General features: G+C 40.1%; 4 protein-coding genes, 1 long non-coding RNA gene and 2 pseudogenes across 9 annotated transcripts in view; 2 read left to right on the top strand and 5 right to left on the bottom strand.

Moving 5' to 3' along the window:
• The window catches only part of LOC110003729 (CD48 antigen), a 3,932-nt gene extending 396 nt beyond the window's left edge, over window positions 1-3,536 (bottom strand). The window contains exons 1-4 of one of the 3 annotated variants that reach the window (XM_029282531.2): window positions 3,362-3,536; window positions 2,427-2,661; window positions 602-937; window positions 135-422 (exon numbers count right to left, since the gene is read on the bottom strand). In XM_029282531.2, coding sequence (XP_029138364.1) covers window positions 135-422; window positions 602-937; window positions 2,427-2,517 — 715 coding nt within the window. In that variant the 5' untranslated portion in view covers window positions 2,518-2,661; window positions 3,362-3,536. The remainder of the gene's footprint in view (window positions 1-134; window positions 423-601; window positions 938-2,426; window positions 2,662-3,361) is intronic. The other 2 variants (XM_065955020.1, XM_020659281.3) reach the window with 2 other exon arrangements.
• An 8,475-nt stretch (window positions 3,537-12,011) lies between these two features.
• LOC136179255 (uncharacterized) lies at window positions 12,012-12,789 on the bottom strand (annotated as a pseudogene).
• A 2,023-nt stretch (window positions 12,790-14,812) lies between these two features.
• Window positions 14,813-16,399, bottom strand: LOC109986913 (cilia- and flagella-associated protein 45 pseudogene; annotated as a pseudogene).
• Window positions 16,400-24,452: 8,053 nt separating this feature from the next.
• On the top strand, window positions 24,453-28,841 carry LOC109986864 (zinc finger protein 709). 3 transcript variants are annotated; one of them, XM_020637716.3, is made up of 3 exons: window positions 24,453-24,526; window positions 25,850-25,928; window positions 26,696-28,841. In XM_020637716.3, exons 2-3 carry the CDS (start codon window positions 25,911-25,913, stop codon window positions 27,803-27,805), a joined length of 1,128 nt encoding a protein of 375 aa, XP_020493372.2. In that variant the 5' UTR covers window positions 24,453-24,526; window positions 25,850-25,910; the 3' UTR covers window positions 27,806-28,841. The 3 variants fall into 3 exon arrangements, with proteins under 3 accessions (XP_020493372.2, XP_020493373.2, XP_029133861.2); XM_020637717.3 differs by lacking the exon at window positions 24,453-24,526 and adding an exon at window positions 24,536-24,702; XM_029278028.2 differs by lacking the exon at window positions 24,453-24,526 and having other exon boundaries at window positions 24,537-25,928.
• Window positions 28,842-33,211: 4,370 nt separating this feature from the next.
• On the bottom strand, window positions 33,212-48,092 carry LOC109986912 (protein NLRC3). Its single transcript, XM_065954926.1, is given in 14 exon segments — window positions 33,212-34,659; window positions 34,661-35,166; window positions 35,673-35,719; window positions 36,044-36,205; window positions 36,583-36,756; window positions 37,492-39,289; window positions 39,526-39,754; window positions 39,896-39,974; window positions 40,706-40,804; window positions 43,169-43,267; window positions 44,635-44,748; window positions 45,675-45,776; window positions 45,876-45,986; window positions 47,924-48,092. Coding segments are annotated over 14 exon segments (3,702 nt in total). The 5' UTR covers window positions 47,941-48,092; the 3' UTR covers window positions 33,212-34,494.
• A 12,950-nt stretch (window positions 48,093-61,042) lies between these two features.
• LOC136179234 (uncharacterized) lies at window positions 61,043-65,669 on the top strand. Its single transcript, XR_010666428.1, has 2 exons — window positions 61,043-63,207; window positions 64,350-65,669. It is a non-coding gene; the product is annotated as an uncharacterized lncRNA (long non-coding RNA).
• Window positions 65,670-65,896: 227 nt separating this feature from the next.
• hand2 (heart and neural crest derivatives expressed 2) overlaps window positions 65,897-72,089 on the bottom strand; it is a 13,963-nt gene continuing 7,770 nt past the window's right edge. Inside the window, exon 2 of the mRNA XM_020637762.3 lies at window positions 65,897-69,115. Coding sequence (XP_020493418.1) covers window positions 68,972-69,115 — 144 coding nt within the window. The 3' untranslated portion in view covers window positions 65,897-68,971. The remainder of the gene's footprint in view (window positions 69,116-72,089) is intronic.

Raw genomic sequence — 72,089 nt, 5'->3', positions numbered from 1 at the left:
CATACATCTGAAAGTTTTCCAACAAACAGAATTTTTATAGTTGCTTCAGAATAAATCAGAGAGAATGTGAAAAAAGAGGAGAGAGACAGAGAGGAAGAGGAGCACTGTGTTCCCCAGCTTCAGCATCATCATACCTCCGTTGTTTAGACACGTGTCTGCTGTGTGCAGTCTGCTGCTCTTCTGATCCACAGGGTTTTCAGCCACACAGCTGTACTCGCCTTCATCACCCTTCGATATCAGCAGAGAGAGATGCAACGTAGAGGACGGATCTGGACGGCTCGTCTCCTTCAGCTTGTCTCTGCCTCTGAACATCGACAGTCTGAGCTCCCTGCTGCTCTTCACACTGCACTCCACTGTGAGCCAGCTACAGTGGCTGTTCATTGCAGTCATGTTGGTCCTGATGGACGGAGTGCAGACAGAAGCTGGAAGACAACAAGAGAAAGCAGATTTTAACAAGTGCAGCTGAGATATTCCTGCTATTGAGTCATTTTACATAAACAAATTTAAGGATGGAAAATCAATCCTTTATTCACAATGAAGCCTCCCTGAGGGACTCTCACCCGTTCAGATAGGCTCATCGTATGCAGTCATGTGGACTCACCGTACACGATCAGGTTGAACTGCTGGGATAAGATGTTAACGCCGATGGACTGGCACATGTAGACTCCGGAGTCACTGCTTCTGAGCTCAGTGATGCTAAGTGATCCAGACTGAGGGTCCAGCTTCAGTCTGTTCCCAAAAGACTTGGTGTAGTTCGTCGTCAAAACTCTGTTTCTCATTCTGGCGACCCGGCTGACGGGTTTCTCCGGTCCGAAAATCCACACCACCTCAACCTTGCTGTCACACCCGTCCTCTCTGGTGTTCAGGGTGACTCTCTGTCCCTCTTTGGCTTGAACCATCTCTCTTTCTTCACCTGAGCTCACACAGCACAGCAGCACTAAGGGAAAGAGCAGGCGTGAGACCTCATCCTAAATTAACTCTTATGTTATCTCTTTTCAGATGTGCCCCCTCTCCCTTAATTTAAAGCACAGCTGAACGGTTTCAAAACAAATCTAAATGTTGGAATTGTCAGTGTGTTATTTTGATTTTTTTATGCAATGGACATTGCTGACATTTCTGTCCTGTCTTTTCACATTGTTTATTATCAATTGTCCATGTTTGTGAAGCATTTTGGTCGGTTCAAATCGTTTTGATGTGCTATAGAAGTAAACTTGACCAGCCAGAGATCTGCAAAGAAGAAATAAAACTGATTCAGTTCTATCGGATTACTCCTTTTTATTTTTTTTGTTTAAGGTTTTTCACTCTAACTCTAAATGGCAGCAATACCGGAAATGTTGTGTCCATATTTTCATTTTCATTGCTGGTGAGAACAGCCTGCTGCCCCCCTTCTCCTGGCAGCAGAAGCCAGGCTCTCGAGGAGACGGAGCTCCCCCAATTTTCAGCAAGGTGATCTAGCACTACTACCACCCGACGTCCCTGACGCCCAGCCACTACCATCGGGCTGTGTCGTCCCAATAACCACCACCGTCCTCTTTCATGCACTGGCTTCTCCGACCTCCACCTCAGCGGCAAGGAAGTGTAGACAACAGGAATGCGAGGAAGTAGAAATCCTTCCTGCATATTATCCCATATGCTCTTTTGTAAAGCGTATCGAGATAACACTTCTAATGAATTGGCGCTCTACAAATAATGAGGGCTCCCCTGTGCAGCTGGGTCCCAGAAGGCGTTCCCCTTTTTCCCCCTCTTAAAGGCAGCCTTTGACATATCTCAGTCCAATGCATGATCATTTGGAATTTATTAAACACAGAGTGAAAACAGTCATTACAGATCACCGGAAGTGAGAGGGAACGCTACTCCTCTTCTACAGAAAACAAAAAGTCCTCAAACCTATACACTTTTTTATTTTTTAATGTTTATTTTTGGGCCTTTATGCCTTTATTTGGAGACAGGACAGAATGACATGCGGGGAAGGAGCCACAGGTCAGCTATAGCCTCTGTACATAGGGTGCACACACTAACCACTAGGCTACTGCCCGTTGCTCATGGATCTACACTTTTTGAATCCATGCAGGCAGCGCTCCTTCTTAAATTTTGGATTCTCAAAACTGCTGAAACCATGAACCTCGCCCCACGCCCCTCGAACAAGACAACTAGATTTGTCAGCTGCTAACTATTTCATATTTCTGTTGTGTAATGATTATCGACTAAAAGTTGTTTATCAATTTGATCAAATATAGCACAACAACAGTTCATTTTCTAAATGCATATATATGTATTCAGTATATATTATGCATTTTTTGTAATTCTTCAGTATAGGATTTTTGATAAGCAAAGTTTCATTACATTCTTTAATGCAATGAAAATAAAGTTTCAGATCCAGTCCTATCTCAGTGAAGAAAAAACAGAAATAAAGAAAAGTATTTTACCTGCTGTGACACACACAACCAGATGTTTTCTATAAGCCTCCATGGCGAGTGTTTGAGTGTTGTGAAAGGAAATGAAAGCCAGCAGTGTCATCAGTGGATGTTATTTCCTGTGTTCTGGTGTATTTCTTATGCACCAGTTTGTCATGCAGGTAGGTGTCTTTAACTTTTAAATCACATGTCCTGCATGAACCTCACTTTCTCGCTAGATTCAAAGAGCCGTCATTCACATGTTAGTCTGAAGAAGAAATAAAGAATGAAAGAGACAAGTTTACTCCGAGGAACATGGAGGTTTTACTTTAGTAAAGGTTTCACTTTTAACTTATTACTTCTTTATTTTAGTTCAGGCTGCTCCAATTCAACTTAATACTGATAATAAAGCCACTTATTCTTGCTGTTTACAACTTTTTTCTCATAAAATTATGTATTTGTTTTCGTACAGTGCAGCCTCTTTTTTGTCAAATTTCCACTTTTTCCTATAAAATAAGGACTGTAGTTTATAAAACGGTAAATGGACTGATATATTAATGTAGAGCTTCTTTAGTCTTCTGACCACTCAAAGCTCTTAAAGTATAAAAAAACAGAAGTACAGTTAGTTTTAAGTCAAAACTGCCCCTAACAAAACAGAGGAAGCGGAGATGTTTTAGAGGAAGTGAAGCGCGAGAGCGCCGTTAGAAACAGACAAATAAGGCGTTATTTCCTGATTATTTTATCAGGATGACATGCAGGGTGGATGCATTTCATCAGTCTGTATCTCAATTTCATTGGATTTTCAGAAACATGTATTAAAAACTGAAAAGTAGTTAATTCATTTTAGTTTCAAACTAAAAAACTTTTAAAACTCGACTTTATTTATCTGAACATTTTCCCCGAATTTAAAATTTCTTCTTTCTAAAGGGCTTTCTGTCTCACAAAAGACAACTCCACTCTCTCCCTACCGTCATAGCCGCAATCTTGGAATGAGTTTTGACCGCCCAGCTCACAAGAACCGCCTTCTTTCACCTTAAAAACACATCCCGACTCGATTACTGCAATAGTAGCCTTTGAGGCACATCATCCAAAGTCCGCAATAAACTGCAATACATTCTAAACTCTGCTGCATCCCTTCTCACTCACACCCGTACCACATCCAATTCAAAATCCTGCTACTCTCACACAAAGCCCTTAACCACCAGGCCCCTCCTACCTCACTTAAGTCTTCCACCGTCCAATACCAGATGCAACCAAATTTACCTACGGATACAAAAAAAGTAGCCTGAAGCTGCCAACATCTGGTCTTCACCACAAAGAACCAAGCACCAAACCTGGTGGGGACAGAGCCTTCTCCATAGCTGCCCCCTCCCTCTGGAACTCACTCCCCACACATATTCAACACTACAACAAGCTTTTAATGTGTGTCTTTTATTTTGTGTGTAATGTCGCAATGTTTGTTTTGTCTTGATCTTTCTATTTTAATGGATGTACAGTGTCTTGGAGTTCCTGAAAACGCTTTATAAATAACATTTATTTTTATTAATATTTGTATTATTGTAATGTAAACGTGCAATATTGGTAATTTTGGCAAAAGGCACATCAAAGTCAAGGAGAAATTTTTGAGTTTTATATCAGGTTTAGTATCATGTAAAAAAGCATGTGGGAGCTGTTTGGGAAAAAAATTGTTTAAACATATGAACAAGGAAACAACCTGTGAACATGCAAGCAACATGTGACTTTGCTAAAGGTCAGCGTTTGAAAACCTCGGGCTCGCTGCAGGTAGCAGAAAAGAGATGTTTCCTGTTTGACACAGGCATGAGGCACACCGAAATAACCACATCCTACACACACACACACACACACACACACACACACACACACACACACACACACACACACACACACACATACACAAACACACGGTTGTGTTATTTTTGAAACTATACTGCATATATGCACCTTATGTCCCGAAGAAGTATGAAGCCCATTTCATTGATTGTAACAAACTGAAGGTGAAGTGTTTGTGTTGTTTTGTGATTTATTTGTGAAATGTCACAAAAGTATTTCCAGAAACTTTTTTACAACATGGTGACCGTTTCACCTCTGTTTGATTGCCCCTGTCTATTTAGTCTCTGTGTTTCTTCCCTTCTGTGTAATTCATTTAATCGTTTATTTTAAACGACAGGGACAGTGTACAAAAAAACATTAGTCTCAGAAGAGAAGAGATGCTTTGTACCAGATTTAGCTAGCTAGCAAATTTCCATCTGATCTGTCAGATCATTGTTGTTGTTTGTCGTATGTCGTTCCATAAGTTTTCCTCTTGCTCCTGTGTGATTCCTCGAGGCTAACTGTTTTTTACCCTTTGTGGATTTTTCAGTTGGACATTTTTTGACTTGATATTAAGTAAGTTTTTGTTTGCCTCTTTCCTTTTTGCTAAAATAATACTTTTGTTAGTTTCTGCAATTGGGTCCTACATTTTTTCAACCGACCGTGACAGTTAGATATCTGAAAAAGCATCGGAGGTTAAGTCTACGCTTATTTGTTAACATAATTATTTTAAAAATGTTCTTTGTTTTAGACAGATGTATATTTTACTATAGAGATATTACGCTCATTTAACGTAAAGTCACATTAACCATTTATTCTTAAACTGTTTATTAAATATAAGTTGGCATAGTGGTAGACAACACCAAACAGTGAGCTCTTGAACACAGCTTTTCACCTGTCCCCTCCCCCACTAACTAATCAGGTGAGCTTATTAAGGCAGCTGTATGCCAGGTTCAGGCCTCCTGCTCCTGTCTGGCATGTGCATTTGTGTTTGGTGTTGCTGCTGCTAGGTACAGCCTTGATTCAATGTGTTTCTTGCTGGTTTTGAGCGTACTGAATTGAATCACTTACTGAAAAGAGTCGTTAATTTCTCCCGTCTCGTGTCTCTCTCTCTAGACCGTAAGAGTCGCTCAAGCCCGTCCTCCCTCTCCATTTCATGTCAGTGACACGTACTGACTGAACCAACAGGACGGAGTCGGTCGGGAACCCTGTCTCGCTCAAGCCCGCCCCTACATCGCCCTCTCATGTCTCCAAAATCGAGGAAGTAGCAAATATTTTATTTACCATTTAGGTGTCGCGAAAATGTATGTGCTTTTTATAGCTGCTGTCGGTTTGCAAACGGCTTTTATATCCAACTTAATTTCACTCAGCTAACTGTTTTAGTAGCATGTGTGTGACTCGCAGTCTCGCACGTTCACTGAACTGTAGTACTGCAGGAGTCCTGATTTTCTCTTTCACGTGGCATCAGTCAGTGTGTGATTCGTTCACTGAACGTACTGCACGTGAGCTCCGAGTCTCTCTCTCTCTCACTCTCAGTCAGTCAGTGATTCGTTTACCGAACAGAACGGTCGGGGAAAATATATATGATTGTTTTAGCAGCTTTCAGTTTGCAAACTGTAGCTTTACCCAACTAAATTCTCAGCTCATTGGCTTATTATTCACCACCGGCTGTTCTCAGTACGATCGTGAGCAGAACTAAACGTTCAGCCGTGTTTCAGCTTATTAAATTCTGATTCGCAGGCAGAGCTGTAGAGAAGTACTGAACTATTCGGTGAACGAATCACTTCACTGAACTGATTCTACTGATTCAGTACACTGAAAGAACTGCTTTTCACATCACTAATAACATCCTTGTTTGGTTGTTGCTGCAGCTTTAATATCTGGCCTGTGGTTCCTTGCTCTCCAGTTTCATCTTGACTGAAACCCTGTGGTGGTGAGTAGAGTGGCTCAGTATTTTTAGCTTTGAGTTGAAGCATTGATTGATTTTTATCAATAGTTGTCTTCCTTTTTAGGTGGCTTAAACTGCTACTGTTTTGTTCTAGTTTGGTAAAACAAGGCAAAACAGTACTGAAGGCGAAAATGCCTTCAGTACTGTTTTGCCTTTAATACTGTTTTGTCCCAGTTTGGTAGTGTTTTGCCTTTAGTATTATTTTGTTCCCCTTAGTACTAAAGTACAGAAAAGTCTCCTTACTACTTTTTGGTCCCTTTAACTCATTGATTGTCCCTGTTATTTTTGTTTGGTTTATTTTCTTGTTTTCTGGATTACTTTGAGACTTTGTGTTTATTAGTTTGCCGACAACTAACTGGAATTTGCTTGTTTTTACATTGTTTTGTCATTTAATTATTTGTGCTTTTCTTTCAGCCACTTAGGGCACGGTTCACACTGGCCATCCATACCGTGCCCAAGCACACTTCAAGGCTAAAGTCCAGTTCGTTTGACCAGTGTGACCGCTCCGTATCGTGCTCAGGCACGGTACACTTCCTTTGCTTTGGCACACTTTGGAGAGGTGTACTTCGGCACAGTACGCTTCATGCACGAGCACAAGCACGCGGGTGCACAACGCTGACAGCCTTCATTAAGGAAAAATCCAGAGTTTCATGGCTGTATCTGACTAAAATATAAGCCACAAAGTAGCTGTCATGCTCTGTGTGTTGTTCTCCGATGTGCGGCTGCGGACTCGACTGCGCGTCTTTTTCTCTCTCTCTCTCTCTCTCTCTCGTCCGCCTGTTTGTAAACTGAGCGCGCTTCGAAATAACATAAAGCGTGCATGTGTTGTATGACGACGTTATACAAGAGGTAATCGTGCTTAGGCACGGATAGTCCTGTGTAGTGTGACCGCGGGCCGCGCCGGCTAGCGGGGGAATGACGCTGCGGGGGGGCAATCGTGCTTGGGTACAGCGCGGTACGGATGGCCAGTGTGACCGCGCCCTTAGTTGGTAGGCTAGGTACCCAGGGTGAGGTCCCCACACTTTGCATGTGAGTTAAGAGCACTGGGTCACAAATAGACAGCACTAAAGTTTGGATTGCTGTGCTGCACGAAGGTGAGTATGTGGTAGCACCCCCACACCTTCCTCAGTGTAGTCTGCCTCTTCACTCGTGGCTTCAGCTCAGTTTTGGTTTATTTATGGATTGGTAGTGTTCTAAAGCCTCAACTTTACATTTAACCTCTTTTAGAACATTTTATATTCTGTGATAAAATAAAAAATATATCTTAATTCCCCTTAGTAGTATTTGTGTTATTATATTTAACAATTTTTCCTTCCCTACAGCTTCAGTCTCCCTTATTTTCCATATTCCCTTTGATCTATAATAATAAATTATTTTGAAAACATGTCTCTGCCTCACCAGTTTTTGAATCTGTGTGTCTTAATTATTTACATTTGGGGTTATAAGATTTCCTGGGGTGCAGGCCCCCAGGTGGTGTTTTCGGTTGTTATTTGACTTAATTAGTTATAATAATAATAATAATAATAATAATAAATTAGATTTATATAGCGGTTTTCTAAATACTCAAAGACGCTTTGACAGGAAACAACAAAAAAAAAAACTAACAGAACAATACAAAATAGAAATAGTGTTGAGGGAAGAGGATGAGAGTCAGTGGTTGTAGGCGATGAAAAGATGAGTTTTTAGGGATTTCTTGTAGGAAGTGAGTGTGGGGGAGTCTCTGATGTTTTTAGGGAGAGAGTTCCAGAGGGTGGGAGCTGCAATGGAGAAGGCCCTGTCCCCCCAGGACCAAAGGTTGGTCCTGGAGGGGGGGGACAGGAGGTTTGCATCCGCAGACCAGAGAGTGTGGGAGTGTGTCGGTGGAGGAGTTCAGACAGGTAGGGGGGAGCCAGGTTGTGGAAGGCTTTGTAGGTGATGATGAGGAGTTTGAAGTTGATACGCTGGGGGCTGGGGAGCCAGTGGAGGTCATGAAGGACAGGGGTGATGTGATCTCGGGTGCGGGAGTGTGTGAGGAGACGAGCAGCGGAGTTTTGAATGTAAGTTTCTTGAGTGATTTGGATGGTGAACCATAGAGGAGACTGTTGCAATAGTCTAATCTGGAGGTGATGAATGCGTGGGTGAGGGTCTTGGCAGCTGAGAATGAGAGTGATGGGCGGAGGTGGGCGATGTTTCAGAGGTGGAAAAAAGCTGTTTTGGTGATTTGTTTAATGTGTTTGTCGTAGGAGAGGGTTTGGTCGAAGATGACACCAAGGTTACAGATGTGGGGTGAAGGGAGCACTGTGGAGCCATCGATGGTTAGGGAGAAGTTGTTGTTGGATTTGATGAGGGATTTGGGGCCAATGATAATGACTTATGATTTGTCGCAGTTGAGTTTGAGAAAGTTGATTTGAAGCCAGGATTTTATTTCTGTGATGCAGTCAGTGAGGATTGAGTGAGTGGCAGGAGTGATGACTTCAGTGGCGATGTGGAGCTGGATGTCGTCGGCAAAGCAGTGGAACTGGAGTCCATGGCGGCGGATGATGTGACCAAGGGGGAGCATGTACATGATGAAGAGGAGGGGACCTAGTACTGAACCTTGGGGAACACCTTGGGAGAGAGGAGCAGTGGGGGATTTGCAGTAGTTGATGCTGATGAACTGGTATCTGTCCGAGAGGTATGATTTGAGCCAGGAGAGTGCAGTGCCGGTGATGTTGAATGTGGTTTCAAGGCGGGAGAGAAGGATGGAATGGTTGATGGTGTCAAAATCTGCGCTTAGGTCCAGTAGGATGAGGATGTTGAGATTTCCGGCATCAGAGGAGAGGAGAAGGTCGTTGGTGATCTTGAGGAGAGCTGTTTCGGTGCTGTGGTGGGAACGGAAACCAGATTGGAATGATTCATAGAGGTCATTGGCAGAGAGGTGGATTTTGAGTTGTGAAGCAACAGCATGTTCCAGAAGTTTTGAGCGAAAGGGGAGGTTGGAGATGGGTCTGAAGTTGTTTGGGATGTCAGGATTGAGTCCAGGTTTTTTCAAAATGGAGGTGACAGCAGCAAGTTTGAGAGATGGTGGAACGGTACCTGTGGAGAAGGAGGAGTTAATTGTTAAGATAATGAGTGGGGATAGGGTAGGAAGGCAGGCCTTGACAAGACTGGTGGGGATGGGGTCCAGAAGGCAGGTGGAGGTTTTCATTCCTGTTGTAAGGTCAGAAAGCTCTGCAGAGGAGATGGGGGAGAACTGAGACAGGGGCTGACAGGTTAAGGGGGGGACAGGTGGAAGAAGGGGGGATAGATCTTTCCAGTTGGCGGGCATGGGTTTTCATGTGACGGAGGTCAGGAGTGAACCAGGGAGCAGAGTGGGTGAAGGAGATTGTTTTGGTTTTAATTGGTGCGAGCTGGTCGAGGCAGTTATTACATCACCAAACTCTTGCCACAATAGCATGTTTTTTTTCAAAAAAAAATTCTCTTCTAACTCTCACAGGCACCGTGAGAACCGATGCTCTCCTGGTTTTCTCTTTGTTCACGTTTATTGTCATGATTTCGTCTGCTGACTATCAGACACATGCGAGACCCTGTCAGTCCCCTCCTCGAAACAACGCAACAGGATCAACTACTGATCCAAATCTACATCATTGCAATGTCTACATCAATGACCAAATCAATACAGAAGACCAAGTCAATGACCACAACCAAGTCAGCGACAACAACTGAGAACACAGTCAGTTTGAAAATGTTTTCCAACCATTTATTTTCCTTCTATAAATTAACAGTTGCCAATGTACACTTGCAAATATATTTCCTTTCTAAAGGCAGGGTTGGTCATTTTCTCCAGAAAAACAGAAGATTTTTGTTTATGATTTAGGTCCCGACATTCATGTGCTCTGAAAAAGGAATGAAGAAATCCGTCATATGTAGCAGTTGTAAACCTGTAAAAATTTTGACTAATGTCTGCCACGAGGTACCTATTTGTTGAACCAATCAATCAATTTTTATTTGTATAGCGTTGTTCTGGCATGCCTTCAACCAATGACCTCAAGGAGCCTAAGAGAGCTCAAGAGCTCCCAGGAAAGTAGGTTAGTGACTGAGATTTACAGATAGATACATGCAGTAATATGATGTACTGTATATGCACAGAGAGAGAGAAAGAGAGAGAGAGGAGCTCAAGGTGCCAGTTCCCCCGGTAGTCTAAGCCTGTAGCAGCATAACTAAGAGCTGGTCTACACCAGCACCAGCCCTAACTATAAGATTTATCAAAAAGGAAAGTTTTAAGTCTATTCTTAAAAATACAGACTGTGTCTGCCTCCTGGACCCCGGCTGGAAGACGATTCCAGAGGAGAGGAGCCCGATAACTGAAGGCTTTACCTCCCATAGTACACTCAGAGACTGTAGGTACCACTAGTAAGCCTGCATTCTAGGACCGTAATGTTCTCGAGGGGCAGTACGGCACTAGTAGCTCCTTAAGATAAGCTGGTGCCTGGCCATTTAGAGCTTTGTAAGTGAGAAGAAGGATCTTGAATTCTATTCTAGACTGTATAGGGAGCCAGTGCAGAGAAGCCAACACAGGAGTAATGTGGTCCCTTTTCCTAGTTCTGGTCAGTACACGAGCTGCAGCGTTCTGGACTAGTTGAAGAGTTTTTAGAGACTTACCAGAGCACCCTGACAAAAGAGAATTACAATAATCCAATCTGGAGGTAACAAATGCATGAACTAGTTTTTCTGCATCATTTTGCGACAGGATATTCCTGATTTTGGATATATTACGAAGGTGAAAATAGGCTGTTCTTGAAATTTGGCTGATGTGAGAGCTAAAGGACATATCTTGATCAAATAGAACTCCTAGATTCCTAACAGTGGTGCTAGATGACAGGCTGATGTCATTAAGGACAGTCAAATCACTAGAAAAAGTCTGTCTGAGGTTTTTAGGGCCTAGCACAATAACTTCAGTCTTGTCTGAGTTAAGTAGCAAAAGTGTCTGGTCATCCAGGTCCTAACGTCCTTAAGGCACATTTTTAGCTTACATAACTGACTGGTGCCATCGGGCTTCATTGATACATAAAGCTGAGTATCATCTGCATAACAATGAAACTGTATGGAGTGTTTCCTCATTATATTTCCCAGAGGAAGCATATATAATTTTAAGAGAATTGGTCCAAGCACTGAACCTTGTGGCACTCCATAGCTAACTTTGGTGTGCATAGAGAACTTATCATTAACATTTACAAACTGAGATCGGTCTGATAAGTAGGATTCAAACCAACTTAAAGCAGTCCCTGTAATTCCAAGTAAATGTTCTAGTCTGTATAATAGGATCTGATGGTCAATGGTGTCAAAAGCAGCACTAAGATCTAACAAGACGAGCACAGAGAGAAGTCCCCTGTCTGAAGCTAGAAGTAGATCGTTTGTAACTTTAACTAGTGCAGTCTCAGTGCTATGGTGGACTCTAAATCCTGACTGAAACTCCTCAAATAAACTGTTGTCATGGAGAAAGTCACACAGCTGATTAGCTACCACTTTCTCCAAGATCTTTGAGATAAAAGGAAGGTTTGATATAGGCCTATAGTTAGCTAGAGTTCCTGAATCTAGAGTAGGTTTTTTGAGTAGAGGTTTGATTACGGCTACTTTAAATGACTGTGGTACATAGCCTGCTAGTAAAGACATATTGATCATATCTAATATAGAGTTGCTAACTAAGGGAAAGACTTCCTTAAACAGCTTGGTTGGGATTGGGTCTAAAAGACAGGTTGACGGTTTCGACGCAGAAATAATTGAATTTAGCTCTGAAAGGTCGATTAGAGAAAAACAGTCTAGACTAATATCTGGTCCTGGAACTGTCTCTGCCGTATCAGACGTATCTGCACCAGGTAAGGGCAGGAGGTTACTAATTCTCTACCGTTTGATAACCTTCTGTTTTAGGGGAGCAATCGAATCAAGAGTAACTCTCAGCGAATCCACTGCACTATCAACAAACTGATGTAGCTGAGAGGGACTAAAGCTATCATAAGAGTTTCCAACTGGGTTGAAACACGGTACTGAATCAAAAGCAGCTGAAATAGCTTCCTTAAATCTAGCTACAGCACTATCAGATAAACTTCTAGAGAGCACATTTTTATTAAGCAGAGATAATTCTGGTAGGACAAATGTAATAAGGAAATGGTCTGATAGAAGAGGATTTTCTAGGAAAACTGTAAGGTTTTGGATTTCAATGCCATAAGCTTAAACAAGATCCAGGGTGTGGTTAAAACGATGAGTAGGTTCGTTTACACCCTGGGTGAAACCAATAGAGTCTAATAATGACATGAAGGCTGTGCTAAGGCTATCATTATCGACATCCATGTGGATATTGAAGTCACCTACAACAATTATTCTATCACTGCTAAGGACTAAATCTGATAAAAATTCTGCAAATTCAGATAGAAATTCAGAATATGGGCCAGGAGGGCGGTAAACTACAACAACTAGAACTGGCTGAAAGGTTCTTGAGACTGGATGTGAAAGACTAAGAACAAGGCTTTCAAAAGAAGAAAAATTCAGCTTTGGTCGAGGGTTAACTAGAAGACTAGAATTAAAAGTAGCTGCTACTCCATCACCTCGTCCGGTGTCTCGAGGTATATGAGTACTAAAATGACTGGGAGGAGTGGATTCATTTAAACCAGGGGTGGGCAATTATTTTTTTCCATGGGGCCACATGAGAAACATAAAATATTGTGGAGGGCCGGGCCAAAAGGCTGAACTCAATTCTGCATAATATTAATTGTATTTCTTTATAAAAAGCAGCAAATAGCATTGTTTTGACAAGCTGGTAAGAGTAGGCTGTATGTTATAATTAAGCAATGAAAAAGTTTAGGGGTTGCCTTACAAAAAATGTTATTTATTCAATCAAATTTCCCAAAGCAAAAGTTAACAAAATGTGAACTTTTGTGAAACTTTTTTTAAACATTTGTGACTTATATTAGTAAACATTTTCCGACGGAACCCCCATACCGAGTCTGCCCTGCAGTCAGTCCATTTTCAGACCAGCCAACTGACAACATCCTCTTCCATCATAATCATTACCTTAGCATATATTAATCTGTCTCATCATTCATATGATCTATTATTCAATATCTAGAACGTATATGGTTGTGGCTTGGTCCTTGCTAGTGAAGTGATACTTTGTTGTTGGACTTCTGTGCTAGTCATGGATTGGATTGGAAGGTTGTGGACATGGATTCCGAGTGGTCAATGTCCAAAGCCTCCATTGTGGAAGCGGCTGCCAGGAGTTGCGGTCAGAAGACCGTCGGTGCCTAAGAACCCGCTGGTGGATACCAGTGGTTAAGGAAGCCATAAGGCTGACAGAGGCCTTTCGGGCATGGTTAGCCCAGGGGTCTCTGGAAGCATCTGACAGGTATCGAGTGGCTCGGGGGGCTGTGGCTTCAGGGGTTGCAGAAGCAAAAACCCTGTAGTTGGAGGAGTTCAGGGAGGCTTTGGCGAAGGACTTTCAGTTGGCCTCAAGGAGGTTCTGGCAAAGAGAAAGCTCAGGAAGGGAAGGAGGGTGAATGGAAGAGAGTGAGGGTAGGATAGACTGTGAGATTGACAGACTTAGCGTCAATTACGTCAGCAGTAATGCAGACGTTGTACCGGACTGTTATGGTGAAGAGGGAGCTTAGCCTGAAGGCAAAGCTCTCGATTTACCGTTCGATTTTCATCCCAACCCTCACCTATGGTCATGAGCCATTGGTAGTGACTGAAAGAATGAGATCACGGATACAAGCGGCTGAAATTAGTTTCCTCAGGAGGGTGGCTGGGCTCAGCCTTAGAGATAAGGGGGGTGCTCAGAGTAGAGCCACTGCTCCTTCGCATCAAAAGGAGTCGGTTGAGGTGGTTTGAGTATCTGATTAGGAGTTGGCTGGAGGGATTATATATCCCGACGTGCCTGGGAATGCCTCGGAATCCCCCAGGAGGAACTAGAAAGTGTTGCTGGGGAGAGGGAAGTCTGGGTTAACTTACAGTGTCTGCTGCCACAGCGACCCAACCTCAGATAATCGGAAGAAAATGGATGGATGAATGAGACATGAGATGACGTTGCAAGAGATGGGGGAACAACGGCGCTCGTGCATTTAAGTGAGGGGCATGGGTGGAGAAGGAGCATTGAGTAAATGCTACTTGCAAAATCATTGGTTTTTGAAAATTACCAACCTCTGAACCTTGACTTTAATTTAAAATTTTATATTTATTGTAATGTTGGGACAAATGTAATGGAGTTACTTTACGTGTCTGCTGGAAAAGGACAGCATGTGAATCTGTGAACCAGCTGGTAATCATGTGATATTTATTAGATTAACCTTAAGTTGAATAAATAATACAGTATAACATTTTACGGTTACATTTTTTGAATTTTTTCTGTCTTTATTTTGAATTTAAAGTTTCCAATTTCCACTTGAGTCAATTTTATTTTTTCATTATAATTTTTTATTGTAATAATTGATGGTTTAATTATTGTAGGAACAAACCAGAGCACCTGGAGTAAACCTGTACACATTTGGGGGAACTAATGGGAAAGAATTAGAAGACATTTAAGGGAGAGGGATCGTTTAAGGAGGAAGGAGAGAATGGCTGATAAGTAAGGGGCAGGAAGGAGGCAGATACTTTGGGAGTTTGTCCTATTTATGCTTTGGACGAGCTTTTCTGCCTACTTCCGCTTCCAGTTGTACACTCTTTTTTCCAAATCAGTGCAGTATTTTTCAGGGACTCCTGAAGCTTTCAGCTCCTTCAGCTTCTTCTCTGTGATCATATCACGGAGCACTTCTATGTGCCTTCCTTCCTCAGTAAACTTTTCAGTTTCCTGTAAGGTTTCTCTGCGTTTGTCTTTGGATAAGAGCTCATGCTCCTTTATCTGCTCTTGCAATGCTTCTTTCAGTTGCTGTGCTTTTTGACGCCGTTTCTCCTCCTCTCTTAGTTTGACCATGGTGTAATTTTGAATATCCATCATCCGATCAAACTCTGCCTTCTTACGCTCTGACTTGACCAACATCTGTTGCTCCTTATAGCGATCTTGCTCTAAGCAATACGCACGCAGCATAGCATTTTCTTGGGCTTTCTTCATAGCCAGATCTTTCTCTTTTCTCCTCCATTTTCTGTCTTCCATTTCTTGGATCCTCTGAGAACGGATCTCATCCTGCTTTGCCTTGATGTCTTTTAATTTATTTTGTTGGGCCGACATCTTGCCAATCTCCAACTCCCTCTCTTTCTTGATGCGTCTCTGTGCTGCGTCACATTCAGCCTCCTGAATCAGTTTTTTTTGTATGTACTCTTTCCGTCTCCTGTCAGAGAGCATTTCCTCCGCTAACATCTTACTCTTGGCCTGCTTGGTCTCAGCATTGATACGTGTAATCTCTTTCTGTAGAAGCTGCTGGTCCTCTCTCTTCTTCTGCTTGGCCATGAGCTCCTCCAACTTCAATTTCTCATGTCTCTCTCGAGTCAATTGTTTCTCCTGCTCTATCTTTGCATGCTGTAATTGCTTTTCCTGCTCATGTTGCAGTATTTGGTTGCAAATTTGCTGCTTTCCCATTTTCATCTTCTGTTTGTGGAGGTCATGTATCTTCTCTATGTTCTCTACAGCTTTGCGGCGCTCGCTCTCCATGATAGAGTCTAGACGTTTCTCCTCCTCTGCCATCTCTGCCTGGATCCTTTTTTTCTCATGGATCTGCGCCTCTCGTATGGCTTGACACTGAGTCTCTAAAATCATCTTGTTGACTTTCTTAATGTCCTCGTCTTGCTCCATCCTTAAAGCGATTGACCTTCCACGTACTTTTTGTGCACGGTCACGGGAATCAATCTCCTCTTGAGTCAGTGGCATGTTCTGATTGCGTAAACGGTCGATCTCCATTATTTGATGCTTCATGTTTTTTGCAGCTTTGATTTTCTCCTCTTCGTCCTTCTGATAAGCCTCGTTCTTTGCATACGTCTCTTTCTTTGTGACAACCAGGGAGGCTGTGAGGAGACGCTGCATCTCAGAAGATGATAGGATAAGCGAATTTTGCAGAGGGTCTTTTGAAGGGATCCTAATATTGCGAACTTGGTCTTTCCCTATAATTTCAATAGTCTCTTGGATCTTTCTGGGCTGACTCACAATCCTGTATGCTGAGTTTCCATGTTTGTCCAGTGGTTTGGGGCTCCCGAATGGGGATTCATCCACTTGTGAGGTGGGGGCCCATGTGCGGTACCGTCGGGCATTCGAGCTGCCTGTCGTGGAGGTGTGGCTGTATCCTCGTCTCATTATCCTGGAGTTTTTGGTGTCCAGTATGTCAGAAATTGAAATAGGCAGGAAAAATGTAAAACACCTAATTTTCTACTTGGTTGCTTATCTCCTTTGACACCTATACATGTTCTCTTCTCTTGGCTTTTATCTAAAGGATTTTCTTTCTTTTAAGCTGTGACATCATCATGTTCTCTTCTCTTGGCTTTGATCTAAAGGATTTTCTTTTTTTAAGCTGTGACATCATCATGTTCTCTTCTCTTGGCTTTGATCTAAAGGAGTTTCTTTCTTTTAAGCTGTGACATCATCCCATTCCACCTATATAATGAAATGTTTGACTGACACAAAAGGGCACACCAGTTGACATTTAACTTATGTCACATCTCCTGGATAGTTAAGTTCCTATTTTTTCTAATTATCCTCAAGTTTCATGTCTTGTCTTTCCTGTTTTACTCTGATACTTCCCCTGTTTTGCGTTGCAGATCCTTTGCTTCCTGCCCTCCTTCCTGTGTCTCCCACGTCTTTGATTACCTGATGTGTCTCACCTGTGCCTAGTTGCCTCCACTCCCCTTAAGTACTTAATCTCTGAGTTCCCCTCTTTCTGTGCAAGTTTGTCTTGTTCCTTTGTTACAGTATTTCTTAGTGTATTTTTCTGATTAACTTAAAGGCAGGGTTGGTAATTTTGGAAAAACTAGCATGATTTTAAAAGTAACATTCCCTCAATGTTACGTCTGCACCCACCCCCTCCCCTTTGTGCGCCCCTCACTTGCACAAGTGCCATTGGTCCATAAGCGGACCTCAGCTCATGCTTTGAGTGTGGGCCATAGACTGTAAATATTACATGCATGGGGGAGAGAATGAACAGGGAGGCGTGATTGGTTCATCAGATTGATACCTCATGGCAGACATTGGTCATAGTTTTTACAGGCTTACTACTTCTACAGTTGACAGATTTTTTTCGTTCCTTTTTCCAGAGCACAAGTTATTAATTCCTATCGGGACCTAAAGACAATTTCAATCCAAATCTTTTTATTTTTTATTTTTTTTAAGTTCGACAAAATCTTTATCCAAGAGAAGTTGTGTGTTAAAGCGCCATGGTGTGCTTGTGAATTTCTGAAAGTATATAGTTGTGGAGACTGATGCATGATCTGACACAATAGTTTTATGTAAAAGTATCGGCACACCTCTTGCTTTACTGGAGAAAGAGGAGAGAAATATCTGACCAACCCAACTTCGTTTTAATCTAAGACTATCTGTATTTTTTAGATGGGTTTCCTGCAGATAAATTACATGAGCGTTAAGATGATGTAGATCAGGGGTGCCCAACCTTTTTTGAACCAAGATCTACTTTTAAAGTTGCCAGTCTGCCGAGATCTACCAGTCCACATAGTGAGCCATAGCCTTTACCGACAGCCTACAAACACATTTAATACTCAAACAACAAACAGAAAATAATATCAGATATAATAAATGAGAGTTCTGTAAAAAATAATGCAATATCGACATACTTTTTTAAAAACTCTTATTTTAGGGTAGGCTACATTTTAATATTACGTATGTATTTATATCACATATGTTTTTCTTTAATTTTCTTTACAACAAACAACTTTAATCTGTGTGGAGATGTTCACAGACTACAGCAGGCTGCTGTGAGATGATGTTGCTTTTGTTAAATTAGCTGCAGACACAATGAGAGTGAACGGAGTAAAGTCCAACCGACCGTTTGACCGGGTCACGTGTGTTCCCGCCTCGGTCCGTAAAGATCATGGATCAACTGTGTGCTGTAGCACTAAAAGTAAAAAGTAAAAAGGTTCGTGTGGTGGCTGGCGCTCCAGTGTGTGTATGTGTGTGCGTTTGCGCTGTATGTTGGTGTGCCCCGCGATGCTCACAGTCATGACAGCAGAGAGGAGCAGAGAAAAGTAGCTGCAGTTACATCAAATGCGCTTAATACTCGTAGCATAGTTTCTATATATGACTTTTTTGTAAAACATTTACCCCCCCCCCCCCCCCCCCCCGGTTTTACCTGCACGTCCTTGCGCATGCTTGCACTCTCTCTCTTGCGCGCGCTCTCTCTCTCTCTCTCTCTCTCGCTCCCCCGCTCGCTCTCTCATGCACGCAGCAATTTCATGAATAAATGAAAAATTAAATACAAACAGGTCGGAAGTATACTTGGGCTCCCAACACAGGTATCGTGTGTGGGAAACAGTGCAATGAGATGAAATTGAAATCACTTTTCTATTTTACAATTGTGTTTTATATTGACTAAACATCTCGCGATCGACTGAGAATCAGTCAGCGATCTACCTGTCGATCGCGATCGACTGTTTGGGCACCCCTGATGTAGATAATGTAGGACCTTACTTTGATTTATCGGATTGTTCAGGCCTTTGCAATTTAAACTAACAAATGTAATATCTCCACCTACATTAGGCGGTATATTATTAGGCTGGGCCATAACACGGCAAGAGCTTAAAGATACTATAATAAAGAAAAGTACCTAGTGTGATTAAGAAAATAAGTAGATAAAATAGACCAAAAAACATATATGAATACAAAAAGACATATGTGCCACCCCCCCATTGAAAGAACTTAAACAAACAGACAATCCCCAAGTCCCCCACCCTTCCCTTCTCTCTCCTAGCAGAAGCATCCTAAAAGGGTGCGTGCTATCTTACCCCTTAACAAACCAAAACCTGTCGTTACTTGTAACTTACCCGTACTCTTAGACGGAGAATGTATAAATGAACTGTCCTATAATATCAATTAGAAAAATAGTGAAAATAAACAGTCTCTGCTTCACAAAATAAAGTATCATAATTCAAAAGCAGTGCTACACTCCTGGTAGCACATAGTGCAGTCCTTAACTAGGCAGGAAGACCTTATAGATAATAACAGAATATAATAAACAAAACTGGAAGGCACAGAAACGGTGTGTGGTAATACTTGATCGGAGTCTGTAAACTCAAAACAGCAGCATCACTGTGCTCCCTGATGCCGGTCTCAGTCTCCATCTGAATCCTGGGTCTTCTTAAGTCTCTTATTTACGAATTCCAATGCCTGGTCCGGGTCCTCGAACCTATGGGTTGGGCCGTTAGGTATGGTGATGTGTAGTGTAGTGTAGCCGGGTACCGGAGGCCATACTTCACGTTAGCACATGAATGTAGCTCCCTCTTTACCTTGACGAACGCCGCCCTCTGCCTGGCCACAGTAGGGGTGAAATCCTGGAAGATATAGAAGATTTCCCGTTGTGCAGCAGGGGTGAAGCCTCCCCAGCCCAACGCAGGATGATGTTTCTGACCTGAAACTTGTTGACTCTGATCACCATCGGTCTTGGTGGCTCACCCCCCTTCGACTTAGCACACAGTGTGCGGTGGGCTCTGTCCAACTCAGGCTCAGCTTCGAGATTCAACAAGTCTTTCAAAAGTTTGGCCACAAACTCTGTGGGGTTGGGTCCCTCGGATCCTTTGGGCAGGCCCACAAGTCGAAAAATTATTCCGCCTGGAGTGGGCTTCTAAATCTTCGCATTTCTTACCCAGAGACTCCATTGTAGCCGATAGCTTAGCCACATTAGCTTGTAGGCTCGTTAGCTGGTCTTCATGATCATTAGCCGAGCGTTTTAGGTCTGAAATAGTCTATTTTTGTGTGTCAACTTTTTCTTCCAACGGTTTCAGGGCACATGAAACTTCTGTCTTAACAGACTCGTATATTATAGATTTGAACTTAGTGACGATTTCCGTTCAGAGATCGTCCATCATGTCCTTAATCAGCATTGCATATCCTCGTTAGCATCCGGCTTCGCCAGGGACCCAGACCCTGAGGATTGCAGCGGCCTACCACGGCCAACTTTGGGTGGTTCATTTCTCGGCCGAAGACTCGCCATTATTCAGTTATGGCTCCCAAGAAGTAGCACTTCACAGCGTGTAATAAATCTTAGCGGTGGACAGTTTTATAACTTTGAATAAATATGTAAAAAATCACATTCCCGCAGAGCTTCCGCTACATCGTCTGCGTCCACCGAAAGTCCCCTTTCAACCCAAATCTTAAGAAGTGTATCTGGAGAAAACTACCAACCCTGCCTTTTAATTCTGACCTGTTTCTGTATATTTGACCAGCTTTTGCTTAACATATTGGATACCTCTGTGCTCTTGGATTTCTGTGTACCAACCTTTTCTAATTGAACAGACTTTGAATGTACTCTTTGTGTTTGTGCATTTGGGTTCTCTGTTTTATGGTTCAGTCTGACATTTTAATTATATTAAGTTTTGACATCGAATGCAAAATTTAAGAATGAGTTTACAGTAAATTTCCTTGAAGTGGCAGAAAGCAACATAGACATCTCAGTGGAGTGTAGCAAAATGTTGAGGGGGAGTTGAGGCTCTGTTTCCTCATTTCGGAGAGGGTGGTGGGGGTGGGCAGTAATTCTCTCAGGTCTATTACCTAACCTCTGTGCCGTATTACGGAGAATGCCGTTATTTCGCCAAACCTTTGCTGGGGTGTACAACAGTTTTTCACCGGAGCCATCCAAACATCCACACCTGCACTTTTAAAGCTGATGGCACGCTCTGTCAGTGCTAAGGACGTAGTAAAAGTGCATTCCCTCTGCACACAGTTGGTTGGGGAAATGAGTAAGGAGCTAGCACCTTAAAACTGTAAACACTGTCACCTGCAGCCCCCATAAGAGCAATCATATATTTGAGCTTGAATGATTGGAAGCCAGCCATCATGCACAGTGCCTTTAGTCTACTTCCTACACAGCCATGCGTCAGGATGACAGAAACGTGTTGACCCAGGCCATATAGCCTACCACTTTTTTGTCAATGACACATTTGGGTCACATATTACTTACACATTACTTACACTACACATTAGTACACTGGACATGCTTTCGATTTACGTAGACATAGGCCTATTTGTTTTCATGTGGAGCCCTCTTAGCAACATGGGTGTAGTCAATTGCACTGATTACATTTGGGAAACCCAATATTGCTGCTTATTGCCTTTTAATGTTGGCCTTTTGTTCCACAGTGTAGAAAGCCTGATGTAGGTCCTTTACTCATATTACCACTGTTTAGGCCAGCTGGTATGCGCTGAGGGACGGCTGTGATATCACAGACATAAGGATATAATTCAATATACAGTACATACTTTTCTCAAAAGGTGAGTTATAGGCAAAAATGTAAACATGGTCTATATAGTCATTAAGTGCATCCTGTCAGCTGATACCCATTGAGACAGCTGCCAAAAACACAAGGGAGTTAAAGCTACCCAGTCCAGCACATAGAAATAAGAGCTCTTGGGAATCTGAAATGGCACATCTTGCTTATTACTTTACACCTTGTCAAAATGATCGCTGATGAAATATTGATTGCCCTGATTTATTGACTGAGTTTGCTTATGTTTTTTCAAATGTAAAGTTGCTTTTGTGATTGTTATGGCCCACTAAGTGCAGTTATGAATAACACCGCTGATGTAGCCTATATCTTTTGTCATAGCAAAGGATATGTCAAAAATGAATTACATTTTGGGAAATTAAATGTGAGAGGCATCAATACATAACTTTGCTTCAATTCACCACCTCACTGTCTCCAATTCTCCCCTGCCCTAGCTGCCTCCAACATGAGCATACGCATGGGTCAGAGTTTGCTTACGATGGTCACATTTTTAAGTTAAGTTTGCATGGGTAGTTCCAGGCCCAATTTGTGCCTATTCTCTAATTGACTTGCAGTAGTTCATGTTGTGTTGTATAATGAAACATGCCAGTTTAAGATTGCCTAATTTCGAAAAATATTCACTGAAATTAGTAGTTTTAACAGCATTGAAATACATCGCTCTGCTGCATTATTTAATCTTGTTTAATCTGAACTTTGTCTACTAAGTGGAAATTACTTGTTGAAACAGTTTTTCTGTCTTTTGTGTATGCTAATTCCTTCATTTGATGTGGCTAAAAGCCTGCACAACATGCTGCAGTCTGTATCACTGACCCCTGTGACCTACATCAACCCACACAACTATCAAAGATTAACATTCATCTTGAAGTCCACAGCATAGATGCTATTCCGTTTTAAGGTATGCATGTGCATGTATGCATGTGCATATAGCATATCTGAGTGTATGCCTACATATGTGTGAGTATTTCTTATTGTTAGTCCCTGCCTGTTTTTGCTTGATTTGTTTACCATATTCCAATGGTAATAATAATAATAATCATACTTATTAAAGCACATTTAAAAACAAGCATTTACAAAGTGCTTTGATAAATAAGAAAAGTAAATCAAAGAAACTAGGTAACTTAAGAAGTAACGAGCAGATCAGTCTCAATATCCCTTCCATTCCACCATTGGGTCTTTAAATTAAACTATTGTAGTTAATTAAAGTTAGGGTAGAACATTCTTTCCATGTTAACCCCTAATATGCGGTGAATGTGAAGACTGTGCCATTCCTTGAGATATAATAGTCCTGTAGAATTTAAAGCCTCACCTTGTGATGTTTTCTTTTTTAATTGAAAAATAAACAAATTTATGCATATATTATAAATGAATACCCTGGTCAAAAACCTTAGTTTTATTAAAGTTGCTGGTAAAGGCAAAACAAAAGGTTCAAAACGTTTTTTTGAGATCACAAGTAACTAAGAGTGAAATGATCACTTTATGAAGGAGTCCAGGAGAACTTCCTGTTGTGAAATATGTCAACAGAATGAAACAAGATAAATAGACCTTAATACATATTATGATGTCATATTGAAGAGAGTTACTGTTTAATTGAAATTGTTACTCTAACTATGCCTGCTTCCCATGTATGCCCACATTGCTTCAAACTAAAAAAAAATAAAATGTGATTTATTGGCTTTAATCTTCAATTTTGGAATGCAAGTATATATCAGCTAATTTTATTTTGTCCCAGATAATATCAAATAAAGCTAATTACATGTATGCTGCACTATAATATTTAAAGAGGGAATTTTGAACGAGATATGTTTTTCTAAGAAGAGAGCCTTGACTGCAGACTCCTTAGCATTGTGTTTGTCTGCATTTGATTCACTCTCCTGTCACACTATAGTTGTTATTTATTACTTTTTGCAGACAGTGTTTCAGACCAATACTAAAAATAGATGAATTTGTTATCAGTGGGCATGATTGACAGTTTGATTATTGAATATTGATATGTTGATGTGTATGGTGAGGGGTAGGTGCTTGAAAATATTTTTGTTTTCCATGGGGTGGCCCAGCAGAAAAAGTTTGGAAACCGCTGCTTTAGTGTATACGTCCTGTATCTGTTTGTTTGCATAAGTTAGGTTACATTTTAAAACAATAATGTTTTTTTCAAAGGTTGTTTTCTGCTAAATAAAAAATTCCAGTAGCCTAGTAAGTAGACGAATACATTGGCATGAATCAAATAACTAAGCTAATAATAATAATAATAATAATAAGTGTTCGCCCCGACTGGTAATTAATTCACTTTTATCACGGCAGCCAACACTGCTTCATAGCGCGCTACTGAAGGCGAGCTGTGTATGTTTCTGGTTGTCGACTTCCTTGGTTCAATTTTCATTTGTGCAAGTTGGCTAATGCAACAAGCTGCGTTGAATAGCTTTGCAAGTCCTCGGACAAAGCAACAATAATACAGTCAAATCGTTAACAACGTTAGGCTGAGTCGGCTGTGAGGGAATGAGTTAACGTGCGTCAACATATATTCGCATTCGCCAAGTCGGACAATGAAATTAGGCAACACCCCTTAAACTTATTATACAACGTGAACTACTGCAAATGAATTATACTTCGTACACGGACCATTCTCATTTACCTTTTATAGGCTAAAAGAGACCCAAAACTTGAAATGAGAAATTCAACATCAGTGAACAAAGCTCGAAAAAAACAACAGCTTTAATGTGCAATTTACATTCCATACATATAGTATACACAGCAAGATACAACCTCCGGAGCGGAACATAAAGCCAACACAGAATTGCCATTAGAAGCCAGCTGGTGTCAGTAGCGCTTCACTGAGTGTGTGTTCTGCCGGTTAATGACTGAGGAGAAGAAGAGTACACACGCAGCACGTCGTCATGATGGTGACGTCATTTGACAAGATGGCGATATCTGCGTGGCAACATTAGCAGCAGAGAGACTGCAGGGGGGGGGGGATGGAAAGGTGTGTCCTTATTTCAATTTCTGTTGTTTTTTTCATGTGGATGCGTTCTTGTTTAATGTTCACAGCGGTACCGAATAACGTTTACGGCCCAGCGCTGCCAACTTGTGTTAGCATGTTAGCTTGTTTTTTATGGCCGATGTTGTGTTGGAGTTTGTTACCGTGTCAGTTAAGGCGAGGTGAGTTTTGGGGCAGCAGGTAACGGAAACGTGCCGACAGCGTAACATACTTTATCTTCAGAGTCAGGTGTCTGTGAAGTGTTGCTGTAGGGTTGCATCAGTACCAAATAAAGGAGTAAATATTTAGTTTGCAGCTCACTGTCACAGCAGTGTGGGATGTGTGAATGTGTGAATGTGTGGTAAGAAATGTGTAATTTATGTGCATTAGGCCTTCTACTAAAGCTGTGTTGTTATGTAGGCTAATTCTATATTAATAAACCTCTTTTACCCCAAAAGGACCCCTAATCTGAAAAAAACTTTAAAATACCTCAGACCCCCATCTGAGAATACGTTACAGTATTTTATTACAGAAAATGAATGAAGTCATGACTATAAGTTTCACATTCTGTCATTGTCTTAGGCTGGAAATAAATTACTCCAATCTTAACTCGGGACCCCTCGTTGCCCCCTTATTGACCTCTGCCAGTTCCTGGACTCCACTTTGAGCACAACTCTTATGGACTTTAAAATAAATGATAAGACAAATAAAAGGTTGAAGCCTTACAACACAAATAGAAAATAAAAGTTTTTAAAAATACTAAAGAGAGGCATGAAGTTTCCTTTATAAACGTTATTTCTTACTGCCCTTACTGTCACATAAAATGCAACGATATACATCTCACCTCTTGCTAGCATGGCATCTCTGTAGCAGCATCTCGGTCCGTTTCCTATTGAAATAAGGTATAAAGTGCTTAACAGTACACACATCTTCTTGATTGCCGTAGCTGCAAAGTATTTTCTTTTTTGCCAGTTTTTCTGTATTTTAATCCACATTTGTGCACCACAAGGCAACCGGACAACACCATCCATGAAATAAACTTTTTTCAGCGCTTTTGTTGCAGTGTGCATATCTGATGCACTAAGAAGGGGCTGTGATTGGATGACAGGGGACACTTGACAAACGTGGTCAGTGCATGATGGGCTACTGGTTTTTTATAATGATCGGATCTAAGATCAGTTAAGTGTCCTCTAATGATTACATAGAACTTCAATACAGGATAAGGGGCGTCCCGCTCTGGACAAATTTAGTTTGAAAAATGGAATGTCCCAGCTAATAAATTATGGTTTAACCCTACTCTCACCTGTCTGTCTGTTTGGATGATTTCAGAGCTGAAAGGAGCCAACAGGAACGTTTGCAGGACGATAACTCGCAACAATAAGCTGCTGATATGAGTTCTTCAAAAGAGGTGAGATCAGAAAGAAATGAACATTTTATAGTACATGGTTCAAAATTTCAAGATCCATGTATGTCTCATTTTTCTCATGTATCTGCATTGTCTTGTTAATTAGGGAAATTCAGCATGAAGTAAAGTGAAATGAAAACAGTAATGTCACAGTGACTGTACCACTGCTCTGAGCTTCACTTTTTAACTGAAATAGACTAACGCACAAGAACTCACTTGCAGCCACAGGGAGTGTGTGTTCAAATCGATCTGAAGTTAAAACTACACGTGCATGTCAAAAAATAAGAATAGCGTGGAGAAGTTCAAGTATCTTTAATAAGGATTCAGTCTGACATAGGTTGTCAAAATGTTTGATACTCTCAAACTTTTACACATCATGTGTTTTACAACTAAAATATATATAATTTTAATTATCAAAAGTATAAAAAAGTACTGAATCCACATCCAAAAAACAACATCTATTTCATAAAACAGGTGTATAGGAGAGGAATGAATTGATCAAAATATTGAAAATGAACTCCAGCACACTGTCTCAATTGCACAACAATATTTGTGTGCTAATTAGACAGGTTAAAAATAAAAACATGAAATTGCCCAATATTGGGACTTCTATTTTTGTTTCTGGGGTACCAATATTGTATCAGTGCGGTATTTGTCCTTATATCATATCAAAGTTTAAAATGTCGGTATTGTGACAACCTTAGTCTGACTTCTGAAGTTCCCTTGCATGGCTGTAAACTTATATATTTCTGTGTGTTCTTGTCTCTCAGGTGAACCTGAGCAGACCTCATCAGTGTCAGCACTGTGAGAAGTCTTTCAGTCGGATCTGCAGTCTGAGAAGACATGAACTCGGTCACTCTGTAGACAAACTGCACCACTGCGAGCAGTGTGACAGCAGCTTCAGCCAGCTGGAGGCGTACCAGCTCCACCTGCAAACACACGCTGAAGAAACACCGTACTCCTGTGACCAGTGTGGGCGGAGCTTCAGCAGCAACAGCTCATACAAAGAACACCTGCGGGAACACACAGGGGAGTACCAGTGTGACCAGTGTGAGAAGAGTTTCACTTATCTCAGTATTTATAAGATTCACATGCGAGTTCACACCGGAGAGAAACCATACAGCTGTGATCAGTGTCCCAAGAGTTTCAGTTTTCTCAGTTCATACAAGAGACACCAGCTTAGCCACAGCGGAGAGAAACCATACCAATGTGACTTTTGCGGGAAAAGTTTTACTCAGTCTGGACATTTCAGTTTGCATCTACGTAACCACACAGGAGAGAAACCGTACGAGTGTGAGCAATGTCAGAAGAGTTTCAGTGACCTGAGCGGATACAGGATTCACATGAGAGTCCATACAGGAGAGAAACCGTACTGCTGCTCCCAGTGTGGGAGGAGTTTCTCTCAGTTAGGTAACTACAAATCACACATGCGCATCCACACCGGAGAGAAACCATTCCAATGTGAACTGTGTGACAAAAGTTTCTCTATATCAAAAACATACAAACAACACATGAACACGCACACTGGAGATAAACCGCACAAGTGTGAGGAGTGCGGGAAAGGTTTCGGTCGACTGAGCAACTACATGAGACACCTTCGAATCCACACTGGGGAGCAGCCGTACAGCTGTGAGCAGTGCGGGAAATCTTTCAACAGTTCATACAGTTACAGCCGACACCTTCGTGTGCACTCTGGAGAGAAACCGTACTGGTGCTCTCACTGTAAGAGATTTTTCACTCGGTCTCAATCCTTAAAGAAACATCGCTGTGTGGAGGTGGAAGATGAGGACAGTCTGACTGTGTGTAAGGAAGAAGAAGAACCACTGAGCTGCTCTCAAACTCAACAGGCTATCAATAACCAACAACGGCCAACAAATTAAACCTCTGTGTGTGTGCATAAAGGACATTATCACCTCACACAAAGCAACCCTGTGGCTCGTTAAAGTGTTACTAATTTATTTTATATAACAACAGAGCATAATGTCGCAGAGACAATAGAACACAAGGATCTCACTTTGACACGTACAATATTTATTGGTGAGATACATATTTATACCATGACAGTATTCTATATTGGTTTGGTCGTTTCTAAGAGATTTTTAACAAACAGTACTTTAAGTAATTTAGTATTTCACCTGCCCATCCTTTTAAAGTCAGTCCAGATGGGTTTTTTTTACAGCACAGGCCCAATTTTCTATTTGTGTTCTTATGTGTAAATGGCGTATGAATACAAAAAAGTTTTGGAAGTGATGCACCATATTTTTTAAGTTGCCATCAGGAATTAGGCTGTAATGGCTGCAACACAAACCCAATGGATGATATATCAATCACAGTGCGCCTTCTATAAGTTCCTGTTTTTTTTTTTTAATGACACCAGACTCCATTGACATAAACAGGCCTCAGTTATAGACTGAAAAAGGAGCAATTCCAAAATCTGTTAAAGCCATTTAGAAGACAAAAATATGTTGAAAAGAGAAAATGAAAATAAATTGGGCTCTGTGATTAAAATTTTTGTATTCTCCTTCGACCCAGTAATTTCTGTAGTCTGAGATTTGAGGAGCTTAATGGACTTTTTAATGACTAATAGTGAGTTTAAAAAGAAGAAATGAATCAACAAACACATCAGTGTAATCAGTGTTTTCTTGTTTTAACATTGTGAAAAGCTGTTTTTATCACTTTTTTTTGACTGAATTAATCAGTTAATCAAATTATTAAATAATTAAAGAGAAATTACAATATTTGTGCCTATCACTCGAGAACAAAAACAAACCGCTCTCTACATATTCATTAAAATGATTCAAAGTTGACTGTACATAAACCTGTATACAAATATTTATTCAAAAATGTATTGTGTCATAGAAACTAAAAGCTATATATGAAATAAATATTTGATTTATTTCATAATTAAATCCTGAACATTTGTCGTGTTTCAATCAGTTTAAACCAGCAAATAATGTTACTTTGATGAGTCGCTATAGCAACAAATCAAAGCTTCCGTTTGTATGTTTAGAAACTGTTTCACTTTGGCGCCATCTAGTGGCTCAATCAGGAATCACAAAGCACTCTACAGTTAACAGCCTATGGCTACGTCTCAGATCCCTCAAATTTCATCCATGGATCCTTCACTTGCCTCCTTCCCTGTGTCTTCGTCTGTCCCACCAGAGATGCAAGGAAACGAAGCGAAGGAGAGAGGGAACGAGGAAATGTGTGAAGAGACATGAGACGTCCTTTCCACAGAAGTGTCGCCCGTTTGTGGCCATGGCATCAGCTGATCACCACTCAGGCTTTAACAGCTGCTTGTGTTCGCTCTCTGTATTAATTATGACAACCTGTGACAGCGTTAGTCTCTGTGTGTGACCTGATAACAAACACCAGCACATGAGGAACAAATGACAGTCTGTTTAAATTAAAAAAACATGTGTACCATTTCTACTGGCAAAAAAGCTCAAACATAATAATATTCTAATATTGACTGTATCGTGTTTGTTCAGCACGATCAGCTCTGGTCAGTTTTCCCGTGCCATCAGCGGCTACGTTCCCCAGCCGGCTAACAGAGACATTGTTCAGTTTGGACCGGGATTACTTGTTTGCCATTGTATCACCTGCTGCTAAAAATGAAAGTGTGTCACTAAATCTGCCAGTTTCCTGTTGTGCTTCAATTGGGTCCATACACTGCCCGTTATAGTCTCTTTGATTAATTTTTTTATGTAATGTCAAAAACTCCAATCATGTATGTCTGTAACCACAACCACCTATTACAGTTATTTTTTTATTGCTATGACAATTTTTTCAATACTTTTAACAATTTTTCATTTCGTTTTTGCATTTTCTTTTGCCTCTGCATTTCTGTTTTGTTGGCACAAGTAAATGCATGTATTTTGTTTCTTTTGCTGCAGGAATTCAAAACAAAAAAGGATTGACCCATATCAGAGTAGCTTTATAGAATGTATGGTTTATGAAAAGAAGACAAGAGACAGAATTGATGCAGTAAAGGTTGTATTTCATTGTCAGCAATCACCATTTTTGATAATGGCAAGTTCCTGTTCGTCATTTACTGTCCAGTACAGTAGATGCTTTCCTCTGCCACCTCATGGAGGTAGACGTTGAGTCCTTAGAGAGACAAAATACAGTTACATATTAGAAACCTGAGGCTTACAGTAACTGTTATACATGGTAACAATTATTTACACTTTGCAGTAGGATAAGCCATTACACAATATCCTACCTGTTGGTTTCTTGAAAAACCCAGACAATGGATGCCACTGTGTCCCGGTTGAGATTTGGCTGTACTCGTTCACCAGCCATTCTGTATGATAACCTGTGGTTTATTACATGGTCTATGATAGTGGCTCTTATTTCAGCTCTGGCTCTTCTTTGAGCTCCACCACGCATTCTAACTCCTCTCCCTATATCTTATCCTCTGGAGACTTTACGTGCTGACACTTTACTCATTACACTGTTTACATTTTCTACATTTTGAATATTTATGCTTTTCTTCATTTTTTTTAATCTTATCTTACAGTATATTTCTACATTTACTGTATGTGTATTACTGTAGTCATTTTTGAGTGTGTATTGTATTGCCAAATGGTCAAATGGAATTGATCAGATCGGACTTAAGCTGTGAGAAACTATAAAATCTTTATTTGAATAGCCATAAAAACATTTCTCAACATTTCTCTCTTTCAGAAGCTTTACAAAAAGTTACAGTAAGCTGAAAGACACCACTTAGCACGGTCACTCTTTAAACCGTAACACCGGTCAATTCAGTCAGTTATTAAAATAATTAACTGATTAACTGCCGTCAAAGTTAACGTCTCTTTTGACAGTTTGATGGTGAATGTGACTGACGATACACTTTTGATCAACTGTGCCCACCTCTGGATCTTTGATGTGCAGTTGAGGTCAAATGCCCCGGGAAATCATAAATCATATCCCTTTTTACAAATAGAAAACAAGAGAATGTTTATTAAAATATAAACCAGAGCTGTGTCATGATATGAGTGAAAGAAAAAAGATTATTGAGGAAGTCAGCCAGACACTGAGCAGCACAACTTCCATAATCAAATCAAAAAGAGGAAGTGTGTGTGTGTGTGTGTGTGTGTGTGTGTGTGTGTGTGTGTGTGTGTGTGTGTGTGTGTGTGTGTGTGTGTGTGTGTGTGTGTGTGGCATATACTCAACCTGCTGATCTTAAAAACAGGATGTTTGGTTGAGAATATTCTGACCTTTTAATCCTAGACTGAAACTGTTGATCTGAAACCACAAGTTCATACTGTGGCTTTTAAAAAAAAATCTTTTACAGAAAGTCACGTACATCGTACATTTGTCCTGTGATTGGCCGGCCTCAGAGATCATTTTAACCTGGTCACCTTTCATGAAGAACAAGGAGCGACATCCTGAGGAAGACTAATGTCAGTTTCTACTGTTCTCTGTTTTTTTGTTTGAAGTGCTTTCTGGGTTTAGATTGTCTTTTTTCTTTTTCAAAGATCAAAATTAAAAAACCTTTAAAATTTCTAAATACAAATATTCAGAACAATAAAAACATAAAATCAAATTATCTCTGAAAAGTGGCGCCAGTGGAACAGTGGTGAGGGCGCGAGCCCCATGTACAGAGGCAGTAGTCCTCGAATCGGGCGGTAACTTGTACATATTTTCAAACTAAATAGTTTTCTCAGGGAAGCCTAAATCCACATTATGACACCAGTGTTTATCATCATCTGATGTCATCTTCTGCTGCATTTATCACTGTCTTTTCTTTTATTATCTTTCTTTTTCATTCTCTGATTGATAATTCCTCTTCGTTTTCCTGACTTTCATTGACAATCTTTGGTTTTCACATGAATAATGCACGAGACGGCAACAAGAGCAGCGCAACAAGAATGAGTGCTGTCAGATAGGGTCCCCTTAGAGAGGTGTTCCCTACTGTCATTGCAGACTGCACATTTTGAGCCTCATTCCTGATAATTAGTGAAGCCTGTTTCAGCTGAGATCTCCTTTAACAGGTCGTGCTGCTTGGCGCCCTCTCCTGACACAAAAAATAATTGCATCCTGTCAGCTCCACTTTATTTTGGTGGCTGTAAACTCTAAAAAGATCACAAGTGTACTATGTAATAACAAAGGTTGTATTGACTTGCTTTGACCACTAGGGGAGCTGACCACAGTTTGTAGTCACATTATTTTGTCTCTATAAAATCTTTAAACAGTCTGCTCAGCTTCTGCTTGACATTCTTATTCATGATGACTTAAAGGGTTAGTTTGATTATCACAGCTGGAGGAAGTGGTGCTTTAACAAAGTGGCCTTCTGACAGTTAAGTCACTTATCCTGATTTATCCTTGGACTTCGGGTCGGTTTCTCTTAAAGTTAGTTCAATGGCGTGGTACAAACGGCCCTGTGCATTCAGCCATGTATAGCCTAGCTTCTGTGCTGGTACTCCAACAGTGGAGATTAAATGGAGATCTGCACTCTTTATGTTACGTTGTTAGCTTGAAATAGATCCACACATTTTTTTACCTTAGTTTATATAAATAACTTAATGATGAGCGTTTATATCTAGATTTAGTTGATGACTATCACATTGTATCCCTGATTCTCAAATGTAAATGTTAACGAGGAAGAGGCTAAATGCTAGCTGTGTTCTTATGGTAGCTCACTTTTTTGTTCTCTCTGGATTTTCAGTTTTAATTGTCTGTATAGTTTCTGATTAATGTGGAAGCTTTGAAATGAAAACAGATGCTCAGATTTGCGAGGATAACATGACAAAAACCTGACACATAACAGTTGAGACAACATTTGAGCTCCCACTTGTCAATCAAAAAGGCCGTGCCCCTAATTCGACATCATTTTAAGTCTTAATATAAACAGTTGAGTTGATAAAAACTCTGCTAGTAAAGTTTTAATGAAGAGAGAAATTAGCTAAAGAGACCAAAACAATGTTTGTCCCAGGCTGTCAATAAGTTTATTACTGCTGTAAAGTTGGACATTTTATCTTCTACTTTCCAAAGAGTAAAACTTAATTTTTGGAAAGGATACCAGTTAATATGGGGCTCTACAGGGACTGATTCACTGTGAGACTGCCTCTAGTGGACTCTAGAGGAACAGCAGTTTTTGTAACTTCTGCATTAACTTCTTCTCTTACACCCCCCGAAGGTTGCAGCTTCTTAAGGACTTTGCTTTTAAACCAGATGTGTTAACCCTTTATCAACAGCTGGGACACAGACAGGTCTATCATTTTAATCTGACTCTTAACATGTTTTGTTGTGAAGTCACAGGGAACACACTGAGCAGGTTTCATTAACAGAAATATAACTTTATTTAAAAATGATACAGAGACAGACTCAGAGTTCATTTCACTTCTCACTTCATTATACGTCCGTGCATCAAACTTTTCTTAAGCCGTTTTCACATATATACTCCTAAATATATCTAGATAATTTCCAGAGGACAGCTCAGATATTCTCCTGACCTGGCAGTTCACATATGATCCTCACAGCAGAGACTATCCCTGTCAGACAGGAGGGGGGGCGGGGGGTCTCCCGAAGTAAGACGTGACGTTTCTGATGCGCCGTTATCAGCCGCAACATGATACAATGTTTGCCCCACACACACAAATAAAAACAGTACCGGTAGGTTTAGCTAGGTTATTTAGCCATGAGCGACGACTCCGTAAGCAGCAATGGCACATGTGCCACGGAAATGTCATTTGAAGTCGAAGACCTCTCTCCTCCAGAGTCTCCTGTAGACTCTCAAATAGAGTACGACCACGGACTTCCAGATCCGTATTGTTTTGACCCGTTAGTAGGGGCAGCGAGAGCAGAGACAGCTGATGACGAGGACAGTGAGGTGCAGGAGAGGATGGGGGACGTTTCTGAATGGTACACGAGGCCCCCTGGAGGATTTACGGCTTTTAAATTTTAGACAAATAACCACTGTTATACGAGCAGGGTATGTCTGTCTGTGAATGGCTCAGTGTGCATGTGTGTGGGTGGGGGGAGCAAGTGAGTAGAGAGAGAGAACGAGGCGATTGTGTGTGTTCGGCAGGTGTGTGCGAGAGGCACGTTATGATGCCGGGGACCGGAGCAGAATAAGCAGGAGAAATCAGTCACGAGGCTTTTATAGGTTTGGTGACGTAGGCATTCACTCCTACGTAATACTGTACTCCACACAGCCGTTAGAGTTTTTCAAACGGAAGGGCAAACACTATGCACATATCTAACACAATATTTTGAATTTCAATACTTTGTACTCAAATGTCGAGATTTGGACTTGAATTGATCCATAACACTACTCAAATACAGAGGTTTATAGTTGAAAAAAGTGGTTTTAGGGTTTAGTTACTCTTTAAGTAGAATTAGTGCACTTTTTATACAAGTCAGTCATTTGAAATACCCTCTATTGCAGCTTGATATTGAAGTACAGAAAGGTTTGTACTGTAATACTATGATCAATAATAAATGCCACATGCCCTCTTTTCTCCACACATCAGATTCATCATGTTCTTCCTGTGAATATTTTCACATTTAGATTCACTACTGACCACGAGGCAGTTCACAGTTGTTAACGAAGGAGTCTTTAGTAGTAAAGGAAAGGGGACAAGGGCTGTGGAAACAACAAAGGAACGGATGGTGTTAGCTTACAGCCTGTGTATGACCTATGAGGGGAGTGGGGAGACAGTCTTGTCCTCAGGTGTGTCTTCCTCCAGCAGAGGACACAGAGACACTGACGAGTCTGGCAGGTCAGACCAGAACCCGAACCCGGGGTAGAGCAGCTCAGTGAAGGTGTTGTAGAAGGTGTGGATGTGACTCAGCGAGTCGGAGGAGACGCTGTAGAAGGACAGGCTGCCGGCAGAGTAGTCCACGTACACTCCTACTCTGTCAGAGACGGAGGAGATGGAGGACGGGGTGATTGATGCTCCGACGTTGTTGTACCACACTGTGTAACCACTGTCGGAGCACTCCAGACTCCAGGATTGGTCGTTCCATCCAAACTCACAGTCGTTTCTGTGTCCTCTCCTGCTGATCCCTTTGTAAGACACAGACACGTCCACCTGTCCTTTCCACTCCACCTCCCAGTAACAGCGACCGCTCAAACCCTCTTTGCACAGCAGCTGAGGACAGAAGTCAAACCTGTCGGGGTGATCGGGATACGACTGCTCTTCCTGCATGTGGATCAGCCTCCTGTTGTTGTCGCACAGTTTGAGCTCTCTGCTCATCGTGTTTGGATCGAATGTCAGTTTACAGGAATCTGACGGAGAGAAGAACACAGTGATTGATGACAGACCGCAGATAAAAAGTGGCAACTTAAAACCTAACCTACTGGTTCTTGGATAACTGTTTTAAAGCCTCCAATCTTGCTTACATTTTATGTTAACAAAATGTAAGTCAATCGCAACATTTTGAGGTACATGATTGCACTGATGCATGGACGCAAAGCATCCAACTTTAATTAAATTAAAAAGCTGTGACATCATATAATTTCAATTTCACACAAAACTGTACACAATTGTTGATTCGTTTGTATTGAAGAGAAATGGGATAATAACTTTAGAAATAAGTTGTGTGATGATGATAATGATGATGATGACATCAGAGATCTGAGATCTGAATGAGTGATGTCATAGTTTAAAGAGAATTCATCCTGTGATATTTCGCTTCCATGAATCATTTCCAATCTCTCGCTATTTGTCCCTGATTTCTGACTCTATCCACTGTCCTTTCTCTACAATAAAGGCATAAAAAGAACACGCTTACACTTCCGCAGACCTCGTTTCAACCATCGCACTCCCGCAGGATCCACCCTGAAAAAAAGAATTGGATCAGACCAGCACATCCTCATTTATTAATACTTCCACCTTATGAAAGTTACTGCTGATTGCTTTCTGTCAACAGCATATGCCAGCTAATGTTTGCCTCAGGCACTTGAGTGCACTGTACTTGAAATACCGTCAGCAGCTCCATTTCTGTATCTGGCTTGTTTTGCATATCTATGGGTCTAAATGATTGAAGAGATTCAGCTGGGATTCACACAAAAGCACTAACAGCTACATTGTAATCTTTATGGGCACATGCAAGGAAGGAAACAACAAAAAGGTTGATTGCAGCTGCAGCAGGTAAGTCAATACCTGAGAGTTTCTGGTCTCCAGGGAGAATCCTCCAGCAGCTTCACTCCTGAATCTCCTGGATTGTTGTAGCTCAGGTCCAGCTCTCTCAGGTGAGAGGGGTTGGAGGTCAGAGCTGATAACAGAGAAGCACAGCCTTCCTCTGTGATCAGACAGCCGGACAGACTGCAATGAAACCACAAACATGGAAGATTATTTGAGAGCATCAAGAGGGCTCGAATCAGGGTCAAATTAAACTTTTGGTCAGCACAGAATTTTAACTTGATTCGTTGAGATTTACTTCACAACAGAACTACAATAGTATGTCATACTGATTAATTAATACTGTGCTGCTTTTTTCATACCCTGAAACATTTCAGTCGCATCAACGCCACCAGCGTTAAAGCAAACTCTTACTAAACAGACTGCTGCTCACAACAGAACCCTTTGCAAACTAATATCATTTGCAAAATGTTGACACCCCACTGTTGATGTTTAAGAGTTACTTCATACTGTATGTAAAATGAAATAGTAATCAGATAAACAAGTTGAGACATTCTGACCTTAGAGTTTCAAGCACGCAGTTTGGACTCTTGAGTCCGGCAGATAACTTCTTCACTCCTGAATCCTGCAGGTGGTTGTTACTCAGGTCGAGCTCTCTGAGATTAGAGGACTGACAGCTGAGAACTGAGGACAGAGATTCACAGCTTCTCTCCGAGAGGTTACAGCCGCCCAGCCTGAAGAGAAATTAATTAAGTCAGACACTGTACAAGGTGACTTTTTTAAAAACAGCTGTTTTGATTTAGTGAACAACACGTGTCATAGGTGACATGATTGACAGGTGGGTGTGATGTTACAGTTTGTTAAGAGGCATAAAACTCGCCTCAGCTCCAGCTCTCAGCCTGTTGTTAGCTGGACTAAAAGTCAGGCTGAGGCAGGATTTCCAGCAGGGCGGCTGCAGCCGATGAGCCTCCAGAGCCCCCTGACGTAACAGATGGCTGACTTCACTCAGGCTTTGTTCATTAAAATTTACAGTCTATGGTCGCACCCCTTTCTCTCTTTCTCCTGTTTCTGACTCTATCCACTGTCCAATCTCTAAAATAAAGGCATAAAACACCAAAACAATGCAAATTGCAATAAACAGATCACTGCTATAAGTCAGCGGGGTATAAGCCACTTGAGGCTTCTGTTATACTCAGACACATGATTAAAGTGTTCTTCCAGGGTGTTGCATTTAGCGTTTCTCGGTGAACAATGTGTGCTAATTGATTAAATGTGTGTTCTGAGATTTGTAAAACTGTGATTTAGAATTATATTTAAGTGAGATCGATGGAACTGTGCTTAGAGTTTAGCAGTTTGGAGTCTTGTTGTTGATACATTAGCTTCAAGTTTTCAGATTTGCTCGCATAGTTCCATTTTTGTGTGCGTACACAATTGGGAGAAAACTGTAATTCAACTATCTCTGGACTTACAGGGCTTTGTTGGAGGCTTTGACCACTGGCAGCAGCCTCAAGAGAGCCTCTTCTGAATCAGAGTATTTCTTCAGATCAAACATGTTCATGTCTTTCTCTGATGACAGTAAGATGAAGACCAGAGCGGACCACTGAGAAGGAGACAGTTTGTCTGTGGAGAGACTTCCTGATTTGAGGGCCTGTTGGATCTCCTCCACCAGAGAACGATCATTCAGTTCATTCAGACAGTGGAACAGATTGATGCTTTTCTCTGCAGACTGATTCTCACTGATCTTCTTCTTTATGTACAGGACTGTTTCTTGATTGGTCTCATTGCTTCTTTCTGTCTGTGTCAGCAGGCCGCGCAGGAGAGTCTGGTTTGTCTGCAGTGAAAGACCCAGGAGGAAACGGAGAAACAGGTCCAGGTGTCCATTTGGACTCTTTAAAGCCTTGTCCACAGCGCACTGGTAGAGGTGTGCCTTTGGAGAGTGGTCTTCTGTTGTGGTAGACTTTTGGAAAGTTTCTTGTTCTTCTGACATCAGATTGACTCCAGAGTTGGTGACAGTCAGATGGACATAGAGAGAAGCCAGAAACTCTTGAACGGTCAAGTGGATGAAGCAGTACACCTTGTCCTGGTACAGTCCGCTTTGCTCTATAAAGATCTGTGTGAACACTCCTGAGTACCATGAGGCTTGTTTGATATCGATGCCACACTCTGTCAGGTCTGATTCATAGAAGATCAGGTTGTCTCTCAACAGCTGCTCAAAAGCCAGTTTTCCGAGGGACTCGATCATCTTCCTGCTATCGGGACTCCAGTGTGGATCAGTCTCATCTCCTCCATCATACTTCTTCTTCTTCCGCTTGGTCTGAACCACCAGGAAGTGGATGTACATCTCAGTCAAGGTCTTGGGCAGCTTTTGAACTTCTGTGGTTTTCAACACATCCAGAACTGTAGCAGTGATCCAGCAAAAGATTGGGATGTGGCACATGATGTGGAGGCTTCGGGATGTCTTGATGTGGGAGATGATTTTGTTGGCCTGATCCTTCTTTTCAAATCTTTTCCGGAAATACTCCTCCTTCTGTGGGTCAGTGAAGCCCCTGACCTCTGTCACCATGCCAACATACTCAGGAGGGATTTGATTGGTAGCTGCAGGTCGTGTGGTTATCCAGAGGCGAGCAGAGGGAAGCAGGTTTCCCCTGATGAGGTTGGTCAGCAGCACATCCACTGAGGTAGACTGTGTGACATCAGTCAGGATCTCAATGTTGTGAAAGTCCAGAGGAGGTCGACACTCATCCAGACCGTCAAAGATGAACACCACATTAAACTTTTCAAACCTGCAGATTCCTGCCTCTTTGGTTTCAGGGAAGAAGTGATGAACAAGTTCCACCAAGCTGAACTTCTTCTTCAGCATATTCAGCTCTCTGAAAGTGAATGGAAAGGTGAACTGTATGTCCTCATTGGCTTTGTCTTCAGCCCAGTCCAGAGTGAACTTCTGTGTTAAGACGGTTTTCCCAATTCCAGCCACTCCCTTTGTCATCACTGTTCTGATAGGTTCATCTCTTCCAGGTGAGGCTTTGAAGATGTTCTCACATCTGATGGTTGTTTCTGGTCCAATCAGTTTCCTGGATGCTGCTTCGATCTGTCGGACCTCATGTTCATTATTGACCTTTCCATCCCCCCCCTCTGTGATGTAAAGCTCGGTGTAGATCTGATTCAGAAGGGTCCGGTTTCCTGCTTTAGCAATCCCCTCAAAAACAGAATCGAACTTCTTCTTCAAGTTATTTCTTAGTTTATGCTGATAAACCGGAACAGGATGTTCTGAAGGAACACAACAAAAAAGAGCTTAATTCCCCACAATAATAATTGGACAGATATGGTTAAACCTCTAAATAAATCAGTCCCTCCAGGATGTCTCAAGCTTTCTCTGTGCTAGTTGTGGCCAGGGATTGGTTGATTTTGCACAAATCTGCTCAACTGAAATATTGCAACTTCCTGGAGTGACTGATAAAAGGCCTTTTTATCAATTATTTAATCATTTAGAGAAACTCTCTTACTTCTCTGGAGACAGTCAGCCAGCTCTTTGTGGTTCATTCTCCTAAGGAAGTGCTGCATGATCTTCAGAACAGCTTCTCTACTGCTCTTCCTCTCCTCCTCATCCCCCCAGTCTAACATCTCCTCATCCGCCCTCTGACTCTCGGTGCATTTTTGGGAATCTGGATCCAGATCTTTCTTGATGTTCTTCAACTCCTTTTTCACAAAAGTGACAATTTTCTCCTCCAGCGGCTGTAACAGAAAGTTATATGTATAACGTAATCAAACTAAAATCATCATACCTAACTTCAACAGCTGGAAAGACTATATGGAGCAGCATGGAGATTATTGTGAACAGAATAGGTTTACAGTACTTGTTGAACATGTACAGACCTCAAATATGGAGTCCAGGTGTGTTTGATGCTGCTGGGAAGACTTATCACGAGGAACATCAAAGCTCTCCTTGTCGACTCTGAGGAGGAATCAAGCAGAATCAGCTACCATTGTGTTTGTTCAACAAAAGAAACACAAGGTTCATTTTCATGAGGGATACATGCATATGAATATATGAAATATCACATATTTTTCTGGGAGCTCCTGAGCTCTTGTAGGTTCCTCAGGATTGTTGGTGAGGACAGCCAGAACAACTTGGTGGACAACACTTTTTCAACTTGATATACCAACAACAGGAAGTAGTCAAGGTCAGGATTACCTGTTGCCCTAACTAGAAAACAGAGAAGCAAAGAGAACTCTGAGTTCTTGGCCTGGCTAATAGTTAGGATCAGGAAATTTGAAATTCTAGAAGGAAAGTATTTTTTCAGTTCATGTCTAGTCAATGGAAACTGATCTAGATGAACACAGATGCAGGACGTCCTTCCAGGAAAAAATTAAGAACTGTAACATGATGTCCGTCATAGAGATTTGGATTGAACCTTTGATGCCTGACTCAGCCATAGTCCAAGAAATGTAAAACTTAAGCATCAGGATCTGAAAAATAGACTAGAGTGAAAGATGGAGGTGTCTGCTTCAGTGTTTAAGATACTCCATCCATCTGTCCAGACATTGTTTTTCTTCTTCCAGGGCCTGGTCGTGGTGGCAGTTGGCTAACACCTCTATATGTGCTTAGTGAACTTCATCAGTCAGTGAAGGTTTCAAAGCTGGAGATTTAGAATCCCATTTTCAGTATCAGATTTAAATCCTCACCTTTGATAACCGAAGTCGAGTTCCCCTTTGAAGAATACAGGACGATCCATAGACCAGTCACTTTTAGCATACTTGGGTTTAGGTTCTCCGGGCTTCCTCCTGAGAGAAACACAAAACACATTGTGCACTGCATTCACAACACACAGAAACACAATCATTCAGTCACATATACACTAACTGTGACAACTTTTTGGATCTCTTGGGATTGGAGTTATTTTATTAAACATGAGTTTTAGTATTAAAAAGTGTCTTTTTAAAAACTCTGTACTTAAGGGGTCGCAGGTGCCCAAAGCCGCCTGCGACACCCCAGGCGCGGAAGAAAAGGAGACTCCCGGTGGAGGAAACCCCTCTCCGATTGATGGCAAGCGACTTGTGTAAATCAGTGTACTTCTAGTGATGAAAGACACAACAGAAAACTCAAAGTACTTTTTGGAGTCTCTGTTTTTTTGAAATGTTCAAAATCCCTGGTGCTGCTGTGGTGGAATTTCTGTAGTTATTTAGATTATAATGTACAGATGTCACTAGGGTTATTCACTGTTCTCTAATGTCAGTCAGACCTGACAGAGTTCAGTTGTTATTAGAACACCAAGTACAGCTTGGAGAGTGTCAACTGTTCTTCCTGATATCTGCAAGGATGTTTGGTAGACTTATTGTCTGCTCCAGTGTTATAAATGTCACAGTTTAGTCTAGGTGGGTCAATGTGACATGACCCTGATAATGATAATGTCTTTTTGTATATATGCGATGCCTTTTGAGAAGTTCGGCAGATGTGATTGAGCAAGACACGAGTACAGAAGTGTGATGTTGAATCATGTCTCCTCCGGAGTATTCATCTGATGAATAAACTTTCATCAACGTAAACCATCTGAGTCAACTGAGTCTTAGTAATTTCTTCAACAGCTGCTATGGTGCTGGTGGCCAGCAGAGCAGTCAAGCTCACAGAGGACGGGCACATAATGTGGAAGTCGAGTTAAAACACAGAGCAACATCAGCATTACAATAATGCTCAGTAATCTTTCTGACATTTCTAGAATCTTAATGCCTGTGGCTAGACATCGCTAATTGTATCTGACAGTAAAGACAGCTGAATGAACTCAGATCCATTTAAATTCCTGGTTTGGTCATTAGCAAATATTCTCTGATGTAAACATTAGTGTCTGCATATAGAAAGAAATATATCAATCATTCAGCCTGTCATCAGAAGTGACCTGTTACACCCGCTGACCTCAGCATGCATTAGAGGTTTAGTTGTCTCCCTGAGATACATGGTTAAGGTACAGTCTGCCATCACCAGTTATGCCAAGAATAAAAGTGACAAAACTCAAAGACAGATTGATACGACTTCAGAGAGAGAAGGATTCTCAGAAAAAAAATCAAAGCACAGCCTCAAGGGGAAACATCCCAACCTCCATCTTTAGTCTGGAACAACCCAAGACAACGAACAGAACTTCAGATGAGAGTCTGCTGAAAGAATTCCAGGACCCAAGCAGCCTGAAAACCCTTTAGGGCAGAATGACGCACCTTTTTCCAGAAGAGAGAAAGTACAAAACACAAGATTCACTGCAAAAAAGAATAAGGAAGAAGCCTTCACCTCAAATCACTATAAGCTGCTACCTTAATCAGAGGGCATACTGCAATGGGAATATATCCAAGTGAAGATCCTGATGGTTGCTAGAGACAACCAGGGAAGATAACTGGTCATTGCAGATAAGAGATGTAGCCTAAAAGCTAAAAAGTTCAAAGGTGGTGTACTGGCAGAGCTTTGTTATGGAGCTGTTGTGGACTCACTCTGTATTTCAAGGGCGTATTATTTCAATAGCTGTCCAAGCAGCCCAGATGAAAGTATCTTGCAACACAGCCTGGTTTGGCTACTTCCCTGCCTTCAACTCTCCTACACAGCACATAGTCAGGATGGAGCTGCACAGCACAGCTGCCTTCTTTACCAAATGGCACAGGAGGAAGACATGACTTAACTAGAACAACGCAAAGGTAGAGGACGAAGCAACAGAGTCTGCTGTACAATCACTCTAATGGGAATATCTGTCCTTGTATCAATGCCATGTATAGTTCAAATTAATCACAATATCAACGTAAGAGCTGAGAAGAACATACTGGAGAACAGAAAACATAATGAAGCAGTTTAATCACATACACAGAGATTTTAGTGATTGCATGCATACAGTCCATGCACCATCCAAGGTTCCCAGGACATTAACATCATCACCCTCTCCCACAGGCGTGAGGTGAATTCTGCAGATAATATCTTGCTGCATTCTCACATCAGCCCACTTGGACTTCATGTGTAAAAAATACTAGGGGGCTCCTGGAAATATCAGGAGATTTTCAGGAGTTTTGTGCATGTGTGAGGGGGTTTAGTCAGGAAAGGATTTAAAGCTGGAGATCTCGCAATTCATTCTAAAAAACACATATTTCTATTTTTTATCATCAGTTTGAAGTCCTCACCTTTGATCATTGCAGTCACATTTACATTTGAAGAATACAGGACGATCCATAGACCATTCACTCCTTGCATCATTGAGTTCCGCTTCTTTGCATTTCGTCCTGTGAGAAACAGAACACGGAGACTAAATCAGTCCTTCACTAAAATACACTCACTGTGCACAATATATATTCATCTTTGGGGTTCTGAGTTATTTTCTGGATGGATGAAGTATATCGATGAAACATATTTCTCTTTAAAGGTATATTCGCCATGTAGTGTAGAAGCTGGAGCGGCTCTCAGAGAATCTGACGTTAGAGTATTGAAGAAGTCTTGCTGTGGAATTAAGGATGTCAGAAAACTAACCCTTACTTTTTTTTTTTTCAGGTGGGCCAAGGGGGAATTTTTTCTTAAAGTTACTTTTTGGGCTTTTTTGCAATTATTGGATATAGGCTGAAGAGAGTAGGGGACGACGCAGAGGGCCAAGATCGGATTTGAACCCTCAGGCACTGGGACGAGGACTACAGCCTCTGTACATGGGGCGCAACATAACCGCTTGGCTATCGGCGCTCCAGGTAAGGGCAATTAAACTATTGATGTGACTGACCAAACTTTTCTTTGACCACTTGACAGATTAGATTGTTGTTTGTCTTTGCCGCTGCCTCCTGTGGTCAGACTGTGACAAATTTGTCAGCTTCACAAGTCATGGAAAGCTTTGGGTCTTAAGGTTATACCCTATTTATTAGGGGGTCTAAAGATAAACCGTCTATATCAGTAACTGATTTTAACTTTAAAGTTCGGAGTGACTCTGTCCTCAGAGATCTGGATCAGTACAAACGTACTATGAGCCGGCCTGTTATGAACCGCTTCATTCAGGTTTTGCTTCCTATCACTTTGTTAAGCGCCTTGAATTTCCCTCTGGGCATTAAGAATGTATTTTTGATTGATCTCTGAAGAAAGATAGAATACAAAAGTGAGCTCCAATTAGTCGTACAAAGTTAAAAAAGATAAAAAATATGAAAGGAGAAATAACCGACTAGATAGATGGTAACATATTCATTTAATTGTCTTTCTCAGATAAATAACCCCACATTTAGTCTTACTGATTACTTACTTAGCACACATCTTTGTTAAGAAGCACTGAACTTTAAAATAAATGTAGCATTTTACAAATTGAATCAGAATCAGATTTATTGGCCAGGTATGCTTACACACACAAGGAATTTAACTTATGTGAACTGTGCTCTGTTATGTACAGGCACAACATTAAATATTAACAATAAACTTAATAAGAAAAGACTAATATTTACATGACTAAATATGAAACAGTGCAGTGGTGCATAGTGCAAAAGATGCTGAAGTAACATGATAAGTAAAATGCAGATATTGCTCAACAGACTGGTTGTTCTGGTCAGCAAACTGTGTGAACGTGAGCGTCTGATTCATAACAATTTAAAAAATGGTAACATTCATTCTTTGAATTTCTCACCTGTGTTCAGCATTTTCTCCATTTCTGAAGAAAACAGGACGATCCATGGACCAGGTGCTCTTTAAGGACTCACATCTGGGTTCATGTTCAGGACAGTGTGCAGTCCGATGGTTCCTGACAATTATTTAAAATCACATATTTAGGAAAATACTTCCTGAGAAAAATAAATGTTGCTGCAAAAAACCTGAACAATCCCTTTAATTCAACTTTGTGTGCTAGATATAGATGTGCCATTTAGGGCTGACGACCATGTAGTCAAATCTTCGACGATTTGTAGGTGACAGCCTCAATCGAACACCAGGATCATTCCATTCCGGCTGTATGGGGGTGTTTAATGTCTAATTGTACATAGATCTGTCTGTTGATATTGATATGAATCTCACCCTTTTAATACTTGTAATGCAGTTCTGAATACCTCTCATCCTTTAAATCAATCTCCTTAGTGTGTGCATGAAGAAAACACCCCAAAGTATTGATAGAAGCAGCAGGGCCATGTTTAGAGAATTTCAGTGGCTACAAGAAATGTCAGTCATTAGCGCAGGCACATGTAATTGGCCGTCAGAACAGGGGGAGGCACCTCCTTTCAACTCAGGTTCCCATTGGTTGTTATAAAGTGTTATGAGCGGTCATCAAAAGGTCAGCAGACTAGCGGATTGCTTACGTAGGTCTTTATGGATGTAATGTGCTTGGATTAAATCTTTCATAGATTTGAACCCAGTTTTGGTGAATTATCATGATCTGGAGAGTTCAGTAAATCTTTAAAAAAAAAAAAAAAAACTATGAAGGAAAGGCAAAAACATTTCATGACATTTGCACAAAAAGGTTTGTTTGTGTCTCATGAAACGTTTTTCATGTCGTGTAATAGTTTCATGTTTCACAAAATGATTTTATGACTCTTTGATGAAAATTGTTTGATTAAATGTTTTTGCATTTTGTGAAATGTTTGTATGCGTCAGTGAAATGTTTTTGCAGCTGAAACTGTTAAGTTTGCACTACAAACAAATATTTATGAAAAAAAAAGACTTTTTGAAGTCTCTCACCTTTCATCATTTTTAAAGAAAACGGGACGATCCATAGACCAGACACTCTTCCTGGACTCACATCTGGGTTCATGTTCAGCACAGTGTGCAGTTTGATGGACCCTGACAATTATTAAAGATCATGTTTTTAGAAAAATACTCACTTTATAAAAAATTACATGGAAGGATAATGTCTGAATACTGGCCTGGGCTTCATCTCACCTTTGAGCTTGACCTTCCTCACACAGAGCGCCTTTAGAGGGGGTGACGTCCTCTCCTCTGTCCTCACAGGGCTCCATCACTGAGCCCTCACCTTCACACAAACATGAACACCTGCGGGGAGAAAGCTTACACATAACATGATAACCTCAGTGACATCACCAACACACTAACCTGACTGAAGTAGGACTGTTCCAAAACCTAGACATATCTATCTATGACATAGATTCTATGTGGACATGATGAAAAAAATGCAGACAAACTCCTGCACTCTGTCTAAATTGTAAAATAAAATGCTCCGTACTGTTGTCAACCTATTTGTACAACTAAGACAGAGTCCGGGAGTTTGCTTACAATGTTTCATTAATCAATTTCCTTTCATCGCACCTGTTGCAGTATTCTTCAAAACAAAGAATCATTCAAATAACGGAGATCATATTTGTTCAAAACACGTGGTATTGAGAAAGTATCGGAGTATTAAACATTTTGAAAACCTTAAATAGCAGTTTGATGGGCAAAGGGGTCTCGTGATGAAAGACATGACGTAAAAAGAATGATGCGGAAGAGACAGAAGAAGCAACAGAGTCTGCTATACGACTACACGTTATCCCGCTGCGTTCTCACATCAGCTCGCTCATGCAGAAAAAATACAAGGGGGCTGGCAGGAGAAACTCCGGATACAGTCTGGGTGAAAAAAAAAAAAGTCTGTTTTCGTTCACACGTGCAGCTCAACCCGAAAACCCCCGTTTTTCAGGAGTTTTGTGCATGTGTGAAACACTGCAAGCTACCAATTAAGGACTTAAATATCAAAGTTTTTGTAAATAAGTAAAACATTACCAAAGAATTAAAAAAACACATCACACAAATTAAGCATGATTACTTTTTCCTCAATCAACTTTTGGTTTGATTCCATTATTATCATTATTTAAGTTAACGTAAAAATATTTTACTTCATCCATAAAACTTTACCAACAATCTTAATTTTCCCCCAAATCAACAAACGTTTGGCCTTGACCCAGCTGTATCACTCCTCAAACTTATTATTTAAAATATCTGAACTATTTGTAATAAATTAAACATTTAAAATAGCCTAATATCATAACCTTTATATGAGAAGTATCATCTTGTGAGGTGTGATTCACTGTAAAGGGAATTACATTAATAATAGGCCTAGGCTACTTATCAAGAATTTTCATATGAAAAACTGCCTTTTTATGTTACCAAGTTTCCTGCACATAACCTAGACTGTAAATATTAAAATCCTGGATCATAACCAGCCTTCATGTCTGACGTTTGTGACAAAACAATCCGCGAGTTATGAATATTTTATGTATGTAGGCCTACAGACTTCCTGCAGCCACATTTTCTTTCAGAGCCACTGCTACCCCGCTCCAAGATGGCACCTAAGTAAACATAATGGTGCATTCATGTGCTGTCGGAAAACATCGGAAAAAATTAGATTCCAAGTTGTAAAATGCATTTGAACGCCTGCTCAAGTCGGAACAACAACTCGGAAACTCGAAAAAAAAGTCAGGCGTCCGACTTGCCGACATAATCGTCATCACATGGGGGGGCAACATATATTTTTATTAGTTCACGCATTGCACATCAACTAGGCTGCAGGCTATTTGCTGATATAACTTGTACCAGAGACATTCAACACATTTCGTTCGTCGCATCCACGATGTTTGTTGCTGTTGCAATATTCCGACTTTCTGAACTGAAATCACGAGAACACACTGAAGTCGGAAGGACGACTTCCAAACTCGGAAACTGGGACCATCCGAGGAGCACCCGAATGCAACATAATGCTCATGTTTACAGCTATCTACGGAGTTCCCCCTGCACTTCATCTCCGTATAATTTCAATAGCCTATAAAAACCAGCGCGAGTGGATTTATGACAGTAGCCTTCTGAAAATAAGACCCGATGTGTCATTATTATAGGTTACAATGTTACAATGTTACAATATAGATAGGTATAGGCAGGCTACTCTGTTACACCATAACACAACATGCTGTGCCTCACACAGCTGTGGAAATGACTCATACCTGTCTGAATTCAACATGTCCCTGATCCAAACACTGCCCGTGATCGTCTTAAACCACAGCGAAGACAAATAATGACATCAGCGCGAACACGGACTCGTTTATTTCTCTTCTTTCACTCGTTCTCAGCCGCCTGACACCGACTCTTACCCGGCCGTAAACAAGAGCAAAACTGTGAGCATAGACATGAGAAAAGGTCTTAAGTCCGACTGTTGATTGTATCTGAACTGTAGGCTAGGAGAGTTTAAAATAATCATACTGTTAAAAATGTCGAATACAAACCTCTCTTTGCATAGAACAAATAAGCTGCGTCACACCAAGTGGCAGGAGCTCATCTCATGGAAAGTGAAAGTTAACTGCGACGGGAAAGTATACCGCAGGGGCGTGCACAGTCTATTCTGGCGGGAGGCACTGCCGTGGGGGGATATAATGACTTTATGAATAAGAATGAATTCACAAATACTTAATTACAGGAAAGTATTTGACATATTTTATATCCCTGTATAGACTGAATTCAGGGTGATTGGGACACACAGACACACACACAGACATCTAGCAGCAAGCTCTGGTGTTGAATAATGCAAAAAAAAAAAAAAAATTGCAGTTCATTGAATGTCCCCTTTTTCCAGATACACTTTTTAAGATTTTGGTTAAAATTGTCTTTACGTCCTGACAGAAATGAATAATTCATGTGCTGTGAAAAAGGAACAAAAAAAATCTGTCATCTGTAGAAGTTGTAAGCCTGTAAAAACTTTGAACAATGTCTGCCACGAGGTACCAATCTGATGAACCAATCACAGCCTCCTTGTCTCCCTGCTCGCTCTCTACCCCATGCATGCACAAGCCCACACTCAAAGCATGAGCTGAGGTCCGCTTCTGGATCAGTGGTGCTGTTGCATGTAAGTGAGGGGCGTTTCTTTTGAGGGAGATTGTTGTGGAGTTGTGGAGATTTGGTATCGTGAAATTTGAATAGGTGAAACACTTCTATGCTATATTTTCTAAACTGAATACACAAACATTACTCAAAGAAAAAAATGGGTCCCTGGAAAACTGTTTGGAGCTAAAAAGCTACCAGGAGAGTTACAGTTTCACTGTTGCGGGACCCCCAACATAACGTCTTGCGTAGCATTTCATCTTCAAACATTGTTTCAGGGACCAAGTTTTCCTCTGAGGACAGTTTGTGTATATGTAACAGGTGTGTTAAAATGCTAAATCAAAATTATTTATATCTCACCAAAAGTCTGTCCTTTAGGGCAAATTTACATTTTGTCATCTTTTTCAAATATGAATATTTTTATATGCACTTGTGATGATGTCACATCCTGTAGATTCGCTCTTCTCTCCTCAGACGGCCTGAGACCCCGCTGAGGAGAGGTGAGTGTTTTCATGTGCCCCAGTTCATGAAGTGTTAAAACACGGGAAAAACATGCTAAATAGTGGTTCAACTAAACTTCGTTAGGCTCACAGAGGTTTTAATAACATGTTAACTGTTGGTTAATGTATTTGAAGAGTTTTATTTGTCGTACAGCACTTAGTTTGTATATGCTAATTAGGCGAACTTTAAGCTAGAGCATCCGTGTGGTTTCTCATGTGGTCCACAGTATTTTCTTCTCCCCTTTAAAGGTGTGCATGTTGAAGCCCAGTCGTATGAAGTTGCTGTACTGAATGTATTTTATTTTACACAGGTATGTGAGCCCTCTCTTTGTTCTTGTTGTTTACAGATATATATGTATATATATTTGATCACAAATTATTTTGTTATTTTAATATAACGTGAAGTGTACAGTATAAGAAGATTAGTTTAGCTGTTTAAGTACATTTTCGGTTTTGACAAAAACACAAAATTGCCACTGTTGAGTAAGAAATAAGCTGAAATACAATTTGTATTTTTTATTTAGTTTTTGTTGTCGTTTATAAAAGAATGTCACAGCACACCCGAATGCATTGTGTCAGACGGCCTGAGACCCCGCTGAGGAAAGGTGGGCATGTTGAAGCCCAGTCGTATGAAGTTGCTGTACTGAATGTATTTTATTTTACACAGATGACATGAAAATAAATCTGCTCCAGTTGGCGAGGAAGTTTTTGGTCTTCGTTTCATCGTACACAACACAACGCAGAGACATATTCGTAGGACACTGAGTGTCAGGACAGACCGGCTACATATAGAGTATGAACATATAGCCTACCACATAATCTGTGTGTGTGAGGTGGTGGTGGTGGGGGGGATAGCATACTTGACAGACCCAGAGCAGGTGTTCCAGTTCCTGCAGCTGTTAGAGCCTTATTGATAAGATTTCAGGTGTAATAAAGTATCTGATAAGATTGTTGCATCCAAATGCTCTCCATGAAGTCAAGCTTGTTATCTTCCCTTCAAATTTACAGGATCTTTCTGAAGCCTCCTCAGAGATATTACTGTTAATGTCCTTTTCCCATCCATTGTTGTTTATAGGCAGTATCGTACCATCTATATAACCTTGAAGTTATTTTAAGCGCCCTCTCTCCTCTGTAGGCATTTATTATAACTTTTAGGATGTTATTCTCAAACACTTTTTGAGTCTCTAACTTTGAACTGTTTACATGATGGTGTATTTGAGGAAATTTAATAAAGTCACTATACCCCATAAAGTATTTTAAATGTTTAAAAACTTGCAAACTCATGACATTTCTTCAAAGCACATCCCAAACCCCAGAGATCAGAGTGTATACACAAGTTATAGTTATTTAAGTTTTAATGTTATTTTTCATAATGGATGTGTGATTATAGTAATTGTGCAGGGGTTCGTTATAGGCTGTGGTGGTGGTGGCCCATTGTAATAATTTTTTAATGGGGTCCTCGATTCCTGGTGTCGCCCCTGGTATAAGGTACATTCATTTCAAAGAAAAACTGTTAAACAAAACTGCTAACAAGGGAGAAAATTAGATGCATATTTTTAATTAAATTATCATGTTTGTGCAGCTGTGTCTGCTGATTTAAAGAAATGCTACCATTTCTTGTAAACGGTGAGGGAGGAGCAAAGGTGTGAGTTGAACTAAGGTACAAAGTCCATGGACACTTCAGTAATTAAAAAACTGAAAAAACAGCCAGCATGTGATAAGGAACAGTCATTATATAATTATGCTATAATCACATATAGCTTTAGTCCTACTTTTATTGAAGTCCTGATAATCTATTGGTTACTGTGATCAGGTGAGTGTTATAAGAGCTGCTGCAGATATTCTGAACTCAGTTTCAAATCTTCAGCTGCAGAAACTGCTCTGAAACCTCTCAACCTAAACATGGCCAGTAAGTTTGGTAAGTGATTGTATTAAACTTCAGCCATTATTTTTTTTATTGGTTGAACAACACTAATCACTTGTTAATCAAACTGTATGTAACAGTGATGCACCACTGAAGGTCTTGGAGACTAATATGTCAATGAACTTGTGTTATGTAAAACTTGTTTATTGTTAGAGCCAGACAGTCATTGTGCGATTTCAGGCCCTTTAGGACTTGAGTTGCTCGACTGATTTAATGTTTGGGACGGATTTCAGCCCGATCATGTGTACAGGGGGGCACGACGGCCGATCATGGAGGATCAGCTGCTCCTGACCCATTTACATGCACAAGCGCCATTAGTCCAGAAGCGGACCTCTGCTTTGAGTGTGGGCTTGTGCACACATGGGGTAGAGAACGAGCAGGGAGACAGGGAGGCATGATTGGTTCATCCGATTGGTACCTTGTGGCAGACATTGTTCAAAGTTTTTATAGGCTCAACTGGGTCTGAAAAGGAGCTTCCAGTGACGCAAAATTACATTTTTTGCATCACCGGAAGCTGTTGTGGTTAGCGGGGTGAAACTACTACGCTAGTTCCTCATATTTTCGACCACTGAAGCTACAGACCAATCACAGATCAGTGGGTGGGAACTCACTCCCAGAATTGAAACTTAACGTCCGCCATATTGCTTGGAAGCTATGCTAACAGGCTCTATAGAGAAAGCTGATAATGGCGAAAAAATATAAATATATTGGCAAGACGGCTGCTTCCGACAGGCCGGTCTTGTGTCGCCGCTGGCCGCCGTTAGCCACCGGGGCTGCCGCTAGACACCGTTGGCCGCCGCTAGCAGATGTGTCAAAAGTATTCACATTCATTACTCAGGTAGAAGTATAGATATAGGGTTTATAAAGACTTCTTTAGAACTTGAAGTATCAACTCAAGCTTTTTACTCAAGTAAAAAAGTACTGGTTTCAAAACTACTTAAAGTATAAAAGTAAAAGTAATGTAAAGGGAAAAAAATGCCATTAAGGACAAAAGATTAGGCCGCGCTACAGGGGCCTATAGTGCACTATACCCCACCTCCCCCAAAAAAACATTTTTCTAAAGGCCATAATGACTATAATATTATATTAAAATGTTAATGTTGAAAAATTTGGGATGCACTTGTTTCAGCCGCATTCATGCCCATTGAAAATGAACGCATTTTAATACAATGCAAATACATTAAAGAACCATATATGTGTACTACTGAGCATTAACATGTGTTTCATAGAGCTGAAGATATGATGACTGGTTGCCTGTAAGTATTGTCATGGTGCAAAAAGTCAAACTTCAGAGGCATGTAATCAATAGCCTTTATTGGAATGTAAATGTACATCCAAGCTTAGCTGCAGGAATCTGTGAGGGCAACGGATGTAAGATAACAAAACTAGACAAGAAATTGGTGTACCCAGGGCAGACTTAGAAACTATTACCCTTGAACCTCTGTCTCTGCCACGGACATTTTCGTACTAGGCTACATACGTCTGCTATTTCCTTGCTGGAGTGTGACGTGATTTGTGTCATGTGCAGGTGCGATGGATCGCGTACAAACCAATAGGGTGTCGGAATGGTATATGTTTATACTTCTCATCCAACCACAATCAAATTCACTCTATCCGGATGGCGTGATTTATCCGGATAGGTTTTTTTTGGGGTGTTTTTTTGAACGATGACAAGCCAGAATGAAAACAAGCTGAAATGAAATAAGAGTAACAAGGCTATTTTTAAAATGTGAGGAGTAGAAAGTACAGATAATTGTGTGAAAATGTAAGAAGTAAAAAGTCTGCTGAAAAATAATTACTCCAGTAAAGTATAGATACCCAAAATTTCTATTTAAGTAAGGTAACGAAGTATTTGTACTTAGTTACTTGACACCGGTCGGTGCTCTCACTGTTTGCCTATGGATACAGACATAGAGTCTGTTTTCTGCCAGGAATTTCCAAGAGCAATTCTGGAAGAAATCTCTGAATCAGTTGAGGAAACGGCCTCGTGTTGAAGTAAATATGTCTCTAAATGTTTTTATTACAATATTTCTACTGCTATACTGTATATTTTAGAGGAATGGTAACGATTGAATTTCCCTCTGGGATTAATAAAGTATTTCTGATTCTGAAATAGAGGACCTTAGTGGGAGTGGCCTGCGGTGCTGTGCATCCTGGGATTTGGTGTCTTTTATCCACATGAGCCAAAAAGACACTTTCTGCCTTTTCTCGGCCAAGAAGGCACCAACTTCAAAATGTATTTCACATTTCTTCTACATATATGACCCAATGTCAATACAGATTCATGTTTCAACGGGTGAAGTATCCCTTTAACTAAAATCATGGATACTTGATAGTTTACTTTAATTTATTTTGTAAAGATCAAGAGTATGTTGGCATGTTTTGTTGTGATGTTATCTATCAATGAAAAACAATTAAAATCTATGTTAATTTGAAAGCAGTGGTTCTCCTCTTTTGTGTGGATCCTGGGGGGCTCACCTTACCTTAAGTAAATAAAACAGGGGCTTACAGGAAATATGGTTGGGAAACACTGCTCTTTGGGTATGTTCTAAACAGGATCACTTCTGGTTCTCGGTCTTAAATCTTTCCCGAAAATATTTAAAAAAACAGTTTCTCCATGACCCCTTACTTCTGTTTGTGGTGTGATCCCAGTTAATATATCTGCAACCACTCATAAGCACAAGGCTCTAGTGTTCTCCTCCTTAGTGGCATAGCGACTGATATCACTGAACTGAAAACGATGCAAGTAAACCTCCTTCCTGTTGGCAGAACTCTATAGTCTGCATGCAGAGGGTGGTGAGGGTCTTCCAGGATGCCCTTTGCCTTCTGAGTGACAAAAAGTTGCCAAGATAATTAAAGTCAAAGACAACAATCTTTAGGAAAAGTTTAACTATATTTCCCAGACTGTTTTTGTTAACGATGCTGAAACCAACGGATCATCTCTAGCTAAATAAAAGATGAAAATGATAATAATAATAATAACAATTTTAAAAGAGATTTGTCAACATTAAAACCCCTCAACATTTTCAAGAAGAAACGTTTACAATTTTCATTCTTGCAGAAGACATCAGCGTTTGCATTTAAGGTCAGTTTATCATCTAGGATGGCACCTGACTCACTGGTTGGGGGATCTGATTAGGATGCCTTTGGAGGATTTGTTTATTTGTTTATGTTTCCAGAGCTTGCTGGAGGAAATGTCCCAATGATCCCATTCAGGCTGGGATAAATTCAAGATCTTTCATAACGAACTGGAAATGTTACCACTGTAACCCATAATAAATGAAGCGCTACTAAACATGTCATTTAGAAGTTTAGTTGCATAGTATTCCCAGAGGGAGGCGCATTGTACATTCTGTAGAAATCAAGTGTGCAGGATCAGTGGCGATTCTAGAGTCTGTTGGGGCCCGAGGCAAAAATGTATTAGGGGACCCTCCAATCACTATTATATATTCCAGTGGCCTGATGCTCCCAGACAGATAACTCCTCTATATTTTCCATCAGTGATTTTCATTGACAAACTTTGGTTTTCACAGGAGTAATACACGAGATGCTAAGCAGGGCATTGAGAGTGAGTGCTGTAAGATGGGGCCCCATTAGGGGAGTTTCCTACTGTCATTGAAAAATTTACACATTTTGAGCTACTACTGTGGTTTAAAGTGTGTCAGCCCTCAGGTGATTCCTCAGTGTCCTGGGGCCCCAGGGACTTGCCTGCCTTGCCTGTTGACAAGCAACACCTCTGTGCAGGATGCGGCCTGTAAGCTATATCAGTCCCAAACTTTGCCATTCCGGACCCTATTGGATTAGCCTTTGGCGGGGACCGCTCCTTATATTTACCTTTATGGCAAATATAAAACATTACAAAGCCACAACTTCTCAATATATTTCATTATTATATCTTGTTATCTCATTTTGATATGAGTTAGCACACGTTCTTAGCAATATTCAACTTTAATAGAGACAGTAAACATAGCCTACATGTTATTTTATTTTCTCCCCTGCATGCCATTTATTTATTACATTCAATATTTCTTTCCTCTGTTTTTAATCCATATTCAACAGTAGCCTAAAGGTAACAGTGAACATATAGCCTACTTTTCATGTGTTTTTTTCTTTTTTGATATTTACATTCAGTTAGCCTATTTCTTCTGTTATGAACTTTTCTTGTCATTAATAAAGATTGACAAAGAAAATAACTTGTAGATTTTGATATGCAGTGATTTCCAACATCTTTAACATGTAAAAATGTTATTGTGTAAATATTTTGTTCCACCTCCCTCTTCTTTCCACGTCTGGTTTTATATGCTCTTTAGTGTGTTTTCCAAGTGTCCTGTGCATGTTTAGGCACATCTATGTGTAAAAATTAAAAGTCTGCGGAAACGCGTCCTCCTGTTAGCTGTAGCATTAGCCGCATGTAACGCTCTGTTCTAGCCCCCCTTGATAAAAATGTGTCAGTGCGGCGTCATTGTCAGTGTGAGATCACTGATCTAAGTCCATTGGCTCGTTGTGGCAAGCCCTGCAGCTCATGTTGAAATTTCCGAGAAGCGTGCTGACCAACTGACCAATAACGACAGAGCGGATCGGCAGACCAATCAGAGCAGACTTGGCCCATGTGGGGTCTAACAGTGTGGGCTCAGCAGAGTGTAGCTGACCGACTCAGAGCGGAGAGGGAGCAAGGAGGAGCAGTACATGAAAACAGACACTTTTTTCGAACTTTAGCTATTGTGAACATACAAAAGTAAGTACATAATACGAACCCCAAAAAGGGCATAATATGGGCTATTTAATGATTGATTGATTATTATGCTAAGCGCCAGTTTAAGATAACCGCTAAGCTAACTTCTAGCTCCGGTGTGTCGGTTAAACGAGTGACCGTGTTAACTGGTGTCTTTCAACTTAATGCGTATGTTGTTGTTAGAGAAACAAAGAAATACTGAAGACAGAAAGTGTAGAGGAGTCTATCATTAAAGACATATTTAATGAGTATTTTTTTGACATGGGCCAATGGGAGTAACCGGCAATAATTTTGTCACTTTTATTGTTAAAAATTGAATCGATTAGTGTTGATTTTGAGGAGTCTTATCAAATTATGTTTTGTTGTTTCAGCAGCCTAGCTTAGGCCTAGCGATATGCTCCTATATTCTCAATTATTTGTTATGCATGTAAGATACTGTATAAATGGGGGGAAAAAGGTTATTGAGATCTCTGAAAAATAACAGAATAGAAATGACTTACTGCACTCCTTTCAGATGATACTGACCTGCTGTAGAATCTGGTGGATTCAGTGATGGCAAGCTGAGCCCAGAGAGATGGTAGATGCTAGTGGAAGCAACATGGACACCTGTAAGATTTCCCACGGAGGACATATGAATCGCTCAGTTCATTGGATACCAGATAAGATCACAAACACACTATTAGCATTACACAGGGGACAGGACTGAACTTTTGGGATCAAAAATCCTTAACCTGTTAATGACCAGCCACCAAATAAAATATGATAAGGAACTTGACCTGCAGTAGGTGATGTATAGGATGCAGCTCACATTTTAGATTAAAAAAAAAAAGATATTAAAAGTGCTCCCTATACACTGGATTTAAAGTACTTTTTTTAAGTTAAAAGACACAAGGATAGTAAGGTTTTTTATTATTTTTGCAGTCTGTGTTTCTGACATTAAAGCAAGAATTTTGTAAACATTGTGTCACCAGATATAATTTTTCATTCAAGTTTTTGAAAAGCGAGGACATCACAACTCGTCAATCATTGCCCTCTGCTTGTTAAAAATGAGTTTTGCGGTTTATATTTTCTCAAATAAATGAAGTTGTCCATAAATTTATTGATTTGAAATTGTATTGGAAACATCCCTGCAGAGACGTCCTCCATGAAGACTGATTAATGAGTCCTGAATGTGTTCCTTCTGTCCCCTATGTTTACCCCCACCCCCTGCTGTGTGCACCTACTTCAGTCAGCCAATTAGCTCTCATCACCTAACACACACACACACACACACACACACACACACACACACACACACACACACACACACACACACACACACACACACACACACACACACACAGAGTTACAGCCGGACATGACTGAAAACATAAAACCTGGGCTCCATTATTAGCCTTGTGTGTGTGAGAGTCTGTTAGTTTGTGTGTGTGTGTACCAGGTTTTATGTTTGTTCCCAGACCTGCTGATCAAAAACATGCAGTGCTGGACTGATCGGCCTGGTGGTCTGCCCGGACCCGGGTGGTCTCAAGATTTACAGCGACCTGTGTGTGTGTGTGTGTGTATGTGTGTGTGTGTGTGTGTGTGTGTGTGTGTGTGTGTGTGTGTGTGTGTGTGTGTGTGTGTGTGTGTGTGTGTGTGTGTGTGTGTGTGTGCGTGTGTGGGGTTCCTGGTGTTGCGGGATAATTTGTCTCATTTCCAGCTCAGGTGTGCAGGACGACTGTCACATGCTGGTTTGTGCAGCAGAATCGATTTTTAAAGTGAATGAATGAAAACATGAGAGTCTCCGTGTTGTTGTGTGATGGCACCTCTGTTTGTTGCACACTCTTTTTTTTTTTTAACCTGTGGGACCTTATTTCTCCTGAGATCCACACACAGAAACCCTCTGCAGGCTCGGGCTCCAGAAACAGTCGGTACTCTTCTGAATCAAATTCTCCTCTAGATTTATTTCTGAGTAGATATCTGCCTCGCCTCTTTGTAAAAATTCACAACTTTAGGTATGAGTGTGTTCGGATTTTATTCTTAAATATTATCCAGAAAATTTTGTTTCCATTATTTTAAGACCATCTACGGTATTCCTCAGAAATGCAACTATACATTTTATTTCACTGAGTTTTACATTTCCTGTGTTTTCTTGAGAATTTGACTTTTTAATATATATATATATATATATATATATATATATATATATCCAGATAAGTGCAATTTTTTTGTAATAACCAGGTCATTTCAGTCATTTTGCAGATTTAACTCATTATAAAATGAAGAACAGTGCTGTTATCCAGAGCTAAGCATCTCTTGAAAACTACTTTAAATTTATCTTTGTCACTAGGAAACTAAGTTGAATAAAATATATGAATGCTTAGGGCTTCTGTAAATATCTTAAATCAGATTTTCAGATTCTTTCTTTTATCAGAATCTGGTTTTACACACATGAAGTTTGTCCTGCAGAAAATGTTAAAATAAAATATAAAATTTTAAGTGCATTTGCAGCATTATATTTCTCATTCTGTTTAGACAAACAATTAACAATAGATAAAAATGAAAGAAAAATAAAGAAATAATGTTTTAAAGTGTAATTAAGGAGCTTAATAATCTATGCCGAAATGTACAGAAACAACAACATGCAGGAGTAAAAGATACATTGGATTAAATCAAGACAATTTATTTTATTAAAAAAACAAAGCTTTAATTTTAAATGATGACATATTATTTTTCATTAATTCATTTCATCTACAGCTCCAGTAAATTGTTATTTTCATCAGTGAATGCTCTCTTCATTATAATTATACTTTCTCAGTTTACTACAAAACAAACAAACGTGAGAAATGCTTTTTGCACCTTTTTTTCAAGACAAAAAAAAAAGTGAAAAACTCAAAGAGACTCAGTTGTTTGCAGATAAACAGAGTTATGCTGGATCTTTCAGCTTAGAGTGTCAGGTGTTTTTAAAGTATGAATTAAAGGGAGGCCAGCAGTGTATAACACAGATATCACGCGTGGGTGCGTGCGTGCATATTTTTGATAAACGAAAACACAAAGTTAATACTGGGTGTCTAGGACTTCTTTTTTTGTTGACGTGGTACTAGACAGGTATCAAATCTTTAGATTTTAAGTGGAATCATATAAAAGTTAAAACATCTGACAGCCCTAGTAACAAGTGAATATTCCCTCATGGGGGATACATTAACAGCATATCTTATATTTTGAAGTTCTCGTTCATAAAGATGTCGGTGTGTCCGGATGCTCACACATCAAACATCACCTGTCGTCTTATTTTGACAGAATTTTAAATGGGATTCTGTGTAAATGATCTTTTTAAGCAGCCGTGGCACCAACTCTGCCACACTTCGCCCTCATTTTCTCTCTCTCTCTCTCCCTCCTTTATTCTCCTTTGATTTACGGCCGTACAAGGAGGTCAGTCTCCTCTGCAGTTTATTGGTCATTAGTTGTGATGTTGGCAGGTCTCGCACCTCTCACACCTGGGTGGCCTTCTCCCCTCTTCTGCTTCTGCCTCCGACCCAAAACAAATCTGAGTTTTAAACCTTCAAACCCTGTTGACTTAATCTGCTGTCAAAAAAAAGTAACTCAAAGGTGTCATGTATTAGTTTGTTCAATACTACATGATCAAACATGGCCTGAGTCTTTGCTGCTAAAGGAGTTAAATTATTTTATTTAATATTTTTGTATTGATCAGTTTATTTCTCAGGTTCATGTTTTGATTGATTGATAATTTTATTGTATTATTGTGTCATGCATAAACAAAATGCTCAAGCCAAAACAAGACACCATCATTAATACAGAGACCAAAGACCAAAACTCAACACTTAATGATAATAATAATAATAATAATAATAATAATAATAATAATAATAATAATAATAATAATACTAACGAAATAAATCATCCTGACGTTTCTTCCAGCCTTTAGAGACAGACATGGACAACCATTGAAACTAACAATACATATAGGCATTGTTACATCTAATTAAAGTCTCACTGGTGCTCTGTATATGTTGCAAACGCTTGAAAAATAAATTGTGAAAAGAGCTTTTACGTGCTCTTCCCCTTCACCCTGGAATCTGTTGCAGAATGACTTAAATCTCGAGCAGCTTGTTTCTATGTTTTAAATCTAAAATGAAAGACATAGAAGCGGAGTCTGGAGGATGTCGATGCTTTTAGCTCGACTATTGGAACTACTGACTCCCAGTTTTGACTCATAGATGTTCCTCTCTCTCTATTCTAATGCACACTTTAGAGTTTTGTAAATCCTACTTTGTCTCCCTTTGTGTCTGTCTGTAACTTTGTGTTTGTGCTGCTGACTGTCTCTCAGCAACCAAATCTCCAACCTGCATGGTTAAATAAATGTTAAATAATAAATTGAAATAACAGGACTTCTAGCCAAGGCTAATTAGCAGTCAAACAGATTGACAGAGAGAGATTCAACTTTAATGTCTGTAAGCGAGAGTTTCACCTGAAACAGCCCTGACGACTGCAGCTTCATCTCTGATCACATTTAGATGTAACAATATCAATGACGAATCTGTCACAATAAATACAGCTTTAAGGGAATCATTCAGCAGCTTTCTTTAAATAGAATAACGACATGCACTCGATGATTCGCTGCTTTGACAACAACACCCTGAAGTTAACGTCTGTAGTCACTTTAAATGTTTCAAACTGAGGCCTCAGACATTGTCAGAACATATAATATCCTGTAAGATTTAAATGTTGTTCAGGAAACGATTTGATTTGTATTCAAACATATTCAAACATATTTTAGACTTTGATAGAGGAGGTAGTTAAAGTCACATCACGTATAGGTGCAGGGCCGTGCAGGGACAGCAGAGAGAGAAAGAAAGAAAGGCCTTCACACTCGCTCAAAACGCTTTAATTCATCACAATCACAACATTTCCACCTGAGGTCTTCTTCAGGTGAATTATATTCTTCTATTTGAAACTAAACTAAAAATATATAAATATATAAAAAAAAATGAATGAAAACATTTACTCCTCTTTACCTATGATGCTGTAAGGTTTTAGGATGTGTCTTTAATGTTTTGATACAACGTTTTTTAGTATGACCATCTATATTTGCCTCTATGTCTACCTTGTGTTTTTCCTGATGATCATTATACACTTAGAGGTGTTGACCACACCTGACATCATAGTGCCTATCAGCCTATTGGTGTTGAAATTTCTGAGCATGAGAAGAACTTTTAATTTATTCTTTAAATACTTTCTAATTAATTCATATATTATTGAATATTCAATTTTCTTTAGATTACTTTTTTTAAGAGGGGAGAATCCTTTTTTTTTTTTTAATCTTTTTTTCTCTCTCTGTTTCTTTGTTCCGTTGGTAAAAGCAGGAACTTTACGACTGGACATGTACCACGTGAATGTGAATAACTGTCTCTTAGTACTTTTTACACTTGCATAAACTCCTGACATCTTCGGAGTAAGCTGCGTGTGTGAACGAAAACAGACGAATTTCTAACTCTCACTTAAACTACAAATCATAAACTTGATCCAGCTTTTAAGACACCATGCCAACCTGATGCAGGACTGCAATGCATACTAGCATTATTCTGTCTTTCTTTGTTGAATTTCATCTTTATTTCACGTGTCTTGATACTTTTTCTCCTTATTTTTGATCCACAATGCCTGGACATATACCATGTAAATGTGAAGAACTATCCCTTAGTGCTTTCACACTTGCATAAACTCCTGACGTCTTCAGAGTGAGCTGCATGTGTGAACGAAAACTGCTAAATGTTCCCCTCAACTTTATCCAGAGTTCCTCCTGCCAGCCCCGTAGTATTTTTTCTGCAGGATGTTCGAATGATGTGAGAAGTCAGTGGGATAAAATCAGGAGAATTCACCTCGAGCGAGTAGGATAAGGGGGTGACGTTTATTTCCTAAGATCAGTGCCGACCATAGACAGTATGCAAGCGACCTGTATGATGTCTGTGCACGTATTTAAACTCCTGCATTGTATTTTCTGTTCTCCAGTATGTTCTTCTCCACTCTTTGTTGATGTTCTGATTCTGTCAAACTACACATAGCTTTTATATAAAGGCCTCTTGCCTCAGGAGACCCCCCGGCCCCTCCCGTCAGACAGGGATAGTCTCCCGCTGTAAGGTGCATGTGTGAACAACCACATCAGGAGGATTTCAGGTTCCGTGTGGCCAAAAAAAAAAAGAACATTTCAGGAGTGCATGTGTGAAAACGCCTTTAGTTCAAGGAGAAGTCTTTAGCTTATTTTACAAGTATTGATGGAGCTGCTTTACACGTTAATCATTTGAAGTGTGATAAAATCTTTAAAGGAAATTTGGGTGTGATTGAAAAATATCTGCATCCCTAAAATGTTCTTGTTCCCAGTAACTGAACCTCAAATAATAAAAGCAGCAGCAGCAGTTAAACTGGAACATTTAAAGTTTAAATTAAAAAAACAGGTTATTGTCTGATAGTTGGCGTATATTTAGACGTTTTAAATTTATTCTTCATGGTTCAGTCGTGTCATGGTCGACACGCTCGCTGGCTGCAGATTAAAATCCAACTCAGAGATGGAATAATTTAAAAGAGGGAAATGACTGTTTCTGTGTGTCGTCGCTAAAAAGTAAAAGGCAGCATGTCCCGTGCTGTGCTGCTGATTAAAAGAAGGCTCCATATGGTAAAGAGCTATGAATTCTCCACATCATTTTTTTTCCCTTCTCTTTTTAAAAAAACATCTATAAAAACGAGAACAATGAGGAGGCTGTCTCTGCTCCGCCGCTAATGAATCCAATATTCCCCCTCATGGCACGAGGGCTGATTACACCGAGAAAGCACACGGTTAGTCAACGTGTCTGTTGATGGAGAACCCTATCTGTGTGTGCGTGCGCGTGTGTCTGTGTGTGTGTGTGCGTGCGTGTGTGTGTGTGTGTTACATCATAGCTGTTATGGAGTGACCTGGAGGTTTGTTTCAAAGGTTGCCAAGGCCCCGCCCTCTTCCCTGCCCTCTCTCTCTTTCTTCTCTTGTTTCCCTCCCTCCCTCCACACACACATTACTTTTCGACACTCAAAACTCGGTCACACTCTTTTCTAATTGCCGTGTGTTCTCTGTTATCAACCAAAGCCACTAAATCATCGTCTGCCTGCACTGCTGCAGCCTCAGCCAGTCGCTGCTTCGTCTTTCTGTCGGCCTTCACGGATAATCCACGTCTCTGTGGAGAAATCGGCCCCCTGGTGGAGGGGAAACACAGCACACGAACGGGTGGGGAGGTGAGAGAGAGGAATGAGGGGGGGAGGGGGAGGAAGGGAGAGGGTCTGGGTGCAGTAATGGCTGCCAGATGTTTTGGTTTTATCGCAGGGAAAAGTTCTATTCCAGCCGAAGTCATCGATCATGTTGGGCTGCACTCAGAGAGACAGACAGGAGATGACAGATAAGTGTGTGTGTGTGTGTGTGTGTGTGTGTGTGTGTGTGTGTGTGTGTGTGTGTGTTACAGAGATGTTGGTATGTGCTTTTGACTCCTTCATGTCTGTTTCAAAGTATGTTTGAATTTTAACCATTTTCGACGCTCATTTTTAAAGGTATTTGTGAGGTTTTGTCACCTACAAACAAATATATACGTACCTGGACATGAACACAGAGGGCATTCATAAGATAATAAACAATAAAAATATAAATGTTTTACTGCTGTTCCTGAAGAACTCTCTGAGTGCAGCCCAACATCACAAGCTGAAGGCAACAATCGCAGGATGGCTTTATATGTGTGCTAGCAAGAATCATTTTTTATTTGTGTTACATCCTCAGAGATAGTCAAACCAAAATAAACATTTTTTAAAGTTGTCTTCTTTGAGAGACTCTGGTGCAGTTTGTTTGTAGTAAGACCACCAACTGACCTCGATCCAACCAAACTGCAGGAAACAAATGCTTTTTTGGATTGAACCAGCTAAAGTAGCCAGTCGCATTATGGCTTGGATTGTTATCTTTTAACTACCACACCAGCAGCATGACCAATCTTGGACAGACGTGGACTTGTAAGCTTATATCGTTTAAGAACATCGAAAGAAAATTCCGACCAATTAGAGAGCATTTCCTTGTGCATTACACATTTTGTTTCTCTTGTAAATGTAAAACAAATAGGTCCATGACTCAGACTGCATGACTTTGGGACGTTCCAGATTATGAATTGCGGCAGTATTGGTGTCTCCAAAACAGTGGTCTACGTCGCACTGTGAGAGAGGATCAAAGATGACAAGTTGCACGGTCTCCTGACCAAAGATAGCCTGCGACAAATATCTGACAGTGTTGGATATTTAGGATGATCATCTGACAGAGTGAATGCTTCTATGATCTAAGGACCAGTCTGTTGAAATGCAGCTTTTCCCTAGCCACCACTGTCTACATTTTTATTTTCCAGATCTTTTTTTTCCTTCTATGCACTTGAACGCCACAATGACAAGAGCTTGCTTTGTGCTTACTGCCATGGCAACCTCAGCTGCACACTGATGACGCCAATGATGCTGCGAGGCACGTCAGCCTATGATTCCCAGGTACCTCATCACACAGTGTACGTGCATGTTGTGCCCAACAGTATAAGATCTGTGTCACACAGTGTGGCTTGCAATAACCCTAAAAGATTGCAATAATCGTCTGCAAGAGGCAATAGAGTTCAATGTGAAAACCACCAGAACTAAATGCAAACAAGTCGGGGACTGTTACGTCGGTTCACGGAGAATATTTTTGGAGAAACAGAGTGCTGACGGTGTGTTCTGTCCATCAGTTATCAGTCTGCTCTGTTTTGATGTTACTACTGATCTTAATATTGTTATAGTCCAATTTTAGAATACACACAACGGTAACCTCCTCGAGTGTCTCCACGTTTTGGATCCAGCACATCAGGCAGTTGCTCATGACGCAGCCAGATGTGTACGCCAATGCAAGGTAACAAAGCCAGTATATCTCCAGTATATCTCCAGCCTCATGCTTTATTTATTAGCATGTCAGAAAGTAGAACATAAATCTGCAGAACACTTTGCTTTAAAAAGCTTCCTACAGCTGACTCATGTGGGTGTGCTTGCGTTGTGGTCGTTGTGGGGTCATCTCTCCGGTTATCTGCTCTCCTGTCTGCACCTGAGGCTAGACTCAGGCCATCACGTCTCACATTCGTCTCTGTCAGGACGAGAAAAAGGTCTGAAGCTCTCTTTTTGTGTTGCTGTGCCTCAACCTGACGACAAGGCGGCCGAGCGTAGATAAGACGACTGACTGACAGCTCTGAATATGTGTCACTGATTCTGTGGATTTAGGATGATTTATGTGACTAAATAGACTTTTAAATATGTTATGGGGGTGAAACACATGAAATAAATACAACTCTTAATTCATAATGATGCTTCTGTTGGTCACTGGAACATTTGCCTCTTACAGAGGGATATGTTTGTCGTACCAAAAAAGATCAAATTGACTTTGGATGAAATGTAACAAAATGCAAATGCTGAAAAATTGCTTTGAGAGTTTAAAAATGTTCATATGCAGAGTTTTTTCTCCTCTAACTTTGATTTTTTTCTTCTTTTTGTAGGATGTTTAGATCAGTGGATTTCTGATAAAAGGCCAAATAAAACAACTAATTTTACATTATTCTGTTTATTCTGTTAAACTTGTCTTGTTGTCCGTCCTGTGATTTTTTTTATTTATTTTTTTTAAATAAATGAGCACTGGCAACAGGACTCTGTTCAAATCACTGCCTTGTATTCTTCCTCTCTCTGTTTGTTCAATACAAAAAATCTTAGGGTGGCCTAAAGGTGCCTAAAACCTCCCAAAACTTTAGCAAGTGATCCATCTGGATTTTAATGTGGACAGAACGGAGCTCTGTCAGCACGAGAGCTCATCTCAGGCTGTTTTGTAATGAAACTCCTCACAGGACAATCTCAGAATAAAGTTTCTGTGAATCTCAGAGCTCACACCGTGTCACCGTAACCAGGCGCTGCTTTATTAAAGTCATGACACTGTTTACATCTCACACAGAGCATCATCACATCACAACACGGACACTACGCCATCACTGTGACGTCATTACATTTACAACAGAGAGAGAGAGAGATACTTCACATACACCTTTAATCAAACACAGTCTGTCAGTCAGAGCGGCAGTTTGAGTCTTTAAAACGTCCACATTGCACATAAATATATTCCATTAAATAATGTGTGTTTGTGTGTGTGTGTGTGTGTGTGTGTGTGTGTGTGTGTGTGTGTGTGTGTGCGCGCGCGCGTGTGTGTGTGTGTGTGTGTGTGTGTGTGAGAGTGTTCACCATGTAGCAGTGGTATGGAGCTGCTTTGCAGTAAAGTCTGAACATCATTTAAGAGCTTTTATCTTCAATTCAAAACATCCACCAAATAAGTGCCGTCCTCATCCCGGGTCGTCACATTCAGATGTTTGGTACATGGTAGCTTTAGTTTTCTTCCACAGTGACACTGATTTTGGGGTTCAGGCTCTAAAAATGTTTTGCTTTGTAGTAAATGTTTGGGTAGATTTGAACAATAACACGAAACATGAATCAAACCCACGACTTAAGGTTGAAGGTCGTGAGGATCACGGAGCTGCTGGCATCATACATCTTAACTTTTAGCAAAATTGTGTTAAAAAACATCTACGGGTGGATTATATTTTATCTTTTGTCCTGTGGATAATTCACATTCCTTCAAAGATGGATAATGGGAGTTTGTTTTCTTTCACTTTGACATTTTTGTTTGTTACAGCGTTAACGAGATGCAGGAAACAAAACAATTATCAAAAACATTGGTGGGTAATTTCTTAATGTGGTTTTGTTTTCAGTAATACTTCTTGAAGGGTTTATTTTCTGGAGGTAAATTTTAGGTGGAAATCAAACATCAAAAACCCAAAAAGACTAGATTCATTCAACAACAAAAGGTGTCTTTATCTGATGGGGTGTAACTGATGAGACATGTATCTCTAATTCAGCAAATATCCAACAAAGAAAAGCAGAGAAAAACTAGAAATTGACAAGCCGAATTACTGTCTGGCGTTTTTGATCCAACTATGAATTCCACTATCAGAGTAAGCAGGCAGCAGCAGCAGACACAGGAGATGCAGTAATAGCAGCCACCACTAGATGGCAGCACCCACAAACCAGCCTTAGGCCCCGTGTCCACCTACGATTTTTCTGTGCAGAAAAGCGCTGGCTGTGCACTCCGGAGCGCTAGCATGAAGTGTTTGTGCACTGTCTCTATGACAACAGCCTGTTGAAAACGACTGCTGTATGACCGACACTGCTCCGTTCCTTTTTCCTGTTTGTTTATTTATTTGAGATCGTTTAATTCTCAATCAGACACAGAGACATGATCTGTAGGCGGCACCAATACGGGGAATACTTGACATTTGGAAAAAGCAGCTGATGATTTCAGCAGCGCCTTTCTGAAAAGCTGAAAGATTTTCAACTTCAGCTCTTGGAGTGGCCGCACAAAAAAGGTGGCGCGCTCGGAAAAAAAGGCGCTTGACGCTGCGTTTTTTTCTTCAGGTGGCCGCTTTCTGCTGCGAACGCTCTCTGCTTATTTAAAACAATTGAAAAAAGATGCGGGTGCTCATAAAAACCAAAAACACTAGGTGGACACAGGGCCTTAAGAATTCATCAATAGGCAACAAATTATCTCCCTTGATAGTTTCTAACGCTTAGCCCCGCCTCTTTGATGTCTCACTTTGTGGCTCTTTTGAATCTCTTGCAGATTTATGATTTGTTTTCTTCCACTCTGACTCTGATTATGACTCTGCACTGAAAACTTCTTGATTCAGGTTTGAATGATAACATCTTTTGCTTTAATATTAACAAAACGCGGGAATCAAATCACTTTAAACAAACTTAACCGGTAAATTATTTCTTAATTTTATTTTTATTTTCAGTCCAAATCTTCTATTAAACTTCTTCAATGTGTGTATTTTTTTAGGTAAATTTAAAGTGTAAATCAAACACCCATTAAGACAACTTAAGTAAACAACTGAACACTTATTTATCTGATGAGGTTTTAAAGGTTATTTTTTTAAACAAAACTGTAGAGAATTGTTTTTCGAATTCTACAAATATCCACCAAAGAAGCGACTGTTTCATACATGCTCTCATCCCAGGTTGTTAATTTCTGACACTCTGTCTCGCCCCTTTAACGTCTCATTTTGATGCACAAGGTGGCTCTTGTGCATCCCTCAAATATGCACATGGTAGTGTTTGTTCTCTTTGTGATTTTTACAGGTTAAGGCGCAAAAAAAGTACAGGGAAGCTAAGCAATAAAACATAATTTGGGTTTGAAACAACCTTAAGATGTGAGAATTTAAACTGCTTACAAAATCAGTGACAGTCTTCAATCCAATTTCTTGAAAATATTTAATTTCTGGGGTTAAATTGAAGGTGGTAATAAACCATCAAACCTTCAAAAAAATTCCTGACGTTTATTTTGACGGCTCCATTTGCATCTTCAGCTACACATGGCGTTTTTTTTCTTCCACTTAAACACTGATTTTAAGAATTAAGGCACTTAAACATCCCGTATATTGATGTAATTTCTTAGAATAATAACATGATTTTGGAATTGAACATCTTTTAAGAAAACATCTACCGGTAAACTATGTTTTAATGTGGTTTTATTTTCAGTTAAAAGTTTTCGTTTGACTACTTGAAAAGGTTTATTTTCCGAACGTGAGTTGTAAGGTATTTTGATTTGTAAGGTGGAAATCAGGGATCAAACCCCCAAACAGCGATCCGAGAAAGACGCGTATTTTGCGCCATATGACGTCACGTTCAATCAGAAACTCCAAAAGGCGAAGCGTCAGTGAACTGTCCGCGTGCCTCCACACTGAAACACGGCGCGTGCAGGTCCACACAGAGGGAGAGGGTGGAGATGATGAAGATGACGCCGTTAGTCCATTAAGGCGATCTTTATTGTCCCATCATCTGTGGAGGAGGAGAAGCGCCATCAGCTCTCACATAGAGGGGGAGAGCAGGGTGAGGAAGAGGAGGAAGAGGAGGATGAGGGAGGCTACTGTTTGAGTTCCAGCGCCCAGACATGTTGAGGCCAACCCGTCCGTCCTTTACTCTTCTTATCTACCACTGCTGCTGATGACGAGGAGGAGGAGGAGGAGGAGGAAGTCGAGGAGGAGGAGGTCGTCTTTGGTATCTCCACCTGCAGACAGGAGACAGTTTATTGTTATTGACATAATATGCAAAGTGATGCACGTGCACACAGACTTATAATTAAAGTTAAACTTCCCCCTCTTCGTTCACAGCCTTTACCACATTTAACTTCCTCCTTTTTAAGGACATACACCATCCGAGATTAAAATAACACAACATGAACAGGACAATAAAAATAAACATCTCATGTGAAATAGGATATTTGTGAGCTACAAGGCTGTTTTATTTAAATCTCATTGACCAGTTACGCATAGCTACAGTCTGGTGTCCTCGATACATCACTGTTGTTAAGCTCATAAACAAAATTAGAATAATGAATTACACTTTTTCTTTGTTAATTTAGCCTAATCATTATTATTTTTTTTTTTACTTTTGAGTAGTATTGTTACTGTTGAATTGTCGATTATTACTCTTAATTAAGGATAATATAGGCTATACCTATTTGTTATTATACGCTTTGTGACATTTTGTATAGCCTCCTGAATTGAATTGAAGAACAAATCGTTACGAAGAAAAGCAGAAGGTTGCTGGGGAAGCGGCTCTTATCACAGGCTCTGTGGTATGTTGTGTTATATCAATCCGCGGAAAGAAGTCCGGCTAATTTGATGCCGGTCTATTCGCTGTGTGATAAAGAAAGGAGACAAAAACAGACCTAAAAACTGTACGATATAACAGGGAAATCTACAAAACTGAATATGGCACATGAAGTAAACACATTTTTTTTTACGTTCGAGAGGATCAGCAGAATGTAGTCATACGATGACAATAAAGTCACTTATTCTAATACTTTATGTATTTTAATGAAACGCTATTCTGTCCGTGCTTGTTGTTTTCTTGATCCTGAACAGTTTGAACACTTCAGAGAGATTTCTAAAACACTCTTTTAAAGTCCGTATGTCTGTTTCATGCGTCACACTGACAGCCTTGCTCTCATCCGAGCTTTTTTTTAGACAGAACAATCTTTCATTAAAATCAGAAACATTTATGTATTTATTGAAATGTAGGTTTACACACTTGTATTTTTTCTATAAGCTGTAATCATATTTTGTAAATAAAACTTGTCATTTTGTATAAGATATATATATATATATATATATATATATATAGCTAGTCCTAAACTATAGGCCTACATTTAAATTTCAAATCAATTATTTATTTTGTGTTAGACCAAAAAACAAATCAGTAATAAATATAAGATTAATTTATTGGTTTGTATAAAAATAAGCTAAGGAAACTGTCCGGATGGTTAACCATTAATGGGTATATATAGTAAAGGTCTACTTGTCCATTTAGTCTACATAATTGTGACTCGTGATGTCTTGCTATTTTGGCTACAAATTTACCATCACAATTTTTTTTTAAATCTATGCTTATATGATGAATGAAGTCTCAAACCTTAAAAGCCGAATGAAACAAAATTTGATACACAATTTTTGGAGACCTTTGCATTTTCAATCAGATCTTCTTTTTTTTTACCTAAATAACAAAACTAATGAATTAAACCACATACATGCAGTGCACAGATAATCCACCAGGGGGCGGAGGGCACGCTCCAATGGGATTTTTCATGAAAAATTTAAGTTATTTAAATAAAGATAAGGAAAGAAAGAGAAACATTCAAATTGTTGCTTCAACAGAGATATTTACTGGACCGAGGCAACATGAAATCAACTCATAATATGTGGATTATTTGTAACAAATTATGATGAATATCAAATTAGATACATCCGGTAATAAAGCTGATTTTGTCAATTATCATTTTTTGCACTTTATTATGCATTCTATGAAGAAATGTTTTCTCACATATTTAAGTAAACAAAAAAAAAACGTAATCGCAATCTGATTTAATAGGCTACTTATTATTATTTGTGAGTTATTACATTTTGAGACACCTGGTCATTATTTTATTTTCCTGATTAATTTTCACTTAAAACTGTTGAATTTAGAAATGATTTACACCACTATGTTGTAATTTTGGTGTTTTTTAGATTGTAAAAGAAAATAAATGCGAGGGAGAATACAAGTTTGAACTTCTACTAGTAAAAAAAAAAAAAAGATTTTCTTTTTAAATCAGCATTTTTGAGAAAAATAACTCCCAATGTATCAAATATGATAATAAACAAAACCCTCGTATAAACAATGTGTAATTAATTTTTTTAGAATCCTTTCCGTGATGAATGGCTCAAGATTCAAAGATTTCAAAGATATTTCCGGTTAAATTACGTCATTATTTTTTAACGAAGGAATCTAAGAACGTGCCCAAAGAGAGAACCTACTTTTTGACGGTTTCAAGAATTACAGTGTTAATCCTGAACTAACAGTGAATGTGCGGACTACATAATAATGATTTCCAGAGAGAGGTGCAGCGTGTAGACTATTTAGTACCCTCCCAGGAGTGTAGAATAAAAACAAACTTTTATTTCATTATAAAGTAGGCTTATAAAAAAGTATAAATGATGACATCATGCGGTCAGATTTTATTTAGGCCTAATGTGAATATTGTGATCTTCGTGTTTGATCCAGAACTTTTAACGTGTCCTCCCTCAGACACCTCTCAGCGTGTTTCTCTGAAGTTTTACTTTATGATAACAAATAAAATATTTTATCACAGCAGATCAATAAAACAGAGCCTCAGTGGAGATCAGGTCCAACCCGTCCCTCACACGGTCCGCTCTCCTCTCAGCGCGATCATGAGCCCGTTTCACTTTGTCATCTTTAACAAATCAAACACCAAATCATCTCTTCAAACATCAACTTTGATCCATCAGGAATATTTTTCCGGTTCGATGGTGTATAAATGATGTGCTGTTACGTGCTGTCACCACGGAGAGATTACTGACCCAAATAATAATACTGGACCCGGATCAGAGGATCTGAAGGTTACTCATAAATAAAGTCATAGTGAAAGTGTTCATCCCGCCCTCCTCTTTCTCTCTGAGTTTACGAAGATGAACATAAAGTGT

This window comes from Labrus bergylta, chromosome 1 (assembly GCF_963930695.1).
Source record: "Labrus bergylta chromosome 1, fLabBer1.1, whole genome shotgun sequence".
NCBI classification, from domain to species: Eukaryota; Metazoa; Chordata; class Actinopteri; order Labriformes; family Labridae; genus Labrus; species Labrus bergylta.
The sequence above is the reverse complement of the archived record's forward strand: the minus strand, read 5'-3'. Positions and strand labels throughout refer to the sequence as shown.